This window comes from Castor canadensis, chromosome 9 (genome assembly GCF_047511655.1).
Source record: "Castor canadensis chromosome 9, mCasCan1.hap1v2, whole genome shotgun sequence".
NCBI classification, from domain to species: domain Eukaryota; kingdom Metazoa; phylum Chordata; class Mammalia; order Rodentia; family Castoridae; genus Castor; species Castor canadensis.
Genome location: NC_133394.1, coordinates 55,649,061 through 55,721,149, shown reverse-complemented (window position 1 = coordinate 55,721,149; position 72,089 = coordinate 55,649,061). Strand labels below are relative to the sequence as shown.

Sequence of the window (72,089 nt, the reverse complement as noted above, 5' to 3'; positions counted from 1 at the left end):
CATCCAAAGTAATCAGAAAATCACTGAGGGCCATTTCCAGGAGGCAAAAAGTGGCAAAAGGTAAGCTTACGACATTCCTGACAGTGAATGCGCAGTTCGGGATCTAGCCCAGATCAAGGTTTGAAAGGGATGTGGGAAGAAAATTTACCATGTGCTGCAATATGCAGTTAATGAAGGTCAGAAGCCCAAGGTCACTGTGGCCTGAGGATAGATTCCAACTCATACCATAGCTCTTTAGTCAAGAACCTCCATTTTACACGCATCTAAGTCATGCAGTCAGTTGATCCTTTCCTGCTCTGTCAACAGTTTCCCCGGGAATGCCCACATTTGGGAGGACAGGTGAGACCTCAACTCTAGAAATCTTAAGCCAGGGAGACACCCAGACAGGTGCACAGAAAACTATGTATGGAAAGTACTCTGGGCACATAGAGGACAGAGCACGTGTTTCCCGAGAGGAATGAAAAGGAACATAAAACTTCTTTTAGAAAGGGTCTGGGCCTTCTTCAGATTTTAGACATGATTCTTAGTCTGATTCTGGGTGAGGGTAGGGATGCAGCCTTGAGCACACATCCTTGCTGCACGGAGAATAGATGTGTCATGATTTTCTTGATAGAAATATAGACGTGATCAGAGACAGGTCAATGGAAGGAATGCTCTCATGCTTGCCTTCGGGTGAAGGTCCTGGCATTGCATCATCCTGGCTTGGCTCATCAAGGGACTCCTTTTCCTCCTCGATTGAATCATGGAACCTGGTTGAAGATGTGGAGTCCACTGCCTCCTCTGCATTGGTGACATCCACATGAACATTCTCATTTACTTTTGGATACCCTTCACGTATTGGAACAAAATTAAGTGTAGATTTATGCTGATCATGAGGGGTGTGATCAATCCCAAGTGACCATGACTGTGTGCACAAAGTGGTGTTTGCATGGTTCCCCGGGAGCTTCTGGTACGTGAAAGGCCATGTTCCACTTGGAACATAACGAGAACTCCCTTGGCAGGAGCCGTGTATACAGGTGGGAAAATTCAGGGCTTCAGCAAATAAGGAGAAAAAGAATGTCTGAAACGTTTCTTTCCTGCATGGAATGTAAAGATCTGTTAGTGTATTGGACAGCAATGGCTTTTGGTCAGTTCCCATTGGAGACTTTCTCGGGTCTTCTAATATCCACCCAGGAGCCATGTATACCCACTTGCATCAGTGCTTATAATCACTTATGTAATTCGTTTACCGACCACATTCTAAGACACATCACCTTCAGGCCCACTGCTTTTCAGATGAATGTGCTTAGCATGCTGGGACTCATGGAAATAATTTTCCTGACCTCTCTTTTGAAGGAAAAGAAATCGGTTTGAATGGGGTAGACCCCATGTCATGGAGACAGGTCATCTACCACTTGATTTTTCCATTTGGAATGCGTACTTGTTGTTGGAATCTTTCCCGGAAACAAGAGATAGGTCCCATATACCTGACAATTTTAGGCCGCTACTATGAGGTTTTCCAGCTAAATATTAGGTAATGGATCTCTATTGTCTCCTGAATAGGGTTAATTTTAAAATAATATAAAGCAACAAAGGATCGTCCCCTCACATTTTTCATTTTCATCCCTTCTGTGCGCCATGGTACTACTTTTCTAAATGCATGAATTCTACAGGCAAACAGAATATGAAAAGAAAATCTGCACCTAACTCAAACATTATTTCCACCATTCTTCTTAGCACATATCCTTTAGGCAATGTGCCTTATCTACCTGCACATTCCATTTACGCAATTGAAGAGGTGAAGAAAGAAGACATTAGACAACTTCTTCAAACCTTGAGATATTCCTCTGTCAATATGGAGAGTTTGTCTTAAAGTGCATGTAAACATGAAGGTTCAATTGTATACAAATTTGTTTCCCTGCTATTGTTTTGTGTAAAAATGCCCCAATTAGTCCCTATTTTTTCCATGTGAATATAAGACTGCTGGCTCCCCTGGACATAACCTGTATACACTTGAATTTGAAGAGGGTTGTGAATGAGGATAGTTGACATGAGCTCTGGTAATTTCCTAACTATATCGAAAGCTTTAGGGAAGGCCGTTTTTGGTGTATGTTCCTGGATTTGAGAGTACATGTTGTCATTGTGATAGATGAAACTGTATGGTTTTGCCTTGGCAAGATGAGGGGAGAGAGCAGCTAAATGGCAAGAAACCCTCTGCTACACTGCCTGGATCAATTTGGGTTTGCAGGTCTCAATGCTCAAACTCAGGCTGTGAAAATTAAATTCATCAATTTTACACTGGTCTTTATTGACCCTCAGCCCCTAACACAATATTTTCATCAGAAGTTCCCTTCTACTAACAAACATCCAAAGTAATCAGCAAATCAATGAGGGCCATTTCCAGGAGGCAAAAAGTGGAAAAAGGTAAGCTTACGACATTCCTGACAGTGAATGCGCAGTTCGGGATCTAGCCCAGATCAAGGTTTGAAAGGGATGTGGGAAGAAAATTTACCATGTGCTGCAATATGCAGTTAATGAAGGTCAGAAGCCCAAGGTCATTGTGGCCTGAAGATAGATTCCAACTCATACCATAGCTCTTTAGTCAAGAACCTCCATTTTACACGCATCTAAGTCATGCAGTCAGTTGATCCTTTCCTGCTCTGTCAACAGTTTCCCCGGGAATGCCCACATTTGGGAGGACAGGTGAGACCTCAACTCTAGAAACCTTAAGCCAGGGAGACACCCAGACAGGTGCACAGAAAACTATGTATGGAAAGTACTCTGGGCACATAGAGGACAGAGCACGTGTTTCCCGAGAGGAATGAAAAGGAACATAAAACTTCTTTTAGAAAGGGTCTGGGCCTTCTTCAGATTTTAGACATGATTCTTAGTCTGATTCTGGGTGAGGGTAGGGATGCAGCCTTGAGCACACATCCTTGCTGCACGGAGAATAGATGTGTCATGATTTTCTTGATAGAAATATAGACGTGATCAGAGACAGGTCAATGGAAGGAATGCTCTCATGCTTGCCTTCGGGTGAAGGTCCTGGCATTGCATCATCCTGGCTTGGCTCATCAAGGGACTCCTTTTCCTCCTCGATTGAATCATGGAACCTGGTTGAAGATGTGCAGTCCACTGCCTCCTCTGCATTGGTGACATCCACATGAACATTCTCATTTACTTTTGGATACCCTTCACCTATTGGAACAAAATTAAGTGTAGATTTAGGCTGGTCATGACGGTGTGATCAATCCCAAGTGACCATGACTGTGTGCACAAAGTGGTGTTTGCATGGTTCCCCGGGAGCTTCTGGTAGGTGAAAGGCCATGTTCCACTTGGAACATAATGAGAACTCCCTTTGCAGGAGCCATGTATACAGGTGGGAAAATTCAGGGCTTCAGGAAATAAGGAGAAAAAGAATGTCTGAAACGTTTCTTTCCTGCATGGAATGTAAAGATCTGTTAGTGTGTTGGACAGCAATGGCTTTTGGTCAGTTCCCATTGGAGACTTTCTTGGGTCTTCTAGTATCCACCCAGGAGCCATGTATTCCCACTTGCATCAGTGCTTATAATCAGTTATGTAATTCGTTTACAGACCACATTCTAAGACACATCACCTTCAGGCCCACTGCTTTTCAGATGAATGTGCTTAGCATGCTGGGATTCATGGAAATAATTTTCCTGACCTCTCTTTTGAAGGAAAAGAAATCGGTTTTGAATGGGGCAGATCCCATGTCATGGAGACATGTCATCTACCACTTGATTTTTCCATTTGGAATGCGTACTTGTTGTTGGAATCTTTCCTGGAAAGAAGAGATAGGTCCCATATACCTGACAATTTTAGGCCGCTACTATGAGGTTTTCCAGCTAAATATTAGGTAATGGATCTCTATTGTCTCCTGAATAGGGTAAATTTTAAAATAATATAAAGCAACAAAGGATCGTCCCCTCACATTTTTTCATTTTCATCCCTTCTGTGTGCCATGGTACTACTTTTCTAAATGCATGAAGGCTACAGGCAAACAGAATATGAAAAGAAAATCTGCACCTAACTCAAACATTATTTCTACCATTCTTCTTAGCACATATCCTTTAGACAATGTGCCTTATATATCTGCACATTCCATTTAGGCAATTGAAGAGGTGAAGAAAGAAGACATTACACAGCTTCTGCAAACCTTGAGATATTCCTCTGTCAATATGGAGAGTTTGTCTTAAAGTGCATGTAAACATGAAGGTTCAATTGTATACAAATTTGTTTCCCTGCTATTGTTTTGTGTAAAGATGCCCCAATTAGTCCCTATTTTTTCCATGTGAACATAAGAATTCTGGCTGCCCTGGACATAACCTGTATACACTTCAATTTGAAGAGGGTTGTGAATGAGGATAGTTGACATGAGCTCTGGTAATTTCCTAACTATATCGAAAGCTTTAGGGAAGGCCGTTTTTGGTGTATGTTCCTGGATTTGAGAGTACATGTTGTCATTGTGATAGATGAAACTGTATGGTTTTGCCTTGGCAAGATGAGGGGAGAGAGCAGCTAAATGGGAAGAAACCCTCTGCTAAACTGCCTGGATCAATTTGGGTTTGCAGGTCTCAATGCTCAAACTCAGGCTGTGAAAATTAAATTCATCAATTTTACACTTGTCTTTATTGACCCTCAGCCCCTAACACAATATTTTCATCAGAAGTTCCCTTCTACTAACAAACATCCAAAGTAATCAGCAAATCACTGAGGGCCATTTCCAGGAGGCAAAAAGTGGCAAAAGGTAAGGTTACGACATTCCTGACAGTGAATGCGCACTTCGGGATCTAGCCCAGATCAAGGTTTGAAAGGGATGTGGGAAGAAAATTTACCATGTGCTGCAATATGCAGTTAATGAAGGTCAGAAGCCCAAGGTCACTGTGGCCTGAGGATAGATTCCAACTCATACCATAGCTCTTTAGTCAAGAACCTCCATTTTACACGCATCTAAGTCATGCAGTCAGTTGATCCTTTCCTGCTCTGTCAACAGTTTCCCCGGGAATGCCCACATTTGGGAGGACAGGTGAGACCTCAACTCTAGAAATCTTAAGCCAGGGAGACACCCAGACAGGTGCACAGAAAACTATGTATGGAAAGTACTCTGGGCACATAGAGGACAGAGCACGTGTTTCCCGAGAGGAATGAAAAGGAACATAAAACTTCTTTTAGAAAGGGTCTGGGCCTTCTTCAGATTTTAGACATGATTCTTAGTCTGATTCTGGGTGAGGGTAGGGATGCAGCCTTGAGCACACATCCTTGCTGCACGGAGAATAGATGTGTCATGATATTCTTGATAGAAATATAGACGTGATCAGAGACAGGTCAATGGAAGGAATGCTCTCATGCTTGCCTTCGGGTGAAGGTCCTGGCATTGCATCATCCTGGCTTGGCTCATCAAGGGACTCCTTTTCCTCCTCGATTGAATCATGGAACCTGGTTGAAGATGTGCAGTCCACTGTCTCCTCTGCATTGGTGACTTCCACATGAACATTCTCATTTACTTTTGGATACCCTTCACCTATTGGAACAAAATTAAGTGTAGATTTAGGCTGATCATGAGGGGTGTGATCAATCCCGAGTGACCATGACTGTGTGCACAAAGTGGTGTTTGCATGGTTCCCCGGGAGCTTCTGGTACGTGAAAGGCCATGTTCCACTTGGAACATAACGAGAACTCCCTTGGCAGGAGCCCTGTATACAGGTGGGAAAATTCAGGGCTTCAGGAAATAAGGAGAAAAAGAATGTCTGAAACGTTTCTTTCCTGCATGGAATGTAAAGATCTGTTAGTGTATTGGACAGCAATGGCTTTTGGTCAGTTCCCATTGGAGACTTTCTCGGGTCTTCTAATATCCACCCAGGAGCCATGTATACCCACTTGCATCAGTGCTTATAATCACTTATGTAATTCGTTTATAGACCACATTCTAAGACACATCACCTTCAGGCCCACTGCTTTTCAGATGAATGTGCTTAGCATGCTGGAATTCATGGAAATAATTTTCCTGACCTCTGTTTTGAAGGAAAAGAAATCGGTTTGAATGGGGTAGACCCCATGTCATGGAGACAGGTCATCTACCACTTGATTTTTCCATTTGGAATGCGTACTTGTTGTTGGAATCTTTCCAGGAAAGAAGAGATAGGTCCCATATACCTGACAATTTTAGGCCGCTACTATGAGGTTTTCCAGCTAAATATTAGGTAATGGATCTCTATTGTCTCCTGAATAGGGTAAATTTTAAAATAATATAAAGCAACAAAGGATCGTCCCCTCACATTTTTTCATTTTCATCCCTTCTGTGTGCCATGGTACTACTTTTCTAAATGCATGAAGGCTACAGGCAAACAGAATATGAAAAGAAAATCTGCACCTAACTCAAACATTATTTCTACCATTCTTCTTAGCACATATCCTTTAGGCAATGTGCCTTATATATCTGCACATTCCATTTAGGCAATTGAAGAGGTGAAGAAAGAAGACATTACACAGCTTCTGCAAACCTTGAGATATTCCTCTGTCAATATGGAGAGTTTGTCTTAAAGTGCATGTAAACATGAAGGTTCAATTGTATACAAATTTGTTTCCCTGCTATTGTTTTTTGTAAAAATTCCCCAATTAGTCCCTATTTTTTCCATGTGAATATAAGAATGCTGGCTGCCCTGGACATAACCTGTATACACTTCAATTTGAAGAGGGTTGTGAATGAGGATAGTTGACATGAGCTCTGGTAATTTCCTAACTATATCGAAAGCTTTAGGGAAGGCCGTTTTTGGTGTATGTTCCTGGATTTGAGAGTACATGTTGTCATTGTGATAGATGAAACTGTATGGTTTTGCCTTGGCAAGATGAGGGCAGAGAGCAGCTAAATGGGAAGAAACCCTCTGCTAAACTGCCTGGATCAATTTGGGTTTGCAGGTCTCAATGCTCAAACTCAGGCTGTAAAAATTAAATTCATCAATTTTACACTTGTCTTTATTGACCCTCAGCCCCTAACACAATATTTTCATCAGAAGTTCCGTTCTACTCCCAAACATCCAAAGTAATCAGTAAATCACTGAGGGCCATTTCCAGGAGGCAAAAAGTGGCAAAAGGTAAGCTTACGACACTCCTGACAGTGAATGCGCAGTTCGGGATCTAGCCCAGATCAAGGTTTGAAAGGGATGTGGGAAGAAAATTTACCATGTGCTGCAATATGCAGTTAATGAAGGTCAGAAGCCCAAGGTCATTGTGGCCTGAAGATAGATTCCAACTCATACCATAGCTCTTTAGTCAAGAACCTCCATTTTACACGCATCTAAGTCATGTAGTCAGTTGATCCTTTCCTGCTCTGTCAACAGTTTCCCCGGGAATGCCCACATTTGGGAGGACAGGTGAGACCTCAACTCTAGAAACCTTAAGCCAGGGAGACACCCAGACAGGTGCACAGAAAACTATGTATGGAAAGTACTCTGGGCACATAGAGGACAGAGCACGTGTTTCCCGAGAGGAATGAAAAGGAACATAAAACTTCTTTTAGAAAGGGTCTGGGCCTTCTTCAGATTTTAGACATGATTCTTAGTCTGATTCTGGGTGAGGGTAGGGATGCAGCCTTGAGCACACATCCTTGCTGCATGGAGAATAGATGTGTCATGATTTTCTTGATAGAAATATAGACGTGATCAGAGACAGGTCAATGGAAGGAATGCTCTCATGCTTGCCTTCGGGTGAAGGTCCTGGCATTGCATCATCCTGGCTTGGCTCATCAAGGGACTCCTTTTCCTCCTCTATTGAATCATGGAATCTGGTTGAAGATGTGCAGTCCACTGCCTCCTCTGCATTGGTGACATCCACATGAACATTCTCATTTACTTTTGGATACCCTTCACCTATTGGAACAAAATTAAGTGTAGATTTAGGCTGGTCATGAGGGGTGTGATCAAACCCAAGTGACCATGACTGTGTGCACAAAGTGGTGTTTGCATGGTTCCCCGGGAGCTTCTGGTAGGTGAAAGGCCATGTTCCACTTGGAACATAATGAGAACTCCCTTAGCAGGAGCCGTGTATACAGGTGGGAAAATTCAGGGCTTCAGCAAATAAGGAGAAAAAGAATGTTTGAAACGTTTCTTTAGGGCATGGAATGCAAAGATCTGTTAGTGTGTTGGACAGCAATGGCTTTTGGTCAGTTCCCATTGGAGACTTTCTAGGGTCTTCTAATATCCACCCAGGAGCCATGTATTCCCACTTGCATCAGTGCTTATAATCAGTTATGTAATTCGTTTACAGACCACATTCTAAGACACATCACCTTCAGGCCCACTGCTTTTCAGATGAATGTGCTTAGCATGCTGGGATTCATGGAAATAATTTTCCTGACCTCTGTTTTGAAGGAAAAGAAATCGGTTTGAATGGGGTAGACCCCATGTCATGGAGACAGGTCATCTACCACTTGATTTTTCCATTTGGAATGCGTACTTGTTGTTGGAATCTTTCCCGGAAACAAGAGATAGGTCCCATATACCTGACAATCTTAGGCCGCTACTATGAGGTTTTCCAGCTAAATATTAGGTAATGGATCTCTATTGTCTCCTGAATAGGGTTAATTTTAAAATAATATAAAGCAACAAAGGATCGTCCCCTCACATTTTTCATTTTCATCCCTTCTGTGCGCCATGGTACTACTTTTCTAAATGCATGAAGGCTACAGGCAAACAGAATATGAAAAGAAAATCTGCACCTAACTCAAACATTATTTCCACCATTCTTCTTAGCACATATCCTTTAGGCAATGTGCCTTATCTACCTGCACATTCCATTTACGCAATTGAAGAGGTGAAGAAAGAAGACATTAGACAACTTCTTCAAACCTTGAGATATTCCTCTGTCAATATGGAGAGTTTGTCTTAAAGTGCATGTAAACATGAAGGTTCAATTGTATACAAATTTGTTTCCCTGCTATTGTTTTGTGTAAAAATGCCCCAATTAGTCCCTATTTTTTCCATGTGAATATAAGACTGCTGGCTCCCCTGGACATAACCTGTATACACTTGAATTTGAAGAGGGTTGTGAATGAGGATAGTTGACATGAGCTCTGGTAATTTCCTAACTATATCGAAAGCTTTAGGGAAGGCCGTTTTTGGTGTATGTTTCTGGATTTGAGAGTACATGTTGTCATTGTGATAGATGAAACTGTATGGTTTTGCCTTGGCAAGATGAGGGGAGAGAGCAGCTAAATGGCAAGAAACCCTCTGCTACACTGCCTGGATCAATTTGGGTTTGCAGGTCTCAATGCTCAAACTCAGGCTGTGAAAATTAAATTCATCAATTTTACACTGGTCTTTATTGACCCTCAGCCCCTAACACAATATTTTCATCAGAAGTTCCCTTCTACTAACAAACATCCAAAGTAATCAGCAAATCACTGAGGGCCATTTCCAGGAGGCAAAAAGTGGCAAAAGGTAAGCTTACGACATTCCTGACAGTGAATGCGCAGTTCGGGATCTAGCCCAGATCAAGGTTTGAAAGGGATGTGGGAAGAAAATTTACCATGTGCTGCAATATGCAGTTAATGAAGGTCAGAAGCCCAAGGTCATTGTGGCCTGAAGATAGATTCCAACTCATACCATAGCTCTTTAGTCAAGAACCTCCATTTTACACGCATCTAAGTCAGGCAGTCAGTTGATCCTTTCCTGCTCTGTCAACAGTTTCCCCGGGAATGCCCACATTTGGGAGGACAGGTGAGACCTCAACTCTAGAAACCTTAAGCCAGGGAGACACCCAGACAGGTGCACAGAAAACTATGTATGGAAAGTACTCTGGGCACATAGAGGACAGAGCACGTGTTTCCCGAGAGGAATGAAAAGGAACATAAAACTTCTTTTAGAAAGGGTCTGGGCCTTCTTCAGATTTTAGACATGATTCTTAGTCTGATTCTGGGTGAGGGTAGGGATGCAGCCTTGAGCACACATCCTTGCTGCACGGAGAATAGATGTGTCATGATTTTCTTGATAGAAATATAGACGTGATCAGAGACAGGTCAATGGAAGGAATGCTCTCATGCTTGCCTTCGGGTGAAGGTCCTGGCATTGCATCATCCTGGCTTGGCTCATCAAGGGACTCCTTTTCCTCCTCGATTGAATCATGGAACCTGGTTGAAGATGTGCAGTCCACTGCCTCCTCTGCATTGGTGACATCCACATGAACATTCTCATTTACTTTTGGATACCCTTCACGTATTGGAACAAAATTAAGTGTAGATTTAGGCTGGTCATGAGGGGTGTGATCAATCCCAAGTGACCATGACTGTGTGCACAAAGTGGTGTTTGCATGGTTCCCCGGGAGCTTCTGGTAGGTGAAAGGCCATGTTCCACTTGGAACATAATGAGAACTCCCTTTGCAGGAGCCATGTATACAGGTGGGAAAATTCAGGGCTTCAGGAAATAAGGAGAAAAAGAATGTCTGAAACGTTTCTTTCCTGCATGGAATGTAAAGATCTGTTAGTGTGTTGGACAGCAATGGCTTTTGGTCAGTTCCCATTGGAGACTTTCTTGGGTCTTCTAATATCCACCCAGGAGCCATGTATTCCCACTTGCATCAGTGCTTATAATCAGTTATGTAATTCGTTTACAGACCACATTCTAAGACACATCACCTTCAGGCCCACTGCTTTTCAGATGAATGTGCTTAGCATGCTGGGATTCATGGAAATAATTTTCCTGACCTCTCTTTTGAAGGAAAAGAAATCGGTTTTGAATGGGGCAGATCCCATGTCATGGAGACATGTCATCTACCACTTGATTTTTCCATTTGGAATGCGTACTTGTTGTTGGAATCTTTCCTGGAAAGAAGAGATAGGTCCCATATACCTGACAATTTTAGGCCGCTACTATGAGGTTTTCCAGCTAAATATTAGGTAATGGATCTCTATTGTCTCCTGAATAGGGTAAATTTTAAAATAATATAAAGCAACAAAGGATCGTCCCCTCACATTTTTTCATTTTCATCCCTTCTGTGTGCCATGGTACTACTTTTCTAAATGCATGAAGGCTACAGGCAAACAGAATATGAAAAGAAAATCTGCACCTAACTCAAACATTATTTCTACCATTCTTCTTAGCACATATCCTTTAGACAATGTGCCTTATATATCTGCACATTCCATTTAGGCAATTGAAGAGGTGAAGAAAGAAGACATTACACAGCTTCTGCAAACCTTGAGATATTCCTCTGTCAATATGGAGAGTTTGTCTTAAAGTGCATGTAAACATGAAGGTTCAATTGTATACAAATTTGTTTCCCTGCTATTGTTTTGTGTAAAGATGCCCCAATTAGTCCCTATTTTTTCCATGTGAACATAAGAATTCTGGCTGCCCTGGACATAACCTGTATACACTTCAATTTGAAGAGGGTTGTGAATGAGGATAGTTGACATGAGCTCTGGTAATTTCCTAACTATATCGAAAGCTTTAGGGAAGGCCGTTTTTGGTGTATGTTCCTGGATTTGAGAGTACATGTTGTCATTGTGATAGATGAAACTGTATGGTTTTGCCTTGGCAAGATGAGGGGAGAGAGCAGCTAAATGGGAAGAAACCCTCTGCTAAACTGCCTGGATCAATTTGGGTTTGCAGGTCTCAATGCTCAAACTCAGGCTGTGAAAATTAAATTCATCAATTTTACACTTGTCTTTATTGACCCTCAGCCCCTAACACAATATTTTCATCAGAAGTTCCCTTCTACTAACAAACATCCAAAGTAATCAGCAAATGACTGAGGGCCATTTCCAGGAGGCAAAAAGTGGCAAAAGGTAAGCTTACGACATTCCTGACAGTGAATGCGCACTTCGGGATCTAGCCCAGATCAAGGTTTGAAAGGGATGTGGGAAGAAAATTTACCATGTGCTGCAATATGCAGTTAATGAAGGTCAGAAGCCCAAGGTCACTGTGGCCTGAGGATAGATTCCAACTCATACCATAGCTCTTTAGTCAAGAACCTCCATTTTACACGCATCTAAGTCATGCAGTCAGTTGATCCTTTCCTGCTCTGTCAACAGTTTCCCCGGGAATGCCCACATTTGGGAGGACAGGTGAGACCTCAACTCTAGAAATCTTAAGCCAGGGAGACACCCAGACAGGTGCACAGAAAACTATGTATGGAAAGTACTCTGGGCACATAGAGGACAGAGCACGTGTTTCCCGAGAGGAATGAAAAGGAACATAAAACTTCTTTTAGAAAGGGTCTGGGCCTTCTTCAGATTTTAGACATGATTCTTAGTCTGATTCTGGGTGAGGGTAGGGATGCAGCCTTGAGCACACATCCTTGCTGCACGGAGAATAGATGTGTCATGATATTCTTGATAGAAATATAGACGTGATCAGAGACAGGTCAAAGGAAGGAATGCTCTCATGCTTGCCTTCGGGTGAAGGTCCTGGCATTGCATCATCCTGGCTTGGCTCATCAAGGGACTCCTTTTCCTCCTCGATGAATCATGGAAAATGGTTGAAGATGTGCAGTCCACTGTCTCCTCTGCATTGGTGACATCCACATGAACATTCTCATTTACTTTTGGATACCCTTCACCTATTGGAACAAAATTAAGTGTAGATTTAGGCTGATCATGAGTGGTGTGATCAATCCCTAGTGACCATGACTGTGTGCACAAAGTGGTGTTTGCATGGTTCCCCGGGAGCTTCTGGTACGTGAAAGGCCATGTTCCACTTGGAACATAACGAGAACTCCCTTGGCAGGAGCCATGTATACAGGTGGGAAAATTCAGGGCTTCAGGAAATAAGGAGAAAAAGAATGTCTGAAACGTTTCTTTCCTGCATGGAATGTAAAGATCTGTTAGTGTATTGGACAGCAATGGCTTTTGGTCAGTTCCCATTGGAGACTTTCTCGGGTCTTCTAATATCCACCCAGGAGCCATGTATACCCACTTGCATCAGTGCTTATAATCACTTATGTAATTCGTTTATAGACCACATTCTAAGACACATCACCTTCAGGCCCACTGCTTTTCAGATGAATGTGCTTAGCATGCTGGAATTCATGGAAATAATTTTCCTGACCTCTCTTTTGAAGGAAAAGAAATCGGTTTGAATGGGGTAGACCCCATGTCATGGAGACAGGTCATCTACCACTTGATTTTTCCATTTGGAATGCGTACTTGTTGTTGGAATCTTTCCAGGAAAGAAGAGATAGGTCCCATATACCTGACAATTTTAGGCCGCTACTATGAGGTTTTCCAGCTAAATATTAGGTAATGGATCTCTATTGTCTCCTGAATAGGGTAAATTTTAAAATAATATAAAGCAACAAAGGATCATCCCCTCACATTTTTTCATTTTCATCCCTTCTGTGTGCCATGGTACTACTTTTCTAAATGCATGAAGGCTACAGGCAAACAGAATATGAAAAGAAAATCTGCACCTAACTCAAACATTATTTCTACCATTCTTCTTAGCACATATCCTTTAGGCAATGTGCCTTATATATCTGCACATTCCATTTAGGCAATTGAAGAGGTGAAGAAAGAAGACATTACACAGCTTCTGCAAACCTTGAGATATTCCTCTGTCAATATGGAGAGTTTGTCTTAAAGTGCATGTAAACATGAAGGTTCAATTGTATACAAATTTGTTTCCCTGCTATTGTTTTGTGTAAAAATGCCCCAATTAGTCCCTATTTTTTCCATGTGAATATAAGAATGCTGGCTGCCCTGGACATAACCTGTATACACTTCAATTTGAAGAGGGTTGTGAATGAGGATAGTTGACATGAGCTCTGGTAATTTCCTAACTATATCGAAAGCTTTAGGGAAGGCCGTTTTTGGTGTATGTTCCTGGATTTGAGAGTACATGTTGTCATTGTGATAGATGAAACTGTATGGTTTTGCCTTGGCAAGATGAGGGGAGAGAGCAGCTAAATGGCAAGAAACCCTCTGCTACACTGCCTGGATCAATTTGGGTTTGCAGGTCTCAATGCTCAAACTCAGGCTGTGAAAATTAAATTCATCAATTTTACACTTGTCTTTATTGACCCTCAGCCCCTAACACAATATTTTCATCAGACGTTCCCTTCTACTCCCAAACATCCAAAGTAATCAGAAAATCACTGAGGGCCATTTCCAGGAGGCAAAAAGTGGCAAAAGGTAAGCTTACGACATTCCTGACAGTGAATGCGCAGTTCGGGATCTAGCCCAGATCAAGGTTTGAAAGGGATGTGGGAAGAAAATTTACCATGTGCTGCAATATGCAGTTAATGAAGGTCAGAAGCCCAAGGTCACTGTGGCCTGAGGATAGATTCCAACTCATACCATAGCTCTTTAGTCAAGAACCTCCATTTTACACGCATCTAAGTCATGCAGTCAGTTGATCCTTTCCTGCTCTGTCAACAGTTTCCCCGGGAATGCCCACATTTGGGAGGACAGGTGAGACCTCAACTCTAGAAATCTTAAGCCAGGGAGACACCCAGACAGGTGCACAGAAAACTATGTATGGAAAGTACTCTGGGCACATAGAGGACAGAGCACGTGTTTCCCGAGAGGAATGAAAAGGAACATAAAACTTCTTTTAGAAAGGGTCTGGGCCTTCTTCAGATTTTAGACATGATTCTTAGTCTGATTCTGGGTGAGGGTAGGGATGCAGCCTTGAGCACACATCCTTGCTGCACGGAGAATAGATGTGTCATGATTTTCTTGATAGAAATATAGACGTGATCAGAGACAGGTCAATGGAAGGAATGCTCTCATGCTTGCCTTCGGGTGAAGGTCCTGGAATTGCATCATCCTGGCTTGGCTCATCAAGGGACTCCTTTTCCTCCTCGATTGAATCATGGAACCTGGTTGAAGATGTGGAGTCCACTGCCTCCTCTGCATTGGTGACATCCACATGAACATTCTCATTTACTTTTGGATACCCTTCACGGATTGGAACAAAATTAAGTGTAGATTTATGCTGATCATGAGGGGTGTGATCAATCCCAAGTGACCATGACTGTGTGCACAAAGTGGTGTTTGCATGGTTCCCCGGGAGCTTCTGGTACGTGAAAGGCCATGTTCCACTTGGAACATAACGAGAACTCCCTTGGCAGGAGCCGTGTATACAGGTGGGAAAATTCAGGGCTTCAGCAAATAAGGAGAAAAAGAATGTCTGAAACGTTTCTTTCCTGCATGGAATGTAAAGATCTGTTAGTGTATTGGACAGCAATGGCTTTTGGTCAGTTCCCATTGGAGACTTTCTCGGGTCTTCTAATATCCACCCAGGAGCCATGTATACCCACTTGCATCAGTGCTTATAATCACTTATGTAATTCGTTTACCGACCACATTCTAAGACACATCACCTTCAGGCCCACTGCTTTTCAGATGAATGTGCTTAGCATGCTGGGACTCATGGAAATAATTTTCCTGACCTCTCTTTTGAAGGAAAAGAAATCGGTTTGAATGGGGTAGACCCCATGTCATGGAGACAGGTCATCTACCACTTGATTTTTCCATTTGGAATGCGTACTTGTTGTTGGAATCTTTCCCGGAAACAAGAGATAGGTCCCATATACCTGACAATTTTAGGCCGCTACTATGAGGTTTTCCAGCTAAATATTAGGTAATGGATCTCTATTGTCTCCTGAATAGGGTTAATTTTAAAATAATATAAAGCAACAAAGGATCGTCCCCTCACATTTTTCATTTTCCTCCCTTCTGTGCGCCATGGTACTACTTTTCTAAATGCATGAATTCTACAGGCAAACAGAATATGAAAAGAAAATCTGCACCTAACTCAAACATTATTTCCACCATTCTTCTTAGCACATATCCTTTAGGCAATGTGCCTTATCTACCTGCACATTCCATTTACGCAATTGAAGAGGTGAAGAAAGAAGACATTAGACAACTTCTTCAAACCTTGAGATATTCCTCTGTCAATATGGAGAGTTTGTCTTAAAGTGCATGTAAACATGAAGGTTCAATTGTATACAAATTTGTTTCCCTGCTATTGTTTTGTGTAAAAATGCCCCAATTAGTCCCTATTTTTTCCATGTGAATATAAGACTGCTGGCTCCCCTGGACATAACCTGTATACACTTGAATTTGAAGAGGGTTGTGAATGAGGATAGTTGACATGAGCTCTGGTAATTTCCTAACTATATTGAAAGCTTTAGGGAAGGCCGTTTTTGGTGTATGTTCCTGGATTTGAGAGTACATGTTGTCATTGTGATAGATGAAACTGTATGGTTTTGCCTTGGCAAGATGAGGGGAGAGAGCAGCTAAATGGCAAGAAACCCTCTGCTACACTGCCTGGATCAATTTGGGTTTGCAGGTCTCAATGCTCAAACTCAGGCTGTGAAAATTAAATTCATCAATTTTACACTGGTCTTTATTGACCCTCAGCCCCTAACACAATATTTTCATCAGAAGTTCCCTTCTACTAACAAACATCCAAAGTAATCAGCAAATCAATGAGGGCCATTTCCAGGAGGCAAAAAGTGGAAAAAGGTAAGCTTACGACATTCCTGACAGTGAATGCGCAGTTCGGGATCTAGCCCAGATCAAGGTTTGAAAGGGATGTGGGAAGAAAATTTACCATGTGCTGCAATATGCAGTTAATGAAGGTCAGAAGCCCAAGGTCATTGTGGCCTGAAGATAGATTCCAACTCATACCATAGCTCTTTAGTCAAGAACCTCCATTTTACACGCATCTAAGTCATGCAGTCAGTTGATCCTTTCCTGCTCTGTCAACAGTTTCCCCGGGAATGCCCACATTTGGGAGGACAGGTGAGACCTCAACTCTAGAAACCTTAAGCCAGGGAGACACCCAGACAGGTGCACAGAAAACTATGTATGGAAAGTACTCTGGGCACATAGAGGACAGAGCACGTGTTTCCCGAGAGGAATGAAAAGGAACATAAAACTTCTTTTAGAAAGGGTCTGGGCCTTCTTCAGATTTTAGACATGATTCTTAGTCTGATTCTGGGTGAGGGTAGGGATGCAGCCTTGAGCACACATCCTTGCTGCACGGAGAATAGATGTGTCATGATTTTCTTGATAGAAATATAGACGTGATCAGAGACAGGTCAATGGAAGGAATGCTCTCATGCTTGCCTTCGGGTGAAGGTCCTGGCATTGCATCATCCTGGCTTGGCTCATCAAGGGACTCCTTTTCCTCCTCGATTGAATCATGGAACCTGGTTGAAGATGTGCAGTCCACTGCCTCCTCTGCATTGGTGACATCCACATGAACATTCTCATTTACTTTTGGATACCCTTCACCTATTGGAACAAAATTAAGTGTAGATTTAGGCTGGTCATGACGGGTGTGATCAATCCCAAGTGACCATGACTGTGTGCACAAAGTGGTGTTTGCATGGTTCCCCGGGAGCTTCTGGTAGGTGAAAGGCCATGCTCCACTTGGAACATAATGAGAACTCCCTTTGCAGGAGCCATGTATACAGGTGGGAAAATTCAGGGCTTCAGGAAATAAGGAGAAAAAGAATGTCTGAAACGTTTCTTTCCTGCATGGAATGTAAAGATCTGTTAGTGTGTTGGACAGCAATGGCTTTTGGTCAGTTCCCATTGGAGACTTTCTTGGGTCTTCTAGTATCCACCCAGGAGCCATGTATTCCCACTTGCATCAGTGCTTATAATCAGTTATGTAATTCGTTTACAGACCACATTCTAAGACACATCACCTTCAGGCCCACTGCTTTTCAGATGAATGTGCTTAGCATGCTGGGATTCATGGAAATAATTTTCCTGACCTCTCTTTTGAAGGAAAAGAAATCGGTTTTGAATGGGGCAGATCCCATGTCATGGAGACATGTCATCTACCACTTGATTTTTCCATTTGGAATGCGTACTTGTTGTTGGAATCTTTCCTGGAAAGAAGAGATAGGTCCCATATACCTGACAATTTTAGGCCGCTACTATGAGGTTTTCCAGCTAAATATTAGGTAATGGATCTCTATTGTCTCCTGAATAGGGTAAATTTTAAAATAATATAAAGCAACAAAGGATCGTCCCCTCACATTTTTTCATTTTCATCCCTTCTGTGTGCCATGGTACTACTTTTCTAAATGCATGAAGGCTACAGGCAAACAGAATATGAAAAGAAAATCTGCACCTAACTCAAACATTATTTCTACCATTCTTCTTAGCACATATTCTTTAGACAATGTGCCTTATATATCTGCACATTCCATTTAGGCAATTGAAGAGGTGAAGAAAGAAGACATTACACAGCTTCTGCAAACCTTGAGATATTCCTCTGTCAATATGGAGAGTTTGTCTTAAAGTGCATGTAAACATGAAGGTTCAATTGTATACAAATTTGTTTCCCTGCTATTGTTTTGTGTAAAGATGCCCCAATTAGTCCCTATTTTTTCCATGTGAACATAAGAATTCTGGCTGCCCTGGACATAACCTGTATACACTTCAATTTGAAGAGGGTTGTGAATGAGGATAGTTGACATGAGCTCTGGTAATTTCCTAACTATATCGAAAGCTTTAGGGAAGGCCGTTTTTGGTGTATGTTCCTGGATTTGAGAGTACATGTTGTCATTGTGATAGATGAAACTGTATGGTTTTGCCTTGGCAAGATGAGGGGAGAGAGCAGCTAAATGGGAAGAAACCCTCTGCTAAACTGCCTGGATCAATTTGGGTTTGCAGGTCTCAATGCTCAAACTCAGGCTGTGAAAATTAAATTCATCAATTTTACACTTGTCTTTATTGACCCTCAGCCCCTAACACAATATTTTCATCAGAAGTTCCCTTCTACTAACAAACATCCAAAGTAATCAGCAAATCACTGAGGGCCATTTCCAGGAGGCAAAAAGTGGCAAAAGGTAAGGTTACGACATTCCTGACAGTGAATGCGCACTTCGGGATCTAGCCCAGATCAAGGTTTGAAAGGGATGTGGGAAGAAAATTTACCATGTGCTGCAATATGCAGTTAATGAAGGTCAGAAGCCCAAGGTCACTGTGGCCTGAGGATAGATTCCAACTCATACCATAGCTCTTTAGTCAAGAACCTCCATTTTACACGCATCTAAGTCATGCAGTCAGTTGATCCTTTCCTGCTCTGTCAACAGTTTCCCCGGGAATGCCCACATTTGGGAGGACAGGTGAGACCTCAACTCTAGAAATCTTAAGCCAGGGAGACACCCAGACAGGTGCACAGAAAACTATGTATGGAAAGTACTCTGGGCACATAGAGGACAGAGCACGTGTTTCCCGAGAGGAATGAAAAGGAACATAAAACTTCTTTTAGAAAGGGTCTGGGCCTTCTTCAGATTTTAGACATGATTCTTAGTCTGATTCTGGGTGAGGGTAGGGATGCAGCCTTGAGCACACATCCTTGCTGCACGGAGAATAGATGTGTCATGATATTCTTGATAGAAATATAGACGTGATCAGAGACAGGTCAATGGAAGGAATGCTCTCATGCTTGCCTTCGGGTGAAGGTCCTGGCATTGCATCATCCTGGCTTGGCTCATCAAGGGACTCCTTTTCCTCCTCGATTGAATCATGGAACCTGGTTGAAGATGTGCAGTCCACTGTCTCCTCTGCATTGGTGACTTCCACATGAACATTCTCATTTACTTTTGGATACCCTTCACCTATTGGAACAAAATTAAGTGTAGATTTAGGCTGATCATGAGTGGTGTGATCAATCCCGAGTGACCATGACTGTGTGCACAAAGTGGTGTTTGCATGGTTCCCCGGGAGCTTCTGGTACGTGAAAGGCCATGTTCCACTTGGAACATAACGAGAACTCCCTTGGCAGGAGCCCTGTATACAGGTGGGAAAATTCAGGGCTTCAGGAAATAAGGAGAAAAAGAATGTCTGAAACGTTTCTTTCCTGCATGGAATGTAAAGATCTGTTAGTGTATTGGACAGCAATGGCTTTTGGTCAGTTCCCATTGGAGACTTTCTCGGGTCTTCTAATATCCACCCAGGAGCCATGTATACCCACTTGCATCAGTGCTTATAATCACTTATGTAATTCGTTTATAGAACACATTCTAAGACACATCACCTTCAGGCCCACTGCTTTTCAGATGAATGTGCTTAGCATGCTGGAATTCATGGAAATAATTTTCCTGACCTCTGTTTTGAAGGAAAAGAAATCGGTTTGAATGGGGTAGACCCCATGTCATGGAGACAGGTCATCTACCACTTGATTTTTCCATTTGGAATGCGTACTTGTTGTTGGAATCTTTCCAGGAAAGAAGAGATAGGTCCCATATACCTGACAATTTTAGGCCGCTACTATGAGGTTTTCCAGCTAAATATTAGGTAATGGATCTCTATTGTCTCCTGAATAGGGTAAATTTAAAAATAATATAAAGCAACAAAGGATCGTCCCCTCACATTTTTTCATTTTCATCCCTTCTGTGTGCCATGGTACTACTTTTCTAAATGCATGAAGGCTACAGGCAAACAGAATATGAAAAGAAAATCTGCACCTAACTCAAACATTATTTCTACCATTCTTCTTAGCACATATCCTTTAGGCAATGTGCCTTATATATCTGCACATTCCATTTAGGCAATTGAAGAGGTGAAGAAAGAAGACATTACACAGCTTCTGCAAACCTTGAGATATTCCTCTGTCAATATGGAGAGTTTGTCTTAAAGTGCATGTAAACATGAAGGTTCAATTGTATACAAATTTGTTTCCCTGCTATTGTTTTTTGTAAAAATTCCCCAATTAGTCCCTATTTTTTCCATGTGAATACAAGAATGCTGGCTGCCCTGGACATAACCTGTATACACTTCAATTTGAAGAGGGTTGTGAATGAGGATAGTTGACATGAGCTCTGGTAATTTCCTAACTATATCGAAAGCTTTAGGGAAGGCCGTTTTTGGTGTATGTTCCTGGATTTGAAAGTACATGTTGTCATTGTGATAGATGAAACTGTATGGTTTTGCCTTGGCAAGATGAGGGCAGAGAGCAGCTAAATGGGAAGAAACCCTCTGCTAAACTGCATGGATCAATTTGGGTTTGCAGGTCTCAATGCTCAAACTCAGGCTGTAAAAATTAAATTCATCAATTTTACACTTGTCTTTATTGACCCTCAGCCCCTAACACAATATTTTCATCAGAAGTTCCCTTCTACTCCCAAACATCCAAAGTAATCAGTAAATCACTGAGGGCCATTTCCAGGAGGCAAAAAGTGGCAAAAGGTAAGCTTACGACACTCCTGACAGTGAATGCGCAGTTCGGGATCTAGCCCAGATCAAGGTTTGAAAGGGATGTGGGAAGAAAATTTACCATGTGCTGCAATATGCAGTTAATGAAGGTCAGAAGCCCAAGGTCATTGTGGCCTGAAGATAGATTCCAACTCATACCATAGCTCTTTAGTCAAGAACCTCCATTTTACACGCATCTAAGTCATGCAGTCAGTTGATCCTTTCCTGCTCTGTCAACAGTTTCCCCGGGAATGCCCACATTTGGGAGGACAGGTGAGACCTCAACTCTAGAAACCTTAAGCCAGGGAGACACCCAGACAGGTGCACAGAAAACTATGTATGGAAAGTACTCTGGGCACATAGAGGACAGAGCACGTGTTTCCCGAGAGGAATGAAAAGGAACATAAAACTTCTTTTAGAAAGGGTCTGGGCCTTCTTCAGATTTTAGACATGATTCTTAGTCTGATTCTGGGTGAGGGTAGGGATGCAGCCTTGAGCACGCATCCTTGCTGCATGGAGAATAGATGTGTCATGATTTTCTTGATAGAAATATAGACGTGATCAGAGACAGGTCAATGGAAGGAATGCTCTCATGCTTGCCTTCGGGTGAAGGTCCTGGCATTGCATCATCCTGGCTTGGCTCATCAAGGGACTCCTTTTCCTCCTCTATTGAATCATGGAATCTGGTTGAAGATGTGCAGTCCACTGCCTCCTCTGCATTGGTGACATCCACATGAACATTCTCATTTACTTTTGGATACCCTTCACCTATTGGAACAAAATTAAGTGTAGATTTAGGCTGGTCATGAGGGGTGTGATCAAACCCAAGTGACCATGACTGTGTGCACAAAGTGGTGTTTGCATGGTTCCCCGGGAGCTTCTGGTAGGTGAAAGGCCATGTTCCACTTGGAACATAATGAGAACTCCCTTAGCAGGAGCCGTGTATACAGGTGGGAAAATTCAGGGCTTCAGCAAATAAGGAGAAAAAGAATGTTTGAAACGTTTCTTTAGGGCATGGAATGCAAAGATCTGTTAGTGTGTTGGACAGCAATGGCTTTTGGTCAGTTCCCATTGGAGACTTCCTCGGGTCTTCTAATATCCACCCAGGAGCCATGTATTCCCACTTGCATCAGTGCTTATAATCAGTTATGTAATTCGTTTACAGACCACATTCTAAGACACATCACCTTCAGGCCCACTGCTTTTCAGATGAATGTGCTTAGCATGCTGGGATTCATGGAAATAATTTTCCTGACCTCTCTTTTGAAGGAAAAGAAATCGGTTTTGAATGGGGCAGATCATATGTCATGAAGACAAATCATCTACCACTTGATTTTTCCATTTGGAATGCGTACTTGTTGTTGGAATCTTCCCGGAAACAAGAGATAGGTCCCAAATACCTGACAATTTTAGGCCGCTACTATGAGGTTTTCCAGCTAAATATTAGGTAATGGATCTCTATTGTCTCCTGAATAGGGTAAATTTTAAAATAATATAAAGCAACAAAGGATCGTCCCCTCACATTTTTCGTTTTCATCCCTTCTGTGCGCCATGGTACTACTTTTCTAAATGCATGAAGGCTACAGGCAAACAGAATATGAAAAGAAAATCTGCACCTAACTCAAACATTATTTCTACCATTCTTCTTAGCACATATCCTTTAGGCAATGTGCCTTATCTACCTGCACATTCCATTTAGGCAATTGAAGAGGTGAAGAAAGAAGACATTAGACAACTTCTTCAAACCTTGAGATATTCCTCTGTCAATATGGAGAGTTTGTCTTAAAGTTCAGGTAAACATGAAGGTTCAATTGTATAGAAACTTGTTTCCCTGCTATTGTTTTGTGTAAAAATGCCCCAATTAGTCCCTATTTTTTCCATGTGAATATAAGAATGCTGGCTCCCCTGGACATAACCTGTATACACTTGAATTTGAAGAGGGTTGTGAATGAGGATAGTTGACATGAGCTCTGGTAATTTCCTAACTATATCGAAAGCTTTAGGGAAGGCCGTTTTTGGTGTATGTTCCTGGATTTGAGAGTACATGTTGTCATTGTGATAGATGAAACTGTATGGTTTTGCCTTGGCAAGATGAGGGGAGAGAGCAGCTAAATGGGAAGAAACCCTCTGCTAAACTGCCTGGATCAATTTGGGTTTGCAGGTCTCAATGCTCAAACTCAGGCTATGAAAATTAAATTCATCAATTTTACACTGGTCTTTATTGACCCTCAGCCCCTAACACAATATTTTCATCAGACGTTCCCTTCTACTAACAAACATCCAAAATAATCAGCAAATCACTGAGGGCCATTTCCAGGAGGCAAAAAGTGGCAAAAGGTAAGCCTCCGACATTCCTGACAGTGAATGCGCAGTTCGGGATCTAGCCCAGATCAAGGTTTGAAAGGGATGTGGGAAGAAAATTTACCATGTGCTGCAATATGCAGTTAATGAAGGTCAGAAGCCCAAGGTCATTGTGGCCTGAAGATAGATTCCAACTCATACCATAGCTCTTTAGTCAAGAACCTCCATTTTACACGCATCTAAGTCATGCAGTCAGTTGATCATTTCCTGCTCTGTCAACAGTTTCCCCGGGAATGCCCACATTTGGGAGGACAGGTGAGACCTCAACTCTAGAAACCTTAAGCCAGGGAGACACCCAGACAGGTACACAGAAAACTATGTATGGAAAGTACTCTGGGCACATAGAGGACACAGCACGTGTGTCCCGAGAGGAATGAAAAGGAACATAAAACTTCTTTTAGAAAGGGTCTGGGCCTTCTTCAGATTTTAGACATGATTCTTAGTCTGATTCTGGGTGAGGGTAGGGATGCAGCCTTGAGCACGCATCCTTGCTGCACGGAGAATAGATGTGTCATGATTTTCTTGATAGAAATATAGACGTGATCAGAGACAGGTCAATGGAAGGAATGCTCTCATGCTTGCCTTCGGGTGAAGGTCCTGGCATTGCATCATCCTGGCTTGGCTCATCAAGGGACTCCTTTTCCTCCTCGATTGAATCATGGAATCTGGTTGAAGATGTGGAGTCCACTGCCTCCTCTGCATTGGTGACATCCACATGAACATTCTCATTTACTTTTGGATACCCTTCACGTATTGGAACAAAATTAAGTGTAGATTTATGCTGATCATGAGGGGTGTGATCAATCCCAAGTGACCATGACTGTGTGCACAAAGTGGTGTTTGCATGGTTCCCCGGGAGCTTCTGGTACGTGAAAGGCCATGTTCCACTTGGAACATAACGAGAACTCCCTTGGCAGGAGCCGTGTATACAGGTGGGAAAATTCAGGGCTTCAGCAAATAAGGAGAAAAAGAATGTCTGAAACGTTTCTTTCCTGCATGGAATGTAAAGATCTGTTAGTGTATTGGACAGCAATGGCTTTTGGTCAGTTCCCATTGGAGACTTTCTCGGGTCTTCTAATATCCACCCAGGAGCCATGTATTCCCACTTGCATCAGTGCTTATAATCAGTTATGTAATTCGTTTACAGACCACATTCTAAGACACATCACCTTCAGGCCCACTGCTTTTCAGATGAATGTGCTTAGCATGCTGGGATTCATGGAAATAATTTTCCTGACCTCTCTTTTGAAGGAAAAGAAATCGGTTTTGAATGGGGCAGATCCCATGTCATGGAGACATGTCATCTACCACTTGATTTTTCCATTTGGAATGCGTACTTGTTGTTGGAATCTTTCCTGGAAAGAAGAGATAGGTCCCATATACCTGACAATTTTAGGCCGCTACTATGAGGTTTTCCAGCTAAATATTAGGTAATGGATCTCTATTGTCTCCTGAATAGGGTAAATTTTAAAATAATATAAAGCAACAAAGGATCGTCCCCTCACATTTTTTCATTTTCATCCCTTCTGTGTGCCATGGTACTACTTTTCTAAATGCATGAAGGCTACAGGCAAACAGAATATGAAAAGAAAATCTGCACCTAACTCAAACATTATTTCTACCATTCTTCTTAGCACATATCCTTTAGACAATGTGCCTTATATATCTGCACATTCCATTTAGGCAATTGAAGAGGTGAAGAAAGAAGACATTACACAGCTTCTGCAAACCTTGAGATATTCCTCTGTCAATATGGAGAGTTTGTCTTAAAGTGCATGTAAACATGAAGGTTCAATTGTATACAAATTTGTTTCCCTGCTATTGTTTTGTGTAAAGATGCCCCAATTAGTCCCTATTTTTTCCATGTGAACATAAGAATTCTGGCTGCCCTGGACATAACCTGTATACACTTCAATTTGAAGAGGGTTGTGAATGAGGATAGTTGACATGAGCTCTGGTAATTTCCTAACTATATCGAAAGCTTTAGGGAAGGCCGTTTTTGGTGTATGTTCCTGGATTTGAGAGTACATGTTGTCATTGTGATAGATGAAACTGTATGGTTTTGCCTTGGCAAGATGAGGGGAGAGAGCAGCTAAATGGGAAGAAACCCTCTGCTAAACTGCCTGGATCAATTTGGGTTTGCAGGTCTCAATGCTCAAACTCAGGCTGTGAAAATTAAATTCATCAATTTTACACTTGTCTTTATTGACCCTCAGCCCTTAACACAATATTTTCATCAGACGTTCCCTTCTACTCCCAAACATCCAAAGTAATCAGCAAATCACTGAGGGCCATTTCCAGGAGGCAAAAAGTGGCAAAAGGTAAGCTTACGACACTCCTGACAGTGAATGCGCAGTTCGGGATCTAGCCCAGATCAAGGTTTGAAAGGGATGTGGGAAGAAAATTTACCATGTGCTGCAATATGCAGTTAATGAAGGTCAGAAGCCCAAGGTCACTGTGGCCTGAAGATAGATTCCAACTCATACCATAGCTCTTTAGTCAAGAACCTCCATTTTACACGCATCTAAGTCATGCAGTCAGTTGATCCTTTCCTGCTCTGTCAACAGTTTCCCCGGGAATGCCTACATTTTGGAGGACAGGTGAGACCTCAACTCTAGAAACCTTAAGCCAGGGAGACACCCAGACAGGTGCACAGAAAACTATGTATGGAAAGTACTCTGGGCACATAGAGGACAGAGCACGTGTTTCCCGAGAGGAATGAAAAGGAACATAAAACTTCTTTTAGAAAGGGTCTGGGCCTTCTTCAGATTTTAGACATGATTCTTAGTCTGATTCTGGGTGAGGGTAGGGATGCAGCCTTGAGCACACATCCTTGCTGCACGGAGAATAGATGTGTCATGATTTTCTTGATAGAAATATAGACGTGATCAGAGATAGGTCAATGGAAGGAATGCTCTCATGCTTGCCTTCGGGTGAAGGTCCTGGCATTGCATCATCCTGGCTTGGCTCATCAAGGGACTCCTTTTCCTCCTCGATTGAATCATGGAACCTGGTTGAAGATGTGCAGTCCACTGCCTCCTCTGCATTGGTGACATCCACATGAACATTCTCATTTACTTTTGGATACCCTTCACCTATTGGAACAAAATTAAGTGTAGATTTAGGCTGATCATGAGGGGTGTGATCAAACCCAAGTGACCATGACTGTGTGCACAAAGTGGTGTTTGCATGGTTCCCCGGGAGCTTCTGGTAGGTGAAAGGCCATGCTCCACTTGGAACATAATGAGAACTCCCTTTGCAGGAGCCGTGTATACAGGTGGGAAAATTTAGAGCTTCAGCAAATAAGGAGAAAAAGAATGTTTGAAACGTTTCTTTAGGGCATGGAATGCAAAGATCTGTTAGTGTGTTGGACAGCAATGGCTTTTGGTCAGTTCCCATTGGAGACTTTCTCGGGTCTTCTAATATCCACCCAGGAGCCATGTATTCCCACTTGCATCAGTGCTTATAATCAGTTATGTAATTCGTTTACAGACCACATTCTAAGACACATCACCTTCAGGCCCACTGCTTTTCAGATGAATGTGCTTAGCATGCTGGGATTCATGGAAATAATTTTCCTGACCTCTCTTTTGAAGGAAAAGAAATCGGTTTTGAATGGGGCAGATCATATGTCATGAAGACATGTCATCTACCACTTGATTTTTCCATTTGGAATGCGTACTTGTTGTTGGAATCTTCCCGGAAACAAGAGATAGGTCCCATATACCTGACAATTTTAGGCCGCTACTATGAGGTTTTCCAGCTAAATATTAGGTAATGGATCTCTATTGTCTCCTGAATAGGGTAAATTTTAAAATAATATAAAGCAACAAAGGATCGTCCCCTCACATTTTTCATTTTCATCCCTTCTGTGCGCCATGGTACTACTTTTCTAAATGCATGAAGGCTACAGGCAAACAGAATATGAAAAGAAAATCTGCACCTAACTCAAACATTATTTCTACCATTCTTCTTAGCACATATCCTTTAGGCAATGTGCCTTATCTACCTGCACATTCCATTTAGGCAATTGAAGAGGTGAAGAAAGAAGACATTAGACAACTTCTTCAAACCTTGAGATATTCCTCTGTCAATATGGAGAGTTTGTCTTAAAGTTCAGGTAAACATGAAGGTTCAATTGTATAGAAACTTGTTTCCCTGCTATTGTTTTGTGTAAAAATGCCCCAATTAGTCCCTATTTTTTCCATGTGAATATAAGAATGCTGGCTCCCCTGGACATAACCTGTATACACTTGAATTTGAAGAGGGTTGTGAATGAGGATAGTTGACATGAGCTCTGGTAATTTCCTAACTATATTGAAAGCTTTAGGGAAGGCCGTTTTTGGTGCATGTTCCTGGATTTGAGAGTACATGTTGTCATTGTGATAGATGAAACTGTATGGTTTTGCCTTGGCAAGATGAGGGGAGAGAGCAGCTAAATGGGAAGAAACCCTCTGCTAAACTGCCTGGATCAATTTGGGTTTGCAGGTCTCAATGCTCAAACTCAGGCTGTGAAAATTAAATTCATCAATTTTACACTGGTCTTTATTGACCCTCAGCCCCTAACACAATATTTTCATCAGACGTTCCCTTCTACTAACAAACATCCAAAGTAATCAGCAAATCACTGAGGGCCATTTCCAGGAGGCAAAAAGTGGCAAAAGGTAAGCCTCCGACATTCCTGACAGTGAATGCGCAGTTCGGGATCTAGCCCAGATCAAGGTTTGAAAGGGATGTGGGAAGAAAATTTACCATGTGCTGCAATATGCAGTTAATGAAGGTCAGAAGCCCAAGGTCATTGTGGCCTGAAGATAGATTCCAACTCATACCATAGCTCTTTAGTCAAGAACCTCCATTTTACACGCATTTAAGTCATGCAGTCAGTTGATCCTTTCCTGCTCTGTCAACAATTTCCCCGGGAATGCCCACATTTGGGAGGACAGGTGAGACCTCAACTCTAGAAACCTTAAGCCAGGGAGACACCCAGACAGGTGCACAGAAAACTATGTATGGAAAGTACTCTGGGCACATAGAGGACACAGCACGTGTTTCCCGAGAGGAATGAAAAGGAACATAAAACTTCTTTTAGAAAGGGTCTGGGCCTTCTTCAGATTTTAGACATGATTCTTAGTCTGATTCTGGGTGAGGGTAGGGATGCAGCCTTGAGCACCCATCCTTGCTGCACGGAGAATAGATGTGTCATGATTTTCTTGATAGAAATATAGACGTGATCAGAGACAGGTCAATGGAAGGAATGCTCTCATGCTTGCCTTCGGGTGAAGGTCCTGGCATTGCATCATCCTGGCTTGGCTCATCAAGGGACTCCTTTTCCTCCTCGATTGAATCATGGAACCTGGTTGAAGATGTGCAGTCCACTGCCTCCTCTGCATTGGTGACATCCACATGAACATTCTCATTTACTTTTGGATACCCTTCACCTATTGGAACAAAATTAAGTGTAGATTTAGGCTGATCATGAGGGGTGTGATCAATCCCAAGTGACCATGACTGTGTGCACAAAGTGGTGTTTGCATGGTTCCCCGGGAGCTTCTGGTAGGTGAAAGGCCATGTTCCACTTGGAACATAATGAGAACTCCTTTGGCAGGTGCCCTGTATACAGGTGGGAAAATTCAGTGCTTCAGCAAATAAGGAGAAAAAGAATGTCTGAAACGTTTCTTTCCTGCATGGAATGTAAAGATCTGTTAGTGTATTGGACAGCAATGGCTTTTGGTCAGTTCCCATTGGAGACTTTCTCGGGTCTTCTAATATCCACCCAGGAGCCATGTATACCCACTTGCATCAGTGCTTATAATCACTTATGTAATTCGTTTACAGACCACATTCTAAGACACATCACCTTCAGGCCCACTGCTTTTCAGATGAATGTGCTTAGCATGCTGGGATTCATGGAAATAATTTTCCTGACCTCTGTTTTGAAGGAAAAGAAATCGGTTTGAATGGGGTAGACCCCATGTCATGGAGACAGGTCATCTACCACTTGATTTTTCCATTTGGAATGCGTACTTGTTGTTGGAATCTTTCCCGGAAACAAGAGATAGGTCCCATATACCTGACAATTTTAGGCCGCTACTATGAGTTTTTCCAGCTAAATATTAGGTAATGGATCTCTATTGTCTCCTGAATAGGGTAAATTTTAAAATAATATAAAGCAACAAAGGATCGTCCCCTCACAGTTTTCATTTTCATCCCTTCTGTGCGCCATGGTACTACTTTTCTAAATGCATGAAGGCTACAGGCAAACAGAATATGAAAAGAAAATCTGCACCTAACTCAAACATTATTTCTACCATTCTTCTTAGCACATATCCTTTAGGCAATGTGCCTTATCTACCTGCACATTCCATTTAGGCAATTGAAGAGGTGAAGAAAGAAGACATTAGACAACTTCTTCAAACCTTGAGATATTCCTCTGTCAATATGGAGAGTTTGTCTTAAAGTGCATGTAAACATGAAGGTTCAATTGTATACAAATTTGTTTCCCTGCTATTGTTTTGTGTAAAAATGCCCCAATTAGTCCCTATTTTTTCCATGTGAATATAAGAATGCTGGCTGCCCTGGACATAACCTGTATACACTTCAATTTGAAGAGGGTTGTGAATGAGGATAGTTGACATGAGCTCTGGTAATTTCCTAACTATATCGAAAGCTTTAGGGAAGGCCGTTTTTGGTGTATGTTCCTGGATTTGAGAGTACATGTTGTCATTGTGATAGACGAAACTGTATGGTTTTGCCTTGGCAAGATGAGGGGAGAGAGCAGCTAAATGGGAAGAAACCCTCTGCTACACTTCCTGGATCAATTTGGGTTTGCAGGTCTCAGTGCTCAAACTCAGGCTGTGAAAATTAAATTCATCAATTTTACACTTGTCTTTATTGACCCTCAGCCCCTTACACAATATTTTCATCAGAAATTCCCTTCTACTCCCAAACATCCAAAGTAATCAGCAAATCACTGAGGGCCATTTCCAGGAGGCAAAAAGTGGCAAAAGGTAAGCTTACGACACTCCTGACAGTGAATGCGCAGTTCGGGATCTAGCCCAGATCAAGGTTTGAAAGGGATGTGGGAAGAAAATTTACCATGTGCTGCAATATGCAGTTAATGAAGGTCAGAAGCCCAAGGTCACTGTGGCCTGAGGATAGATTCCAACTCATACCATAGCTCTTTAGTCAAGAACCTCCATTTTACACGCATCTAAGTCATGCAGTCAGTTGATCCTTTCCTGCTCTGTCAACAGTTTCCCCGGGAATGCCCACATTTGGGAGGACAGGTGAGACCTCAACTCTAGAAACCTTAAGCCAGGGAGACACCCAGACAGGTGCACAGAAAACTATGTATGGAAAGTACTCTGGGCACATAGAGGACAGAGCACGTGTTTCCCGAGAGGAATGAAAAGGAATATAAAGCTTCTTTTAGAAAGGGTCTGGGCCTTCTTCAGATTTTAGACATGATTCTTAGTCTGATTCTGGGTGAGGGTAGGGATGCAGCCTTTAGCACACATCCCTGCTGCATGGAGAAGAGCTGTGTCTTTCTTGATAGAAATATAGACGTGATCAGAGACAGGTCAATGGAAGGAATGCTCTCATGCTTGCCTTCTGGTGAAGGTCCTGTCATTCTGTCATTCTGGTTTGCTCATCAAGGGGCTCTTTTTCCTCCTGGGTTGGACTTTGGAGGGTGTTTGAAGATGTGGATACCACTGAGTTCTGTTTAGCATTGATTTCCATGATGCTCATTTCATTTTCTTTCAGATATTCATCCCGTATGTGTAGTAAAATTTAACAATGTAAATATAGATTCAAGTGATTGTGAAGATGTTATCAATCCTACCTTAGTATGCCTGGATGCACATATTGGACCTTGTAGATATTTAGATCTAGGGAAAATGCAGCAATGTGTTAGGTCTTCAATCACATGACTAGGGGAAATCACCTACACAAGATATGGGAATAGGTATAAATCCCAATACATGAAAGTGTTTCATATCCCCACTCCAGAGGAACTAATACAGAAACCTTAAAGTGACAGAAGTTAACATGAGAAGGGGATCAGCAACCAGTGTAAAGATTATTTAGAGATGTATCAACTTGGAATAACACATTTGTTCATGAAAGGAATGGTAGGGATCTTTCTGTATAGCTTTCCTTAACTCAATTAGCAAAACCACTTTGTCTTCCTTATTATGCTTATGTTGTATCTTCAACATATTTAAAGATCAGTGCAGAGCAGTTTCTGCCTGGACATGAAGAGGAGGGGGGGGAGAGGGGGGCAGGGGAGAGAAGTGACCCAAACAATGTACACACATGTGAATAAATGAATAATAAAAAACTTTTTAAAAAGAAAGAAAACACCTATGTTACAGCCTGAGCATCTTGTGCACTCCCTGTTGAGGCTTACCTAAAACACATGTAAAAAGAAAAAAAAACCAGGGAATCAACAAATAAGGAGAAAAATATCATATATTCATTGCTTGCTTGGAATGCAAAGATCACATAGTGCATTGGACAATGAAGATTCTTGCTAAGTTCCCATGTCATTTCCACCCGACTCATCTACACTCATGAAATCTGTGGAGACAAATCAGTTGGATAATTCACATGCAGAGCACTTTCTAATACAGTTCTCCTTCAAATACACTGGTTATTCCATTAATTTCCTTATCACTCTTGGGTGCATGGGAATAATTTTGCTGACCTGAATCAAAGGTAAAAAGAAATCTCTTTTGATTATCCGAGGCTGCATTTTACACATCAATTACCTCTTGATTCTGTGAGGGATTCTTGCTTCTTTTTGGATTGTTTGTAGGAAGTAATACACATGATCCATATATCTAACACTTTTCAACTTTTACCATGACCTTATTCAGATAAATCTTTACATCATGAATTGCTTTTCTCTATCAAGGACAGTCAATTTTTAAAAAATAACATACAGTAACAAATGATCTTCCCTTCACATTTCTTCCATATCTTCTGTAGTGAGGCAAGGCCCTACATTTCTGAAGTTTTGAAGGTTTGAGGCAATCAGAATTTGAAAAGAAAATATGTACCTATTCAAAGTTAGTTTTTTATCACTCTTTGAATAAATATCCTTTTGCCATATGCCCTCTTTACATGTGTATTTATACCCTAAGCAATTCAAAAGGACAAGACAGAAGAAAGTAGACAGTGTCTTAAAACTTTGAGGATGTTCCTCTGTCAACATGTAAATGTTGGCTTACTGTGCATGTAACTATGTAGGTTGAATTTTGTTCAATCTTGTTTTTTCTATTATGTGTATAATTACCAAAATTATTTTGCATTTTGATTCAATGTGAAAATTGAGAATGCTCTGCCCATTCATACAAAGCTGTATGTTATGTGATTCAGTGAGAAATGACACTAGGCAAAGTAACTGTGGAGACTGGTACTTTCTGATATATCTTGAGATTTAGCTGGGTGTTTTGTGATGTATCTTAGTTGATGTAATAATTCATGTTGTGTACATGACCAAAGAAATTATATATTTTCTCCATGAAAATATGAGTTGATTAAGGAAACTAAATTTATAGAACCCAATTGTTCTTAAACAGTCCAGTTAGGATGAGCAAAAGTCAACTTTTCTTAGACCCTTCATTTACCTATTCATGTGTAAGGATTTCTTGCATCTATTTGGAATCTTTCAGGAAAACAGAACATATGTCCCATGAGCCCAGGACTGTACCCTGAGATTTTTCACCTAAATCTTTAGGCCATGAATACAATTTCCTTCCCTGGGAGCATAAAAATTAAACAGTAATATGTAACAACAAGCTCTTTCCCCCAGAATTGGAGATGGTGAGCTGTCATTATTACATATATCCATAATAGAAATTCCAATGCGTAGTCCTGTCCTTGTGGTAGGTGGGAATTCATCCAAGTTGTTGTGGTAGGATCTAGATCGGCAGCGAAATCTCCAATTCCTGAGCGGGCATTGGAGATTTCTTTATCTGTGGCTGTTTCTGAATCAAAGGAAGAAGGGAGATTATTACAGTTAGGTGTTTCATTCTTTTCACTTTGTTCTCACAATTTTCTTGTTATAGTTGCACAGTAGAGGATCTGTGTCATTTTATGGTAAATGTCCTACATTCTGAAACTTATTGCCTTGTGGTTACAGCTCGTGACCTGATCAGATTCAGTTTAGTTCTACCCAGGTGAATGCATACTACATAGTGTTGCCTCTGTCCTGTAACATTGCATTATCAGACTATTTATACATTGGTGGAAAAGATTCTTGGAAGGTAAGCATGACCAATGAAGTGACACATTGAAAGCTAAAACTATTTGGTATTCAATTCTAGTGGTCTCATAATCTACTTTCAAAGAAAATCTCCTCCTGTTTAACTTTCAAAACATCCAGCCAAGGTCAACTCTATCCCATCAAAAGGGCATCTGCCCTTAACGACACAGCCTGCTTGAGTTATTTCTCAGTAAGCCTCTGGCCACTTCACTATGTAGTCTGTCTTCAAACCTCAGTCCAAAGTTTCTACTGCTCAGCTATAAATTTTTCCAAACATGATACCTTCATATTTTACTAAATTGGTAACATATACCGAATATTTGGAGGATAAAAGATAAGCCAGGAGCCAGTGGCTCACACCTGTAATCCTAGCTACTAAGGAGGGAGAGATGTGGTTCAAAGTCAGCCCATGGCAATAGTTCTTGTGACTATATCTCAAAAAACACATCAAAAAAAGGGATGGGGGCTTGTGGTGTGGCTCAAGGCATAGACTCTGATTCAAGCCCCAGCACCACAAAAAAAAAGGTAGCAGATAAGCCAAGATTTGCAAGATGATTGACATTTGACCAAGTATCTTTAAATACCTGCTCATTTGGTTAGAAATGCAAAGACCCTTCATAATAGGAAGAGATTCCATTTAATACCATAGCTCTTTAGTCAAGACCATCCATTTCAAGTCTAAGTCATGCTGTAGTCATGACTAATTTGGCCCCAGATGGCTGCAACATGGAATGGGGAAGATATGAAAGTCCAGGCCTCAAGAGATTGTCTTCTCATAAGACACACAGATGTATACATGCATAACTATTTTCTAAAGTTCTCTGGGGATACAAATAAGAGAGCAATTATTTCTGTGGATGAATGAAAAAAATCACTTAGTAGGGACTTGTGTCTTAACTTCAGTCCTCAGAGGCAATCTAAGCCAGATTCTGAGTGAGTATTGGGTACTTGTCTATAATATCTCCCTACAGTATATGGGGAATACCTACATATCATGAGTTTTTTTGTCAGGAATGGAACTGTGATAACCATGAGAAATGTGACATGGCACTTGCAAGAAGAGAAGATATTAATTGCTCCAGTGCTTGCCTTTGGATGGATGCCTTGGCTTTAGGAAAAACTGGCCCTTGAGATCTAGGGACACCTGCCCCAGGATGGGCTCCTGGAAGGTCTGAGAAGTAAATTTACTTGGTCTCTGTGGAATGAATGCCTTCTCTCCAAGTTGGTTCATTTTGATGGCGTACGGACATTCATGCCCTATGTGGAGAAAAATAGAAACAGATTCAGTCTGATGATGATAGGTGTGATCAAGTTTACCTTTGGCTGAATTCATGAACACTGGTACAAACATAACTCTCTTATAGTCTGTGAAAATAATAATGCTGTGTCTCCTGAGTATGCATTATGCACACTCACTGAGAAGACCATCCAGAAAACAGGTGACCAAGCAAAGGAGGTTAAGTAATAAAGAGATAAAAACCTTAAATATGTTACCTTGTTTGGGATGAAGAGATACATCTGAGAATGGTTCAATAATGACTTTTGCTATGTTCTCATCTGAGAATATTCAAGGCCTTCTAGTTTCTGCCTTGACTACAACCAAATTTTTATCTTAGGCAAATTACTTGAATCCTCTAACCTTACATTCTTCATTTCAAACATATGTCCTCCCTACTGCAGAGACTTATAAGGATGGAAAAAAATACAATGACGTACATTGGTTGTTAATGTTCTTTAATAATTAAAGTATATATGATAAGAATTGCTAAGATTAATACTTTATCTTATATGATGTCACTTTGACCAAAAGAGATGTTGTTTCCCTTTGTCAGTTATCTTGTCAGGGCTACTCATGATCAGTAGACTGGTTTTCCTCATGATTCCCTCACACTGCTGTCTTCCCAGTGGTTCCTCACAGACAGTGAGCAGAAAGAAGGTTGCAGTGTATTAGAGAATAGAAACAGTGGGCAAAATGCTGCAATCTGGGAAACCACACTCACAGTCATCAGGAGCTACATGACAAGTGACTTATTTTGCTCTTTCATGCTTTAAATTACTTTCTTTATAAAAAATTATCAAAAACACTGTGCTTTGAAGTGCATTATCTAGAAAGAGTATATAAGCTCTCTTGTATCTACTGCTCATTTTTCACTGATGTAACATGGTGAACTCTTGCTTTTCCTTTCCATCTGGCACAGATACATTGTCAGTGCTACATTCAGAGCAAGAAATACAGCAACTTTCAACTTTTAGGGTAAAGCAAGCTCTTCTGGCACCAATGCAATAAAATCAAAGTTCAGGATAATCAGAAGTTGATTAACACTTGAGAATAGAGAGTACATTAAAATAAATGATTCAGAAAGGCTGACCTGGGATCCTCAAGACTATTGTGCTCTTAGAGTGCCTTAAACCAGCTTTGTTCAAAGGTGTTCTGAGCCTTAGTTATCATTAAGATTTTTTATCAAATTAATACATTTCATTAAAATATATTTCCAGTATTTCCTTCTCCACATCATTTATTTATTGCTGATAAACAACATTATTAAATAAGTCAACATTATTAAAAAGAAGCATGTTTATGATTTCCAACATAAATCAGCTCCCTCTCTCAACTAGAGCATATGCTACATATCCTGGCCCTTCCAGTGTGTTGGAGTGGATTTATTTCTTCATCCTCACTTGATGAGTCATGCATTTTTCTTGCAACTAAATTATTTGAACAACTTTAAAGATGAATAACCTGCCAGTGACTTTAAAAAGAGATAGTGGAAAATACAACCTAATTAATGCCAAAATACAGGTTGGTCAGTCAGGGAGGAAGAGTTTAAGAGTCTGATTATCTCCTTTTCTGTTAATGCTGTGAGAAGTTCTGAGCATAGAGCTTGTGTTAATTAAATATTTGTATATGGATTCACAGCCATAGCTGAATTATAGAAGATTCTTACAAAATAGAGGTGACATACTCTTTAGAAAATGGAACAGTGGATTTTTACTGGGATAGGAACAATAAATGGGAAAATTAATTTCCGGTCTGTTTTATACTTTATGACCAAAAATAGTTTTGTTCTTATTTTCAAAGAAAGTCATGTTTTGTGTAAAAAAATAGAGGAAAATATCACATTTTTCTCCTCAACTGTACAAGAAATTGTTGAGGAGAGAGATATTTCCAGGTACCTGTGATAGAGTAAATGCTGGGCAATTATTTCTTTAATGTACAAGTGAATATTTTGAGTCATTTTTACATTTAGAGTTATTTAAGCTTAAGACAATAATCAATACTTTGAGAGGTAGAAGTACAACTTTGAATCCCATCAATCACATTTTAGATTTTCCCTGACATTTACCATTGAGTGAGAAAGGGGCTTCTTCATTCCCAGAATTGAAAGACAGCAGGTATTCATTTTCACATCCCTGGGAGACAGAAAGGACAAAGCACCACAAAAGATCATTCACAATAGATTACTGAAGAACATATTTTCTTAGTATTTCTAAGAAGGAAAGTAATTTGCATCAGTACAAATGCTATTATATTCTTGTGTTGGCCACAGTTTTAAGTTAACCCTGCTGATTTCTGTAACCTCTGGATACTTCTAAGCCTCCAGGAGATTACTCTAGATTTGTGCCTTGTGACTTCTGAAGAACCATGAATCATAATGCAACCCAGCCATCATTTTCTGAGTGACCCAAATAATGATAAATAATACTCAAGCTACTCCACTAAGGGAAAAATGTTTAATCCCCAGAGTCTTGCCTTTTGCTATCTTCACAGTCTATGAAGAATGTTGACTTCTGCTTTCACATGTCCCTTTCCAGACATGCAGACAAACTTGTGTCTCAGAGAGCCACACACATGCTATGACTATGCCCAAGCAATGTAAAATTTAGAAGGCATTGTAAGCTCAATAACCCTAAGCAAAAGAGACAGAGGTCTAAGAGGCCTTGAGGAGATGTCAGGGAGAAGCCTGACATCTGCATTCAGTCAGAGGAGTCTTGTCCTGAGGAGAGAATCTTTATAAGGAATCTACCTGAAAAATAGGTCAGGTGTAGAAAACAGTTATCCCAGCAGAATTATTGGCCAACAATATGGAAACCTCATTTAAACAAACCTAAATTACCAAGATTCTGTTGAATTATTCTACAGTCCTAAAAGTGGGGCTAAAGCAGAAATATGTTTCAAATGGAGTTATTAGTAATAGGCACACCCAAACACATGTGTGCATGCACAAGGATGGTATTACATAATCTCAATATTGTATGGCAAATTGGGAGACCTAATAAAAATATTTTTGTAAATCATGGATTAAAAATGTTGTGATGGAGTTACTTAAATCAAGCATACTTATATAACCAAATAACCTTCATTCTTTATTAAACTAGAAATTCTTTGTGGTGAGCTGTTTACATTAAGGAAATGTGATTCACAAATATGAATTAAATGAACTGTATTCTAAGTCACTCTCCCCATGCTTCCACTAAACTACTCAGTCTTTTCTAGGATTTAATTCTTATTCAGAGCACATACATCCTACAGTTTAGAAATCAAGGTAGAGGTATCTGCTTTACTAAGAACATATGAATTCAGAGTTATCTTCAATATATTATTAAATTGTACTTCTATAAAAGAGATTATTATTCCAAATTGTGGAAATTTTATGGGACCCAATCATGCCATTCAGTCAGATTTAATTACAACCTCAGAGTTCATGTCATAATATCAAGGAATTTTCACAAGGAAATAATTTTATATAAGGAGCCCTGCTATAACATGCTTCCTTGATCCAAAAGTCTTTAAATTTAATAAAACTCTGAATGATGTGCACTTTTCTCTTCCTCTTTTGCTGCCTCATTCTCAAATATATGCACCTCTTTTACAAAAGAATATTTAACTACATATACAAGCACAATCAAAACATAAAGCAACAGACACCTAAAAGTAAAATAGGATGGAAGTGTGTACACATAAATGACCCCTAATCCATGGTCTCATCCAAAACTTGTCTCTTTGTCAGTTATTTAAAGACATCTGCCTCTTATTCACAAACCAACATTCAGGGGATATGGTCTCCACCCACATGTTTTTAATGTAAATCTGTATAATGAAACATGTCCTTTAGGACACATCACATTCAGATTGAGTCCTCTGAATGATAATCAGAATAAACCTGTATGGGAAAGGAGAAAACAAAAAATAATACAAAAAGAACATCTCAATATTATTATTTCAAAAATAGGAAATAGAATTTCCTATTAAAAATTGTGCAATTTTTATTGTATATGTTATATATTTTTATTAATCCTCTACAATTATAGCAAAACTCATTATAGTTTGAGACTTTTGGCTGGTATGAAACTTAAAATGAGAATGATAATGCAATGTTAATAGATAGATAGACTAATCTTATAACTAGCTAGCTTCAGTTCCTAAAAATGTGTGTGTGGGGACAAACTATGACTTTGATAGCTATAATAATCGGCTATCATATGATAGGTATATGAAAAAACATATTTAAATAGATATGAATCTCAAAAATTGAAGTTATCTTTAAATTTTAAAATAGCTTGCAGGTAACTTACAGTTATTCCTAAAATGGAGAGAATCTTCTTAATAATATCATTTACTGTATCAAAACTTGTTGCAGTAACATCAATGGGCTATAAAAAATACATGATTAAAATACTATAAGACAAAACAAAGAATTCTATAGTTACAGTCAAATTATTATGCACATTAAACAAGCAAAATTTGTTTTCAGGTGAGGAGAAAATAAAGTACATGTATAGCACAAAACCTTGACTAAATATTTTTTCATTTCTTTATATAACATGAAATCAGTAGGAAATATTTCAGTATAACACATTTCTCTTCAAATAAAGGATTTGTAGCACATGAAATATAGCAAGTTAGTTGAGAAAGAAAAAAATTAAGTAGTCAGAGATGGCATGGGGTTTGGTTCTGAGTGCTGTGAGGCTGTTTGCATAATGGGGGAGAGTAATTTCAAAAGAACGAGGTGATGTTATGAAAAGCAGGACACACTAAGGGGAGGTTACTAATGGGAGATGGAGGAGGGTAAAAGAAAAAAGTTAAGAAGGTGAATATGGTTGATATATTTTCTATACAAGAATGCATAAAGAATTTTCAAACCTGTTGAAACAACCATAAGAAGGGGACTATGGTAGAGAGGAGAAAAACAGAGGGGATGGACCAATTTGGAATATAAGACATATACAAATGGAAATGTCATACTGAAACCCTCTTACGTAGAGAAATACAGAAAGGTTTTATTAACTTGAAGGTTAAACAAGTCCTGTCTGAGGATTGGGACCACTGAGAGAGGGGAGAATATAGGGAAAGGGTACAGAAGGGTGAATATGGGGAAAATAGTATGTACTCATGAATGAAAATGGGAAAATGGACCTACTGAAACTGTTCCAGTAATGGGGGAAAGAGGGATAAAGGAGCATAGTGGAAAGGGCAAACTCAATTTTGATGCATTGTAATAACTGTGGTAAATGTCACAATGTACCCTCAGTGCAACAATAATAAAATGATTTAAAAATTAAGGAGGAGCTGAAGCCTTTCCTTTTCTACCCAAGTTGTGTTACGAGTTTGGCTTTATTTCTTTGCGTGTCATATGTTCTGTTCTACTAAAATTGGAATAAAAATTGACATAAAAACATTTTCAAATAACCACTATATAGAGAACAGTTTCTCTTCAGGGTTACTAGATTTTCATTGTTAATATCTATTGAAATAATGAATCTGAGAATCAAGAATGAAACCTTTCATAATTTTAGCTCTAGTCCCATCTGCCAGTGAATATAGTCATTTCTACTACATCACACATTGAACATGAATTCTAGAAAAATAGGAGGACAATTTATAGAAAATCAAACAAAGATTAATGGGATTCTGAGCAGATACTATTGAGCCATCTGAATTTCAAAATATAGTACCATAAAATAAGAAAGTTACTATGCATGCAGATTTTGTAATATCACATAAATCCACAATCAGGTCTGTGGTACCTGATAAACACTGCTTAAAGAAGAAAAAAGTTGCTCTGCATGTTATCACTCCCCTATACTCCTAGTACTCCAAAGGCTGAGGCAGAGAGATTGTGAATTTGAGGCCAGCCTGAGCTACATAAGGAAACTCTGGCTAAAAAGACAAACAGCATCAGTGGGCAAGCACAGGCCTTTAAGTGACACTAAAAATAAAGTATAGGAAACCCTTTTATGATTCATTGTATTTTACTTTTTTAGGAACTAACTGGTTTGCATGACAGCTAGTCCTAAAGTTTTCAATTGGATGTGTGTGTGTGTGTGTGTGTGTGTGTGTGTTTGTGTTGCTGAGGATCACCCAAAGCCTAGCACATATGGCCAAGTGATCTATCCCTGAGGGTAACTAGGCATGGGGGTCTGGCTAACTCTTATTTTTGCCCAAGCTGGCCTTGAACTACATTGCTTCCAATCTCTGGCTTGTAAGTATCTGGAATTACAGGATTATCCACTGAGCCTGACCAGAGTTCATTGGATTTTTATGAACAAATCATGTCAAATTCAGTTATTTCTCATTGTGCTTCTTATAGCCTAACAACTGTAAAAATTTGTCACAGAACCCAAAAGTAGGTCTCAGATTATCCAAACTCAGGAAAGTCAGAACTTCTTATGCTAAAATATCTGGCAGGTACAAACATTGTGCTTTAACTTGAAATTTAGTTACCAGTAAAGGTTCTGTAATTTTTAAAATGTCAGAAAGTCCCTCATAATTTTAAAATTCCACCATGAAATCTACAAAGAAACTCTTTGAAATTCTAATCATTCTCTAATTTGTGTGGCTTGCAAGACAGTAGGTGTTTATGACATGTGGAACGAAGTAAGATCAAAATAATAATTACAATAATATACATATTCTCTTCAGATAGTGTTTTTGTAGATAAAAACATGTAAATTTGTGTAGACAGAGCTCCTTGTGAAAAAAAAGTAGGGTTTTTTTTAATATTGGGGTTTGAACTCATGGCTACATGTTTGCTAGACAGACACTCTATCACATGAACCATGCCTCCAGCCCTTTTTCTCTGGTTATATCAGAGATAGGTTCTCAATGTCTGCTCAAGACCAAGTGCACCTCAATTCTCTCATTTTATGCTTTCTTCCCTTGTTGGGATGACAGTGATGTGGCATCATGCCCATCTTTTTTCTTTTTTATATATCTTCCTTTTAATATAGAGCAAGTGTCCTCAATTCTTAAGAGCTGAGGCCAAGCACAAGATGATATGGGTTATGCACTAAGGGGAGAATGCATACAGGAAGAATAGGGAAAGGGAAGGAAACCTAAAACTTGAAAGTGTTTGATGTGCCCACTGCAGAGCAGCTAATAAAGTAATCTTAAACTGACAGAGGCCACTATGGGAAGGTGACCTGGAAGTAGTGAATAGCTCTGGCAGAGATGAACCAATTAGGGTTGTAATACACATGTGCATGGAAGCAATGCTAGGAATCTCTCTGTAGATCTATCTTTATTCTCAAACTAGCAAAAACACTATGCCTTTCTTATTATTACTATGTCTTCTCTTCAACAAAATTGGAGCAGAGGGCAGAAGAGGTTCTGCCTAGAAGCGAGGAAGGTGCTGGGGAGAAATGGCCCAAACAATGTATGTACATATGAATAAATGAATAAACAATAAAAAAAAGAAAAGATGATATAAATGTTCAACTTATGAGACTAAAAACGTGCATTCAAAATATTGATTTTTTAAACAAATTAGACAGAAATAAATTTGGCTTTTTAAGGTGTATATAAAGATGTAGTCCATGACAAATTCTAAATGTTACCACTTGTTATCATTGAAATCAAGCCAGCAGAGACATTTGAATGCTTCTTTACATGAGAATAATCTAGTCTTTTCTCTCTCCTGCAATGCTTCTGGCACATGTAAACAGGTCAGAACAATCTTATGACTTTGTTATTGGTCAAGAAAGAATGTATTGGCACTACCCTTTTCCTCCTTCAATACTATTTTGTGTAATTCAGAACCACTATTCAGGGCCAGCTGAGTGGCTCAAGTGGTAAAAGTGCCTGTTGAGCAAATATCAGGCCCTGAGTTAAGAACCCCAGTGCTGCAAAAAACAAACAAAAACTTCTGACTTCCACTAGAACCACTATACAGAGATAAGTGACATAAAAATAGTCATTTTATTCATCATTGTGAACATCCTGACTACTGTACTATAATTTCAGAAATCCAATGTTACATAGTATTGAAGATACAGGGTTTTTTTTCAATAGCAGTAAAACAGAGGACAGAGAGTGTCATTACTCTAAGGTAGCTCAATTGATTTCTGAGGACCATTATTTCAAAACTCTGTATTTGAAATAATTGCGAAACTCAATGCCTGTCCCTAGAGGATCCGGTACTGGAAAGAGAACAACACTATTGGAGTGAACTGATAAAAATTGGAATATGAACAATAGATAAAATTTTATATTGGCTAAATCTCTATCTCAGCCATAAAGCACTTCCCTAGCTTGTGTGAGGCCCTGAACTCAAATACTAGCACTGTTTACACAGACACACACCATATCATATATATATATATATATATATATATATATATATATATATATGACATATTATATCATATATATGTAACAATAATAAACTTACTAATGAATTTACTAAAGTTACTCAATGGTAGTTACCTAGAATATTCTCATTCTCAGGAAATATATAAGTAAGGATAGAGGGGAATGGTATATGTAACTGAGCTTAAAAAATAAGTGTACATATATGTTTTTCTAAGGAAAGGGATAAGAAAGAAAATATTTGATAAAGGAAATAAGGCAAAATGTTATCAAATAAGTGAATACAGAAAGAGGTTATATGATATTAGTCATATTTTTACTTCAATGTATGTTGATTTGAAAGACACAAAATCATTTTAAAATAAAACATCTAAACAACATTTAAAAATGGAACCAACTGTAATCACTATGTATATATGTAGTGAAAACTTGAATAAAAATTTAATTGTGCTAAGAAATACCTGCTTGGGAAAATTCTTTTAGTACAAAAACCAGTATATTTCATGGACATTTAATTTGAAACATTTCTTCTTTGTTTAGGCATTGTATCTAAAATGGGCTATTCTTGCTTCATATTGCCCAGAATTTACCATGTATGCATGCATGTTAAATACGTATATGTGTTAGGTATATAGCACATATAACAATATTTCATTGTGATGTTTACCTACATACATATAATGTACTTTGACCAAACTCATCTGTATTTCTATTTCTTAACCCCCTTTACTACACCCTCTATTTGTTTCCTTCATTAAAAGTTTTTAGTTCCATATAACATTTTAAAATTATCTATCATTTTATAAATTATCTTTTCAAATACTTTACAAATTCTCTTTATCTCCCTCCACTTCTCTCTCTCATTCTCTCTCTTATTCTGCCTAAATCAGTAACTTGAAATTTTCTTTTTTGTCTTAAAAACACTTACACAGGGATGGAAGTCTTTGGCGAAGATCTGGAGCTCAAGGCTTTTTTGGTTGTCCTTCTCTTTTGTTAGCTTGATGTTTCTAATGATTAAATAATAACCAAAAATTTAAAAATGAATAAGCTAGTACCATTTTTTTCCAAAAAAACCTGTTTTGAAAATTATCCATCTTTATTATGTTATATTTAAGGCATATGAAAAGATACAGCAAGATCAATTATGTGTTTGAAAATAGGTAATATTTCAGGAAAATAACCTGTGGCCTTGAGGATACCAGGATTCAATGGGATATAAGATTTGGGAAGCAAGTCTAGACCTCAAAGCATTTTTGCCTGATGGAGGGAGGGCCCAACACCTTCCTGGGTTCAAGGGTAGGTGGGAAGAAGCAGTTTCTTTGAATTGGCTCAATTGAGTAAGTAATCTATGTTTATGAGAATTTAATATATGGTTCAAGAATAATGTTAGCTCCAATCTATAGGTTGAAGAAAAGGAAAGTTAACCAAAACTTCCTCAAATATAAACAAAATGTACGTATCACCTAGAGAACACTATTTATAATAACATTCAGGGTAAATGCAAGTAAGAATTTATATGAGGATAGTCTAGTAATTTCTGTGACTAAAAAGTAGAATAGTTTGAGGGGTACTGGCTTTCAGGGACTTTCCTTCTTTTATCACAAACATAAGAATTAAAATATGCACACTGGCAAAATACCTTTCAAGGAATGAGTACCACTTTTCCTTTTGTTCCAAAGAGCTGCAATATAAAAAGTGAGGAAAATTAAGCATAATATATTTATTCTAAGATTTTAAGATCATCATTCCAGATAAAAGGATTAGAGGCCCATTGTTACTGCTGTGGGTACAAGTGGAAGTAGTATCCTGCTAATAACTGAGTTTAAGGGACCTTGCTATTTACAGGTGATTTTCCAGTGAAGGGAAGTATATTTGAAAGGGAAAAGATGTTGGTTTGGAATTTAAACACTAGATTCCAGCCATAACCTGCAAACTATGTGACCACAGCCAACTCACATAACTGCTCTATGATTCAGTTACCAGAACTTATAAATAGGCAAATTAAACCTCAGGGAGCTTAAAGTACTACTCATATGCAAAAAATACTGTTAATCAGATTTAATCATACATAAGAAATTTGTCCTTTGGATGGACTACTCTTGCACCAGAAACAAGACTATGTTTTTAGAGGAAAAAACCTCCACAATGTTTTATTTCTTTATACAAGCTTCAGAGTTGTAATATGGAAAATTACTTCCTAGAAAACATTCATTAGTGTGATCGTCTGGCCAAGATCAATTCACCTGTATCTAAATTGCTAACTATCCCCTTGTTATTTCACAGCTGTATTAAATATTTAAGTAAAAATATTTTGAGAATTATTCAAATATGGATTGATCACTTGTTAACTATTTTTTTTAAAACTGGCATATTACATACAACATGAAACTGACCATGAGTGACTTTTAGTAAACTCACAATATTGTTTATCTACCATCATTATCTTGTTATGAAAAGCAAGCCCCTTATTCATTACTCTCCAAATTATTCCTACAAAGTATAAATTGGTTTCTACTTTGGCTAATATGACCAATGATGCTGTGAACATTTGAACAGAAGATTTTGTGTGGATGTATGTTTGCATTTTTCATGAATCTACATTCAGGAGTAAATTGCTGAGTTATTGAGAAACCCCATCTTGAAATTGTTATGGAAAATCAGACTTTTTTTCCCCAGGACTGCCACATTTTATATCTCTATTAGTAAAAGAAACTCCAATTTCCATCTCTCTGCTGTCTGGGATGGGTTTCTTCAGGAGTGTGAATCACCTTGATGGCCCCTAAGTTACATATATACATGGATACCACTTCTATTATGCCAATTTAAAGAATCTTAACAACAGTAAATGGAAAAGCACTTAGGTACTGGGCATCTTTGTAGCATTATAACTAAATGGAAATCTAATTTTTACATCCTTTTAAAAAAAGGATTTTGTAAACCATCTCAGCAAAGTCTTCACATATTCTCAATCTGAACTCCTTCTTCTAACCAGCCACATAGAGAAAACATTAAGAACTGATAACCTTTAGAGAAATCTGCCATGGAAGAGAAGACACATAGAGATTGATACAAACATAGTCTTCTTCCCAATAATCTTTGGAAAGTTCCTTGAGTCAAAAGATGCATCACAGAATTTACTAAATTTATAAAATTGTAAAAATTTTAATTATTTCAACTTTGTGATAATGCATCAGGTTTTGGCAGAGTGGTGAAGAAAGTAAAGAGGAATACTGAGTGCATGTGATGAACCCTTGAGAAAAATATGTATGATGTGTGACATGTGGTTGTTCAGAGCAGCAGCTTTGTGTTACATGCTGTTAAATCAAGAGTATGAGCTCAAGATGGCTAGGTAGACAGCCACATTCCCATCTTCATGCAAGCCTACGAATGTGTTGGAAAACTAACCTATACTGCATGAATAAATATCTATTTCAAATTGTCTAAAGGCATCATGTTTGGTATATATTGCCTACAGACAACAAATATGATAATCTGTCACATGGCAATTCAGGCATCTCAGTATTTGATGACAAAATATTTTTAATTTGTACAATTAAATTGGGAGTACAAAAAGAATTTTCAAACTGAATTTGACAATGCAATAATACTTGCTGAAGAAAGAACTACTCAGATACTTTTAAAACACAGATAATCTCTGATCATTTCAGAGAGAGGATGTTGAAGAGGCCTAGTTCCTTGCTCCCTGATCTGCCTTCCACAGTCCTTAAACATCCATCCACCCCAAGTAGCTTCTGGAGTCCTGTTGAAAAAGCACTGGTCAAAACCTATTTGACTATTGATTCATTTGCACATATTTGCATGTAAAAATCTCTTAGGGGAAAATACAGGGCAAATGATCAATATTATGGGAGGTCAAAAATGAGTCTAGAGCTTAATATGCAGCCAGAGGAAAATGTTTTCTCATTTTGAATAATTTTTGAGAAAATTTTAATGGCATTTTTGATCTGGGATAGAAAATATAAAAGTAACTGTGCCCTATCATAGGTAGCATATAAACACAAGGCCTAGTTGTGGGTCTTACTGGAAGGTGGCCCTGAAGTTCTCCATTGGCCACCCCAAGAGAAAGGACTTCTTGGCACTGGAGTCGCCTTCTTCCACTTTGTCCATCCATATGATGCGCAGTGGGATTACACATTTGATCTGCAAGATTTTCTTACACCTAGAAAGATAATCAAGCACAATCTCTGTTTGTGTCTTAAATGTGGGAACAGCTGTGATCATGGGAAGAAACTAATTATGCCTGCTCCAGAGCAAAGCATGTCACTTCCATCCCTAGCAGTCTTGAGGTCTGGCTCAGTGACCAGCTCTATGGGCCATGACCAAGGGTGTGGTGGGTGAAGACTAACCCAGGAAGCACTGAAAACTTTGTGGATAGCACCAAACAGTTGTAGATAATGCTATCATTCAGAATATTAAGTACTGAGCAAGCATAATACTCTGTATTTTAAAGCTGTGTTTTAGAGAACTATGGTTTCAAAAAGTATCTCAGGGGCTAAACAAAAATGCAAGAGTGTACGGTTCCTGAAAACATAAATTTTTTATATGACAGACAGGGCTATAAATATGTAAGTTTGAACTCAAGGGTTTCAAAATATATTTCAATCTTAGTTTATGTAAGATTTATTATTGTAGAAAATAGATTTTTGTAAATTTCCTGCTATTATTTTGTTCACATCACTTTCCCATTGATTTTATTCATACTGAAAAAAACCCCCAAAACTGTAGCCTACAACCCAACTTAAGCTAAATAGAAAATTGAACAAGGGAAACTGGAGCAGAGATCACAAGGTAATACAAGTGAGTGGTGCACACTCAAATGGTGTATGGTTTCTCCTATTTTGTAACTACTCTTTTATTATTAATGTCATAATAGTTATTCAGCATATTCCATTTTAAATACACAAGTCAATTGCAATGGGATAAACAACTTACTAACTAGCATCCTAATGACTATCAAAATTAATCATGAAGGTCCCATCTTCTTGGAAACAGAATTTCCTAATGAACAGGTCAAGAGTCCCCAAAACAAATATCCAAAATTTGCAATGTTATGGAATGCAAACCTTTCTGAGCACCAATATGATACCACAAATTGAAAATTCTACACCTGATCTCATGTGACAGATTGAAGTCAAAATATAGGAATATCACATAAGATTACCTTTAGGCTATGTCTATAAGGTGTATACTAAATATAAATGATTTTCACATTTAGGTTTGCATCATATTCCCAAGAACTTTTCTGTGTATATTCAAATTTCCAAAGCCAGAGCAAAAAACCCAAACTGAAACACTTCTGGTCACAAGTATTTTAGATAAGGTTGAGTATCCTCAAACTGCAGTATTAAAACAATGACTTTTTCTTGTGCACTAAATCAACCTCTTTTCCTCAAAAAAATCTCAAAATAAAATTTACTATTAACATTCACCACAATTAGAGAAAATGTACTACCTGTATGAGCAAACAAACACTTAAATTCCCATGAATCCCTACACACAAAGTGAAATTCACTTATTTCCACAAAAATAAATGGTGCAATTGTAGAACTCTATTACACTTGAGGTGGTTACTGGTTCATCAACCTCAAAAGTGAGTCCTTCCAAATGAAGCCTGAGGTGAGCTGAGGTAAAGTGGAACACAAATCCCCCTCTCTTCATGTAGAGAAGTTGGGAAATGAGGAACTAAATTTTTAATAATCATTTGAAGGAATTGATTGAAAGCACAAAACACATGCTTTCCCAAAGAGGGACCTGTAAGGGAAAAGAAAACATTTGTTACTGCAGGGGATTAACAGATGTTTTTCTCAAAAAGAAAATTCATATACTACTAGTGGTCATATACACAGTGGAAGTTTACTCAGCCACAAAGAAGAATGAAATTTTATCATTCACAAGTAAATGATGGAACTAGAGAACATCATCTTAAGCAAAGTTAGCCAGGCTAAGAAGGCCAAAAATCGCATGTTCTCCCTCATATGTGGATTATAGACCCAAAACAAATGCAGTAATATTATTGGACATGGGTCACACACTAAGGCTAGAATGTGCGTGGGAAGAATAGGGAAAAGGGAAGGAAACCTAAAAGTCTATTGTAGTTGATGTGCTCTTTGTTGAGGAGCAAATAAAGTAATCTTAAATTAGCAGAGGCCACTATGAGAAGGGATCCAAGAAGTAGCAAGGAGGTTTGGTAGAAATGAACCAATGTGGACTGCAATACACAAGTGCATGGAAGCAACTCTAGGAATCTCTCTGCATAGCTATCTTTACCTCAAACTAGCAAAAACACTATGTCTTATTATCTGTTACATTTTCTCTTCAACAAAATTGGAGAAGAAAGCAGAACACATTCTGCCTGGAAGCAGGGGGTTGGGGGGTTGAGGGGGTGGAGGGAAGGTGGCACAAACAATGTATACACATGTAAGTAAATGCAAAAATGATAAAAGGAGAAAGAAAAAAATTTAAAATCTCCCCCCCCAAAAAAATGAATATAGAATTTTTAAACCTGTTGAAATCACTATAAGCAGAGGATTAAGGTAGAAAGAAGAAAAATAGAGGTGAACCAATTGGAGTTATAACACATATATACATGGAAATTTCACAAAGAAATACCCTATATATCTATCTTAAACAATCAAACCTGTCTTTTTTTTCAAACACAGAACAGGAAGGCAAAGCAAGTCCTCTCTGGCAGGATGATACCAGTGTGAGGAGGAGAACATAAGGAAAGCGTAGTCGGAAGATGGTGGGAATATTATGCACTCACGTTTGTCAGTGGAAAAATGAGACCTATTGAACCTATTCCCAGAATGGGGGAAGAAGAAAAAAGGAGAATGAGAGAAGGGATGAATTCAACTGTGTTCTATTGTAACAAATTTGTAAGTGTCACAATGTAGCCCCAGTAAAACAATTTAAAAAATAAATAAACAAGTAAAACTACCTGTCTTGAACCCTTGGGAAAGTTACATGCAACATAAATGATGCTCTCAGTATGGTTCTGATAACCTTCCAGTGAATTTGCCTTGATAATAAAGAGAACGTAAGTAGCCTGAAAAATTTAGGACTTGTCCTCAATCAGGCTGTGGCAGAGAACTTCCGAAGGATCTCATGCCAGGATCTAAGATGTCTTTCTCTCTGTCCTCTTTGCAACATTACTGCCTCTACCATAACATGTCAAGGCAATTTCTCTCAATCTGGTCACCTCATATTATCTTTATATTTTTCTCTACACTTTGCATAGATTGACTTCTTTTTCATGTCACTGTTAACTAAGCGTTCTGTCCCATTTTTCACTGGATACCAAGTATACAGAAGATAGGTTTTTTATTTACCACTGATGAAAGTTTCATTTCAGTGATGAGAAAGAACCAAAATGATTGTGGACTCTTTGATGAGAACCAAAAGGAAAGAAAGAAAGCCTGTGCTTTGAAATAAACATATCTAGTTTTAAATGTGAACTCCACTGACTACTGTGCAGTGACATGGGTAAGCCATTAGACCTCTGAGTATCAAGTCCCTCTGTCAAACAATGAAAATTAGCTTATATCAGATGGGAGAGGTAAGGGAGTAGCCAAGATGAGATGCATAAGGTGCTTAGCATAATATGTCACAGGAAATATGCCACAGATGAATTATACCTATCATTATTACTTAGATGAAATATAGAATTTTGTGTATCTTATCATGACATGGCATAGCTAGAAGGTAGAAGGACGACAAAAATTGAAAATATTGATTTATTGAGTGACTCAAAAGTTTCTAGATGAGATATCTTTTGTTTTTCATGATATTTGATAGATAATGAAAACAGAGAGGGACAGTTAAAGAGATGCCCAGGCTAGTGAATTCATTCCATCTCCATGCTGTCAGCAACTAAGTAATCACCATGTTTTAGGCTGTGTCTTTGTGTTCAGGGTTAAGAGGAAAGTGTGTCCACTTAACCAGGCTCTTGCGTCTTTCATTTCCACTGACACCCCCAAGGTAGATTGTCAGGAGTGTTATCCTCTGGTGATCAGGAATATTGCCACCTCTAACTGGTTTCCTTAATTCCAGTGCTGCCTGCCCTCCTTTCCGTTGTCTAACAATAGCCAGAGCAATGCAGTAAAAACCACCTCTTTGAGCGAGTCTCTAGTTAATTACCCTTCAGAATAATATCCCAAAACTTTGAGATTCACCTTTGGAGACAGTGTATGAACATATCTCTGATAATACTCAAGTCTCCTATTTGCCAACATGCCTTCATGTATTAGGTTCACATCACACCATGTTAGACTTCATTGAACCATTCCCTCCAAAGGACCAAGTTGCACTCACCTCAGCCTGCTGCTACCTCTGTCTAGTGTTGGAATGGTCACTGCTTTTTATCTCATAGGTCATGTTTAAATATCATCACCCCAGAAGATCACTTGGATGAATCTCTGTAACACTTCCCAGTCTTCTCCGCATATCAAAATATCTGTCTTTTTATTAGAAGATCTGATATAATTTGAAATTTCCCCTTTTATTTTCATCTATCTTTAGGCCCAGGAAAACGGGTAACTGCCTGTCATATTTGTGATTGATTCTCTTTTGTGGTAAGACAGGGCCTCACCATCTGGCCAAGGTTGTGATACTCCTGGTGAAGCTTGTGATAACTCCTGCCTCAACCTCCTGAGTGCTGGGATTACAGTTGTGAAGCACAATGCCTGATTCTATTGATTCTTGATTGTATTCTATATGGGGGCACAGAACAGGATCTCCACAAATGATAGTTAAATAAAGGAGGAATAAAAAATTTCCAGACATAGAAAAAATTATGATTCCTTATAGTAAGAGTTAGTGAAAATTCATGTTAATGAAAATGCATATTGCAATAATCAGGAGAGGATGTAGTGCATAGTTACCTGGTATTAGATATAAGTAAGTAATCGCTGAATAGGAACAGATGCCTCTTCTTCCTATGCCAGCCATTTCCTAGTTCCACAGGGCCATGGATGAGCAGGTTTGGATATGTGGCATCAGAAGACATGTTTTTCTCATCTTGTATTATCATTTCAGTAGAAATGTCTTAGTGATACACATCAAATACTACAGAACAGTTAGTCAATGGTAAAATATTGTACAGAGCTTTATGAAAAATTTGAAGGGGGACACCATGCTAAAAATGCTAGTTTCATTTCACAAATAAGGACACCATCACTGAAATCCAGGAGTCATTGCATAATGTTTTTAATACTGAGCAGAATAGATGATGTCTCTTAGGAAGGTGGATGAAGAACAGATTCACAAAGAGAGCCCTGGGGATTGCCTATTCTGAGAGTATTAAATGATGGGAGCTATCATCCATGACAAATGCTATAGCAAGGCCAAGGCAGATGAAAGCTGAGAATTGGGCATTGGTTTTATCAATCAGAAAGTCATTGGTAAACATGATAAGAACAGTTTTTGGAACAGTAGAAGACCTATGATGAAGTAGTTCCAATTTGGTGTAATGTTAGCATGAAAATTGAGGTAATTAAGGTTCTGGAACATTTATTCCTATCTTATGTATATCAATATTCAAATTATTGGGGGAAAGTTGCTAAAGAACAAGTAATAATAGAAATATCAAAAGGTTTGAGACATATTGAAGTGCTTAGATTTTTGGTTGAGCTGTGGTGGTTGAGCTGTGGTGCCTTTCCATTAGGATTCTTGGTCCTAATACTTAAAACCAAATAGACTGAACAGAACATAAAATGTCATTCATAACTACAGAAGTTATCTTCATAGACACACACAGTATTATCTCCCATGATGCCAAGAACATGTCTTTCCTGATAATACAAAGCCTATAGTGTTGAGTTCAACAGTACTAAATAGTATGAACATTAGTAGTTTTTCATGAAACCAGTGCTGGAGGCAAGAATTAGTTCATATATTTAAGAGGTACCAAGAAAGAATCATTCCTGTGACCACCAGACTCTTTTAATGATTAAACTCCAAAGTAGTATAATAAAAGACTACCTGGCCCAGTGAAGCATTGAGTAGAAATCTTTGTACTTGATATGAATATCCATTTTCCTCAAATTCTTGACTCTGAACACAACCCATAGCTACAGCACTTGGCAGAGCGCTATGAATAACTGTCTGAAATCAGAGGATACTGCAGTAGTTAAGATCACTCATCATTGTGATGTCAGGGTTCCGAGGCTCAGTCATAACTGTCAGATTAATATACTTATTTCCCTTCTGATTTTCTTCCTCCTTAAAATTAATCTTTTGGAGGTAGTTGTAGCCTGATATTTAGTTGTAAGAAATAATATGGAGAGATTACATCAATCTTTATTCATTTCACCCAATATATCCCAAAACTGTAGTACAACATATCATAACCAAGTGTATTAGTCCAATTTCCATTATTATAAAAATATCTAAATGTGGGTACTTCACAAATGTTTATTTCACTCATAGTTGAGGAGTTGAATATCCAAGATCAGATTGTCATCTCAATTTGGCCTCTGATAAGTGCCACCTTGGTTGTGTCACATCACAGTGAATGGGAGATGGCAGGAGCATGTGTGAGAGATTATATGGTGAAACAGAAACTTACACAGAGTATAGTGGGGCCAGAGTTGCTCTGTGGTAACAATCTTCTCATATGAACACACCAGGGTCTCATAGACTTAATCCATTCAGAGGGCAGCACTCATCACCTCATGATCTTCCCTTAGGGTTCACCTCTTAATGGTCTCACCATTGACATTGCAACACTTAGGACCAAGCTTACAACACATGAATGGTGGATATATTTTGTATCAATATATGAAAATGGAAGACTGAAATCTGTTGAAATTGTTCTAAGAAGGGAGGATGGGGAAGAGGGAGAATGATGGAGGATTAAATCCAACTAATACATATTTTGAACATTATCACAATATATCTCCCTGTATAGCTAATATCTGCAATAAAATCATATAAAGGATTATGTATTAAGTATCAAAGCAAATACATCATTTGATTACTAAAACAAGTGAATAACATAAAAAATTAATATCCTACTTTATGAACATTTTAGGGCAACTGGTTATGAAAAGTGTGTTTTAAAAAGTTAATGCAAACTGATACTCAAATATGACTAGAAGCTCTCACTTCTGCACCTTGGAGTGAGAGTCACATGGTTTTCTAGTCTTCTAGAAGCTAAGTCTGTGTCTATTGGGTTCAAGGCACTGTTCTCTGACCACTAGACCCTGACAGACAATGAGATACAGTAGAAAAACCTTGGTTTTGTGATCAGGTTCGGGCATTGATTCTGGATGGTGGAAGTTCAGAAAGAATTACTTCACTTCCCTGAATGTCAATCCTTACATTTTTAGCATGGTGAGAAAACCTCCATGTGTAAAGATGGAGTGTTGTGTAATCTTTACATGTTGTGTAAAGATTGACATAATATATGCAGCAACTAATTTGATGCCTAAGACCCACCTTGTCTACATGGAACTACTCTGTAGGGATTGTCTCTATCTAGGGAGTGTTTCATCATGATTTTCCTTACCATTCTCTTCTGGGACTCATTTGGGCACAAGAGGTGTAAGACTACATTTTGGATCCAATACTTCTTTCCTCACAGTATTCTGCTCTTGTGGCCCCAAACTAACATTTGGAGTCTGATCCTTGCTCCAGAGGACTCAGGTTCATCATTTCCTTTATCTCATAGGTTTTGCTTTGCCCCAGGGCTAGTTTCCACAACCACAGTCTTTTGTGTAAGGAAGTCTCTCATTTCCCCACAAACCCCAACCTACATTCACTCCCAAACAAAAACAATCAAAATCTCAGCAGAAAATGTAAAAAAAAAAAAAAAAAAGAAAAAAAAAAGGTGCCTTCATTGGTGCCTCACATCCTGTAAATACTCAACAGTTCAATAGTCAGGAATTTCCATTCTTACACCTAGGAGCACTAAACTGTTGTAACTGGGCTATTTTCTATTACCATGGTGAACATAGTGATGCAACAGATTTTAGACATAAAATATTTTGGACATCACAGACTCAATCTTTAAAACCAACTATCTTTGAGCTGGAAATATGGCTCAATAGTTGAGTACTTGCCTAAGATGCATGAGGCCCTTGGTTCAATACCTACCACAACAAAGTATAAACCACCCAAACAAAGAATCACTAGCTAATTTTTCTGGTAAGTGAGACTACCATTTCAGAATGAAATTAATATCCATGCCTAGGTACATGCTGGTTATGTCCATATATAAATAGGATTTTAAAGATTCTTGGATATTTTTCTTACATGGAAATGCAGTATGGGTGGTCCAGCTTATATATGGAGGCCTTTCTAAGAACAGAATAAATTCTAAAACCATAAAGATTTTGACTGGGAAAATTTGCTTTGTGCAAACAAGCTTGCCTGTCAAAATGGCACAGAAAAACATTGATGAAAATGGACATTGTACAAAAATGAAATTGTATTATGTTTCTCTGTCATAAAAGTAGATTTACATGTAGAGGACAAAAATACTTATATGGTAACATAAGCTAATCTTGTGTAATCAGAAGGCCAGACATTTTTCAATCTAGATTTTTTTAAACAAACTTGTTGCATTATCGTGCTTTTTCCAGAATTGAACAGAATTGTCAAATCTAATGGAGATTAAGTAGTTTGCTCACAAGTTTTGAAAAAAGCGGGTGCAGTGAACACTCTTGACTTTCAAAGCCATAAACAAGTGGAATGGGAATTCCCCTATGCAACTCATTGTTTAGACAATGTAGATAAGCTAAAGGATCAAATTCTTTTGGTTTCTCCCATTAATGGGTCAAATCAAAAGAGAATGGGATACCTAGCTGAGGAAAGTGTACATAAAAGTCACCCAATAAGACAAGCACAAGTTTTGGAAAGTGCATTAAGGAAATTGTGTGTTCTGGACACTCAGTAGCTACATGTGTGTGGAAGGTAGACAGAATGGATGAGGAGCTCTGTTTTTGATAAGATTGCTGGGAAATCAGAGGATGAGCTTCTTTTTCCAGGGATAGAAGGAAAAGAACAACAAAACCTCAAGAAGCACAGCACATTGCATACCCACTGAGCCTACTCTACTTCTGCACTAATGGAAGAGACTTACATAGAATATTCATGTAATGTGTCAAACAAATAATAGGTGCTTTTTCCCCTTGATATATTTATTTTTGTAAGTAAAAACCCCTTCAACAACTTCACTAAGGAAAACAACATATTATAGTCTTTAAAATCAAAAGAAATTCATCTTACTTTGAACATTTTGTAGCATTACTGATATCTGGTAGAAAGTATAGAAGTTACAATGTAGCATTATATGCCTTTTCTGGTCTTTTATTTATACTAAATTCAAGCTAAATCTTACATACTAAGCAAATAAATAGAAACAAAAGAGAAGAGAATGTTGAAAAGGATCATTGTCTTAATATGCAATTTTTGAGTCTATATTACAAAATAAGAAGCACAAGTGACTCTGGTATATTTTAATAATATGCATTTATTCAGCATGTGAAGAGAGCTACAAAAAACTTAAAATGGATTTATGGGCCTTTTACTTTTTTATGCACTACTTGCCAAAGAACTTCCCATTCCTAGATCAAAATTCTCTGTGGTGTGTTCTAGATATTACCTGAAAGAAATAGGCATATGTGCTGCATAGAAAATGGAACTGAGATAAAATACAGAGAGACATCTAATTTGAGACACTATAGAGACATCAAATGATGTTTTATAACAGAGCCTTAAAAATCACAAAACAAAATGCTCTGTGCTAAGGAGGGTCTTGAATATTTGTGTCCCAAAGCACACTGTGAGCAAATGGTTGCAAACTAAAACCCTTGGGCCAAATTCAGGTCATTCTGGTTTTTGTTGTTGAAACACAACTGTGCTTACTCATTGACATATTGTCTGATTGCTTTCAAGCTACAAGAATTTATGTAAGTAGGTGCAAGAGACCATAAACCTATAAAGCCTCAATAACTTACCATCCAGCCATTTACATAAACAATGATCCATTAGATCAATTTCAACAAACATTCACTTGTCTCTCAATCTCTATAACCACTTGGCCCTCCATATCTGAAGTTCTGCATCTACAGATTCAATCAACTTTGCATCAAAATACTTTTTAAAAATTGTCCCTGTACTAAATATGTACAGATTCTTCTTATTGCATTACTTCATTAACAATATATTGCAGCAAGTATTCACATAGAATTTATCTTGTATTAGTTACAAGTAACCTATAGTTGTACAGTAATGGGACCATGTGTGTAGGTTTTATGGAACTTCTACATAATTTTATACCAAGAACTTTAGCATCCATGGGTATTTGTATTTTCAGGGGTCCCTGAACTGCTCCCTTTAGAATACCATGGAGGAATGGTTCCACTGATGTTTGACTTGGCCATGAGACTTACTTTGTTTAGCAGAATGTTAGAGAAATGTCAGTCTACAAATTTTGAAGCTATGCTTTGAGTCATGACTAGCCATTGTCCCTCCATTGTTAGAATGAGATATGTGGAAGAGAACCACCCTAGCTGATCTGCAGATTTGCAAGAGAAAAAATGCTTATTTTTTGCATTGTGTGTTTATTTGTGCTGCAGAAAAGCCAACTAATAGATAGGAAAGTTATACTTCTGCTTAAACATTCTCCTAGAGGTTTCAATCCCTAAATTATGACACTGGTAGGATTTTGAAGACCAGGTGTGACTTAGTCCTTTCTGGAATCTTATTTCATATCTTAATTGGTTCAGCAGAACATGTTTTCATTCCTCTAAATATGCTAAATAATACTGAATCACATGTCAGCTCTACAAGAACTGTGGAATATTGGCTTTCCTAAACTTAGCATGGTGTGAAGCTGGTCACAATTTTTTCCATGGCTGGATTAAATGTCTTTGCTCCTTAGCTGAGCCTCAATTTGTAAAAAGAAGGAGGGACAAGTCAACATGAAGCCATAAGCCATAGCTTTTACAATGTAGCCCACAGTTTGACTCCTTACACCAGAATTATTATTTGTTAATTGACACAATCATTAAGGTGGATCAAAGATAACTGGATCCTCAGAAACTGTGCAAGAGGAAACAGTCACATTAAAATGATATAAAGATCCAAGAATTTAACCCTGTTAATAAGATTAGCTCAGATGAAATTATTAAAGTATAACAAACCTTAAAAAATGTGATTTTTCAGAATTCAAGTTATTGGACTATAAACAAAGCTTTTTATTGTCCCTTTTCTTGAAATCATCAAACTGAATAACATCAGTGGTCCATTAATTCCAAACTGGTATTCAAGGTCACAAATTTGCCACAGAAACTAGTAGTTGCTCATGGTCTCTGGAGTTCAGTGTTTTACTTGGTTCTATATAGCATTTACATTATTCCATTAACTGTTTCCAGAGCCAGGTTTTGCTGCTTTTTAACAAGCAAGAGGCCAGCTAATTGTGAAAGTGAACTAACTAAAGAATGAATTGTAGGCAAAAAGAATGTTAGCAGATTCTACTATTTAGAGTAACAGAGAAATCTAGAGCATTAATTTCTGAACTTAATTCCTCAACAACAAAGAAGTATATAGTAAATCACAAAAGTGGTATGATACAGATCATTTAGTTTTAGTTTGACAAATAAAAAGATAACAAATGACTGACATTTAGGTATTACTAGCAATATGTGAGAATGATATTTCTGCTGTGCTTTTTAAGAGAGTGAAGATTCACATTTAGTTATGCCCACCAATTATCAGAGGCATTCCCCTAATTTTTGAAACTTACTTCTCTCTTTAAAAATAATCAATCATAGTTCCCAAAAAGAACAGAATTTTCAAATGAATATTTTTACTGAAGCTCTATTTCTGATTTCCTTCTCAATTTATATTTCAACTGTTAATGTTATTTATTTATTTATTCATTCATTCATTCACTTTTTGTTTGGCCAGAACTAAGGTTTGAACTCACTGTCTCAAGTGCTCTACCACCTGAGACTCCAGCCAAATGAATGTTTTAATTGCAATATCATTCACTTTATACTTTACTTGATGTTGTATGAATCCTAGACATTTAAAACCCTACCTAACTCACCACCAGTTCCATTAGTCCATAACTACTTTTCTTATTAGGGAATAAACAATTGCAGGTGACCTTTTATAAACCACTGGACCTCAGGAAGATTCAGCTACTCTTTAAGGAAGAGGTTTTCCTAACAGCATTTACTCTACTTGTCAACAGCAAATATTGGCATCTCTTGTCCAGCACTAAGATGGAAAAAATGTGACACACTAACATTTACTCTTACCATGCACACAATTAGATCAAAATAATGATTCTCCCAGAGATAATGAAGACAGAGAAATGCATAAATAAATGAACTTGCTTACTTATGGTTCTTTGTCATATACTTTTCCTTCTCTTGCAAGGTCTTAAACATCAGAAAAATGAATACTTGGTTTCATTCTTCCTGACAGTTTACACACAGTATTCTGCACATTAATAGATGCTAAATATCTGGGTTTTTGCAGGAAGGATACAGGCTATGTGCATTTACTTAGTAATAGGGAAGAATAATTAGTTAATACAGATAAAGAGCATAGAATAGTGTCTATTCAATTGCTTATTAAAATGAGTAAAAGTAAGGTTAGATGTAGGATGCAGATCAGAATTGTTTTTAATAAACAAGGTTCAAAACTAGGTGAGAACTAAATAAAGACAATGTAGCTGATAAGGATAGTAATGAAGGCTATTAATAAGAATGATGATATAGAACATAAGAAGAACTAGGCTGACAATGGGGTGAGAAAAAAGGTACCACAATATAACACCTGCTAAATTGAACTAATTATAAATGATATTAATCCCTTTAAAATGAAGCTTATTTTAAGCATATTGTTGTAAGATGGAGAAGACAGTATTATTGAAAGATATTATTAGCTATCATATGACTCTTTTCTTATTTAACTATATTATATATTGATAACAAAATATTTTAAGAAAATTTAAGACATATATATTTAGCACTACTTCATTGTTGTCACTTAACGTTTGATTATCTAAAACATAAAACATTAACAGTTCTTTTTTAGAGGAATTAAACAGTACAAATACTCATTGCCCTGAGTTAAGTCATATAAATTAAAATCTAATAATCAGTAGTTTTTATCAATGAGATTTATACACTAAAAAAATGACAAATGTGTCCAACAAAACAATATTTCTCTACTTTCTGAATCTAAGCCAACATTCTGAATACTCAAGACTTCTTTTGCCATACTTCATATTCAATATGTATACATTCTGACTCATTATTTTTACTAATTTTATTAAATACTTGATTAAGCACTGTTCTAAGCTCTTTACCTGAATTAATTCATTTAACTTTCCCTATTAATAAATATTTGCATATAGCCTGTGTCCTTCATGCAAAAATCATATATTTAGCATCTACTAATATGGAGAATAGTATACACTGCCAGGAAGAATGAAACAAGATACTGAGTCATTAGTTTAAAAAATGACTAAACAAAAGTACTTAGCTTTGTAGCAAAACCTTTTCCACCTATAATTGTAACTTTGAAGACCTTCACATTACAATGGTTACAAAATATTCTGTTCCTCTTGAGCAATGTTCAGTAGACTAATTATGTAAAACCTAGGGTAAGTCAAACAGGTTCCCCTTCAGATGGAACAATTACACATATTCATCAAAGTGTAATGTTGGCTTTCCATATGTGAAAATTAAACAATGAAACAAACATGCATTATTGTTGATTGGTTTTGGGAATACAAACTTTGGGAATTACAATTATATTATTTTCCTCATCTCACCTTCAGTCACTGACAGGACTTTTGTTGGACACCAAGTTGTTTCTTTGGAGATTGTGGCAGTAAAGAAAGGAAGATGGACTTCTTCAGAACTGGTAATGAACTGAAGTCCTGCTTCTTCCCATTTTTCAGGTCCAATCAAATCTTTGTCTGAATAAATCAGTAGATTATTCAGCCCATGCTAGGGATAAGAAAGAACATTATTTTTCAAAACCAAAACCATCCCACATATCTCTTTCAACAGGACATGCTTGTGAGGCAGATGATCTACCATTGGAGCCACAACTCCACCACTTTTTTATTCTGGTTATTTTGGAGAGAGGATCATGCTTTTTGCCTAGGCTGGCCTGGATGGTAATCCTATTTTACACTTCATGACTAGCTAGGATGACAGACATATGCCACTACACCCAGCTTTTTCCTTTCATCTGATAAACTTTTTTGCAGGGACTGGCCTGGAACTGTAATCTTACCAATCTCAGTCTGTTATGTAATCTCATTGGCAGGGGCATATCACTGTTCCCAGCATCTCAAGCAGCTAGGATTACAAGTATGAGCCACCAGGTCTCAGTTCTATATTCTGTTATGAAAAATTCAAATTTTTATTTTCTGTAAAGAGAAAACCATTGAAATTCCATAAGCATATAATTGCATAAAAATGAACATAAGCCACAAGAAAGCTATATACGAGTGTTCATATCAATGGCTGGCATATAGAAGGCATTTGGTAAATATTTCATGAATGGGGTAACTAAGAATGAAAGAAAGATACAATAATATCTAAAGTCATGTTATATGAAATAATGGGTAGAAAATAAAAGTGTGAAAAGTATTACATGAAAATGTCCAAAAGTAGATGTTATGGAATCCTTTTACAGTTTCATCATTTACAAATTTTCTGGAATGCACACACACACACACACACACACACACACACACACATTACATTATAATGATAATGAAGAAAAAAGTTAATAAAGGGTAATTTGTACAATAGGAGCTTGGTTTTTCTCTAATAAGTCTAGGGCAATAAGTTGCATAATACATATAAAAATATTTAACTGTGCCAAAAATGTTACTATAGCTGTGATCTGTCAGATCACTGAATGGATTTCTTCCTGGACAGCTTTCTGAGACTTTTCTCTTGGAGCATATCAAAGAAACCAATTTTTAACTTGAGGAGTTTGCAAGTTTAAGAAGGTTGTGAAGTATATTAGGAAGTCCATGGAGTATTAAAAGAAGCAGAGTCACGTCTTAAGTTGGGAGAGGATCTGGGAACATTTTGTGTAGTTAACAGCACTTCAAATAACTAACAAGCCAATCTAGTATATCATGTGTAGTTCTGCATATATCACCAAAAATACTCAAATTCAAAATTTACTGATTTAGACAAGAGGCAATTATATTAAAATTGTCCTATCTATGCAAACCAACAATTTACTACCATAAGCCTAGGAAATTTTCCTTGAAGATATCTTAGAAAATACACCTCAGAAACATACTACACTTCATATGAAGCTACCTGAATAAATTAAACACAGTTACAATGAAAGCCAGTTTTGAAAATATATATTAAGGTAAGAATACTTTAATCCATAGCTCTACGTCATCTTTTGCAGTGTTTCACATTCAATATCCAGCTGGTATCACTTTCAATATTTGAAAAGAAGACCACCAGTTTCTGAATGAACACTTGTACAGCCAATCTGCAACACATAACAAGGCATCTTTTGTGGTACACTTTATTGCAAAGCAAGCAATTCTCTTCTAAGCTCCCACTTCCTATTTGTAGTAAATTTCAACCACTGGTATTTTGGACTGCCTCTCACATGTAAGGAAGTTTGCCCCATTGATGATAGAGTTTCTGTTTTCAAATTATTAATATCAAGAACGGGTGTATACTAGATGTTGAGGATATAGCATGTGGTATTTTTGCACAAATGCAAGGTAAGAGATTAGGAGAAGGAAAGTAATATAATTATGGACACCACTGATGTGAAGTTATAATTATGATGGCTGTTATGGAAAGACAGGGATAGAACAGTGAGAGCATGATAGGAAAATTTGACCCATTCAGGGAGGCATGGAAAGGGTTGGTTTTAGTTACAATGATTAACTGAATTAAGCATGCAAAAGGAGAGGGAAGAAAGGCATTAAATACTCATAAGTGGAAAGCATGGGACCAGAGCATTGAAGCATGCCAATGAAACTAGGGTGAATAAAGGGAAAATTAATTATTTCTGGTAAAATAAGAGCCCAGACCATGCAAACCCATATGGGTCAAATTAAAGAAATCATATTTAAGAATCAGGAAAATCAGTATTGTACTTGAAGGATAAGTTAGACTTGTATTTCAAAACTATTATCCTTATTATCATGTAGCTATGCACTGAAGGATATAAAAAGAGCATCTTCAGATACTAGTTAGTTCGTTAGTAATTTGGCCAAAAAGGAATGAAAGTTTATAGGATAAGCCAGTACAGATGTCGCCAAGACATTTAATGGTTATAATTATTATGATTTATTGGATTAGCTATGAGAATAAGGAACAGTAACAATTCAGGAACAGCTCTCAAATGTCTGACTTTTTTTCTATTTCGACTGTTGAGCTATCCATTGGGAGAATATCAATTTGGGAGACCATCCTAAATTAAGTTAGATTAGCCACATCAAGATATAGTTGTTTGGAATAAAAAGAGACTTGGATTACAAAGAAGTATATGGGTTGACTCCACAAAAGTTGTTAGTGAAGCTATATTAATGTCAGAGATAACCTAGACAGAAATTATAAAGATAAGAGGCTCAGAATGAGCCTTGAGTTAATCTTGAGATTGGGACAGCATACTCAGAGAAAGATATGAAACTAAGAGGAATAATTCAAATCTTAGCATAAAAGAAATAAGATAAGGCTTCTAAACAGTCTACCAGAAATGAAATTCAAAAAACTGGAACTATTTGCTAATAAAGAAGAGCAAGTCCTCTATTTTAACTAGGAGAAAAATGAGAAGTTCATTAATGTGAAGACAAAGATTCATAGTGGCCTAGAGGACCTATGATGATCTGATTATGAATATAGATGTCTTAACTCTGACCTCCATTGTTAAAAGCTATTCTGAGAGTGGTAGGCTGTTGCTATCTATGTATTTCCTATTTGCACTCCCCATCCCCAGCAAAGCTCTTATCTTGCTGTTATGTTAGTACTGACTGACCAGAGCAGAAGTTCTCAATCAAGCAGGATTTTGTGTCCAGGGTACATTTGGCAGTATACAGAGACATGTTTGATGGTGAAAGCTGTAAGGTGTGTTTAGTCACATCTAGTGGGTAGAGATAAAGAGTGTTTCTACACATCCTATAATACATAGGAAAGCATACCATACTTAATATCCAGATCAAAATGTCAATAGCACGAAGGATGAGAAAACCTGTACTAAAGAATAAGCCCTATTTTCTTTGCCTGTCTGACCTGCTCAAGTACTGGGGTATTCAACTACTGTAGATATGAAAGGTAGGGAAACATTAAACAATATGGCTTCAAAGACAGCTATCAACAGGGCCCAATGGTGCACATAGTTATGTAATGTTCTCATGAGGCAGAACACAGGGAGCTCGCGGCCAACCTGGTCAAAGTTAGCCAGACATTATCTCTAAACAAAATACAAATAAAAGGACTGGTCATAGTTCAAGTGGTGGAACACTTGCCTAAATTGTTCAATCCCAGTACAAGGGAAAAAATTTTAAAAATGTTCTCAAGCTAGCAAAGTTCAGATGTCTATCAATAGAAGGCCCTCTTAAGACTGATGGTAATGAAAATATTATAATTTAAAGAATGAAGTTATGATTGAAACAAATTTAAAAATTCCGAATAACAATGATTTCTGAATTTAAATAACAAAAAAGGAAAAAGATGGACACTTGAAGGACCTTTTGGAGTAATGGGAGACTAAACAGGGAGAAACAAACCACAACAAATTAGAAATAAGACTCCTAAGCAGAGAGAGTCATGAGGAATAGGAAATTTTAAAAGCAAAAAAGAATTAAGATGGTGAACAGCATTGATCCAAGTGGGGATACAACAATTTCTTGAATTAATAAAAAGAAAATGTGTTTATATTTGAATCAGAGACAATATTTTTCAAAAAGTCAAATGAAAATAGTTGAAAAATAAAACTCCACTGGATGTTCTGCTATTTATTAAATTGTTCTTAATATGCTTCCCTACTTGGATCCAATTTTTTTGACATTAATATTATGAAACAGACACAGGTTACAGAAAATAAGTTTATCATAATAAGAATAGGGTGAAAAAAAAGAATATTCAGTGTGTTTTCTTAAGCAGATCATGGATATCATCACAACTGTGTAAAAATTCCAACTTTTTTCATTTGGATCTACTAACTGCAAAAGCCATTTCTAAGAGAAATGATAAGAGACTGTTTTGTTAGGACATATAAAATTCCCAACATCAACTATTCAGTTCACTTGAAATGTACTGGGGGAAGGTGAGCTTTTTTTGATTTCTGTATCTTTGCTTCCTTGGTTCCCTTTAGATCAGTGTATTTGAGATGTTGGTTTTTCACTCATAGAGAAAGAGCTGAAAAATAACTCCTTGAGATGTATAAAATATGGACCGTAGGAGACATGCAAAACTCAAAGTGTGTCCAATGATTAAATACCTTTCAGTTGTTTCATCATATTGCTGAGATATTTTCTGAGCTCAGAATCAGTTATGACAAGCAAGGTGAGTCCCTGTTTCTGCACTCCCGTAACGGTGTCAGGTGGATCTGTGCCATGCTGATATAAAATGCTGTGGATGCTAAACGCTGAAAGCAAAGGAAATGTTAACGCTATAAATGCCTAAAAAGATGTTTGTATGTCTGTTGAAAGCAGGGTAAAGTGGCATAGAAATTTCTTAAAATTTTGCTTCCAAGGAAAACAGAGTGGCATTTATGTGGCAATAAGAGAAAAATGTCAAACCACATTAAACTACCATTGCCAAATTTCATCTCTTTGTAATCTAAGTGGAGATTATGTGGTCAGAGGGGATCCAATTAGGCTCCATCAGAAAGTGCAGAGGGCCTAGTGGAGTGCAGTGCCACCCACAGCTTAGGGGGTGGAATCTGGATAAAAATCTATGCCATGCCCCACCAGGCACACCAGGCCTTAGACAGGGGTAAGGGGTGTGCACTTTAAAGAACAGCACGGGAGAAGGGGAGTCCCTGCCAGCCAGTCATCAACAGCATGCAGGCCTCTCCTCCCACCTGAGCAGCATGTTAGCAGTGAAGAAGAGCCCACATCCCTCCCCCAGGTTCCTCCTGGGAGTCAGAGCTTGGGCGTCCAGGACCTTCTGGTCCCAGGCCAAGCCTCTGGTCCATGAGGCTATCAGAGGCCAGATCTCAGAAGGGCTAGGTGGTGATCTGCCTGCACTCCAGCAGGCAATGCATGATAAAGATTAGCTTCAGTGCCATATGAGGACTCACTGGGCTTCCCGGGCAGTTCCCTTCAAACCTAAGGACATAGCTCAGCTGGTAGAGGGGGTATGCACTTTAAACAGCCGAGGGGAATGGGTGGCCATGTGAGCCATGCCTCACTCAGCTGCATGCACACCTCTCCTCCCAAATGAACAGTACACCAATCTTTCAGGAGGAACCCCCATTCCACTGCCAGGTTCCTTCTGAAAGCCAGTGCCTGGGGGCCAGGGCCTCCTGGTCTCCTAGGTCGAAGCTTTGGGGTCACAAGGCCGCCAGAGCACATGTCTCCCTCCCCACCCGTCCCCAACTGCATTCTGCCCAAGGACTCACAGAACTCAGCTGTGATCTCAGTGTCCTGCACAGGGTGATGCCTTCCTCCCAAGCGAGCTGTAGCACCACGGGAGAGGTCTGCTCATTATGCTGAACATTTTAGTGTGCAGACTGCACCAGCAGCGGGTTCCATGGCAGTTCCCAAGCAGACATTTCAATATTAATACTGCAACTCCCCGCCAGGCCCTCTGCTTAAGCATGATGCACCTCTTAGCCTCGCCCACACTCAGCTGGGTCAAACCATATAAAACTACCATTGCCAAAGTTCAGTTCTTTGCGATCTGTCTAAATTGAGATTATGTGGTCAGAGGAGATCAAATCAGGTTGTTTCCTGGGAATTCGCAGTTGACTGACTGCCTGCCTGCCTGGTAACACTCCCCAGGCAAGCCTGCCCCTCTAATTCTTACTCTTCTCTTCAGGATCCATTAGAAGGTGCAGGGTGCCTGGTGGGGTGCAGCGTCTTCCACAGCCCAGGTGGGGTGGAGTCTGGGTAAAAATCCTCGCCAGGCCCCACCAGGTACACCAGGCCTAAGACTGGGGTAGGGGGTGCGCACTTTAAAGAGCAGCTCAGGAGAAGGGGAGGCCCTGCCAGATAGGCATCATCAGCATGCAGGCCTCTCCTCCCACCTGAGCAGCGCGTCAGTAGTGAGGAGGAGCCCGCATCCCACTCCCAGGTTCCTCGAGGGGCCGGTGCCTGGGCGGCCTGGGCCTCGTGGTCTCCCAGGCCGACCCTTGGGCCCACGAGGCCACCAGAGCCCAGGTCTCCCAGCCGCGTCTTGAGCGAGGACTCACAGAAGAAATCGACCAAAATCTCCGCGGTCCTGAGCAGGGTGATGGCTTGCTCCTGAGGGAGCTGCAGAGCCATCGCGAGGTCCGCTCACTAGACGCGGCTGGAAGTGGGCAGCCAGCTCCAGCAAGGGCTTCCACAGCAGTTTCCCCACCAGACGTTTCAAAATTAACGACTAAACCCGCCGCCGAGCCCTCTGCGCATGCGCGATGCGCCTCTCAGCCCCGCCCCACGCAGCCAGGTCCTGCGCTTCCCTGGGTCACCCCACCACCTCGGAGGGGCCTGTTGCGCAGGCGCAGTGGGTGGACATTAGTACTTGCTTCCAGGTGGTCAAGCTCTGCAGTTGTCTTGTTGGAGGGTGGGAGATGGGGGGGCTGCTTCCTATTCCTGTTTTCTGAACAATGAGGGAGCACAGTCTCTGAGTTTCAGATACTTATTTTAAATTTAAATATACGTGAACATGCCAGCTGTGCCTGGCATGGCAGCAGTGATGTCTAGTGGATGTTAGAAACTTCTCCCAGATGCTTTGGGATTTGTAGAGGAGCTGCGGGAGAAGAGCCTGATTTCTGCGTTGCAATGGGCTTCTCCTGGGAGAAAATCGTGCTGTTCTGTGTTATTTTTATAGAGATTATATTTCATTTTATGTAAAGGACAAAATTAAAAGAAATCAGTAATTTTCTATTCTAATCACTAGAAGTTCATTTTGTAGATGTAATGAATATGTATTTTTTTCTTGGCTTAAGAATCAAACTGCAGAATGCAGTTTTTCCTCTTACAATTTCCTCTTAAGGGCTGTAGTGGTGCAGGAGCTCCAAAAGGTGGAAAGATGAATTTGAATCATGACATAATAATTAACAATGACTTAGAAAATCAACAAATTTATCTCCATAGACCTCAAAATTTTTAAGAATCCAGTTGCATACATAGCATACTAAGTTTTTGTCTTTAGTAAAAATTAAGAATAAAATATTGAAAGCTAATAATTATATAAATTCTTAGTCACAGTTTCTTATCAGAAGGCATTATCATATTTTATTATAATTTTATCAAATTAGTACTATATAGTGACATAGCTATTCATAGCTCTACCATGATTTTGTACCAAATGGTATAATTAGAAATGTAGATATATAATTTATTGGCATTTAATCCTTACAGGCTGAAAATATGTGTGTATTTATATATATATACACATATATATTATATATATAATGTGCATACATTTAAAAATAGACTTGAAATTCAAAAGAGCTCATAATAGTTTCAGATATGTAAAATGACCAAACAAAGCAAAGCCTCTGTGAGGAAGTGATAATCCATGGTCCTGTTAAAATTAATAAGAATTGATTTAATGTGTTCAGTTATTTTATAATTAATTATTTAAATTACTCAGATATTTTTGCATATAGTATATTTTAGTTGGATTTTTGTGAATGTACTGAATGTGGGATTATTTTCATTGCCCAATATGTAAATATAGGTGAATTAGTTCAGCTAAATCTGTCAACGAACAATAAAACTCTGTTGTTTGATTAAGTACAAAAATATTTTTAAGATAATTTCATACATAAAATAAATAGATCATAAATTTGGGTCTTTCTCACATATTTATCAATGTCATTTTATAAAACATTTATGGGAAGAATATACTTTGTAGTAACAGGGAAAATCACTTAACTTTAAATTTGTTATATTTTCTATTATGGATAAACTTGGGTTTATAATTTCAATAGATTTCATCAAACTTGCCTTGTGTTTAAACTCATTCAAATGATACAACATCAAGCCTTATTTTTCAGTATGCAGATCAATCATGCACATTAATTATATTGCTTGTGTTGGATATTTCCACTTATAGATTGAATATGACAGTGTTTTTATTCTTAGTTTGTTATTGTTTCTGTGGGGTTTTTTTTAGCAGCACTGATGTTTGAACTTAGGGCCTCATGCTTGCTATGGAAGCACGCTTACTGCTTGAGCCACTTTGTCAGCTCAAAGATTTCACTTTGTGTGTGTGTGTGTGTGTGTGTGTGTGTGTGTGTGTGTTTGTGTGTGTGTGTGTGTGTGTTTTCAATCTTGAAGGATACAAGTTACCCTTTCTCTGTACCTTTCTCTGTATGCTTCTTGCTCCCCATGAGCTGAGCTCTTTGTCCACAACATGCTCCCAGTTATGAAGTTCAGCCTCATCTCAGGCCTACTGCAAGGGAGGCAACCAAAAGAAATCTATGAACCCATGAGCCAAAATTAATATTTCCTCCTTCAATTGAAAAAACACTTTGTACTAGACATGCTGGCAAAAGTCTGACAAACAGAGTTTGGTATTTTGGTTTGGTTTTGGTCATCAAAACTACAAGGAAAACAGTATGTTATTAAGATAGGAAGACTAAAGGGAAGAAAGTACACTGCTGATTTTTAATTTTGATGTAACTATATTTGCAATTATCCAAAGTTTTCATTGAAAGGCATTTATTAAATTTTCATTTGCCTGTTGCCAATTATATGTTCTTACAAAGTAATTAAAAGGTGATCCATTAAAATGTTTTGACAGGTAGACCAGTGAAGTAAGCAGTATACCCATCCATTTGTTAAAAGTACCAAACACAATACCTTTCTATGAGCTTGAGAACTAAGGGAACTAAATGTTTTGAATTTTTAATTACCTTGGAACTAATTTATGATTTATAACTTTACAAATAAATTAGAAAAATCTGCTTCTAAGTTTTATAATCACAAAGATGGGAAATTAAAAAATAGTTGCGACAAACGTACTCTCCCAGTAATATCTTTTGAGAACATTGGTTGTTTATTCATTTTAAAAGTCACTTTTCTTTGAAAGCCAGAATGAGTGCTAATTTTTCTGAAATTCCTATTAGCACAGTACTGATTATTACATGTATATCAAAAAGCCCAATAACACGGTGTGTCTTCAATGACACAAATAGTTTTATCCATGTAATTTAATTAAAAATTGAGCAAGGGATCTGAATAGACACTTCTGAAAAGAAGAAGTATAAATGTTCAAAAAATATATGAGAAAATGCTCATTATTGGCCATCAGGAAAATACAAATCAAAACTGTAATGAATTACTGTATTACCCTCATGTGCACCCTGCCTGGCCATGAATTTATTTTTAGTATATGTAGAGGAAATGTTGGAAAGGTGTAATTAATAGATCCAGAGATATCAAGGATCCAAATGGAGAATAAGCATAAAAAGAAATACTTTCCTCAAGAAAATAGACATATGCAAGAAAGGAAAAGTAATAGTACAAAAAAATTCTTACTTTTTCATGAAACATAAGTGAAAAATAACCTAGCTTTTCAGTGGAGGAAATGACAAGATAGGAAAGTGGGGAAGCAGAAAGATGGAGTCAGGGAAGTGAAAAAAGTTGGAAAGCCATTTGTAGCAGTCATTATGGAGAATGGGATGAGATGTCAACAATGAAACTACAAAGTCTTCTTCCTTGATGGATATTTTTTAAGTACAAATGCTGTTTATCTCACAGTGTGTTGCTGTCTGTTTATGTGAGTAAAGGAAGAAGGAAGTGAGGTAAGGGGTTGAGGGGAAGTGTGAAGGAGAAAAAGAAAATGAATTCATTCTATGCTAGGTGAATGTAGTTGGGGATTCAGTACACAAAAATCACTGCACATAAGGAACCTAGTGACAATATGCATTTGTGTAAAATTAAAAATACCTAAAGGAAGGGCTGACAGAGTGGTTCCACAGTAGTGCTATAGCAAGCAAAAGGTCCTGAGGTCACAAAAAAAATAAGTAAAGAAAACTAAAAAAACATTCCTTCAAGGACCTAAAACTTAAACAGTAATTTGTTAGGCAAAGACGGTGGTTTAATAGAAGTGGTTATTAGGGAAGGTTTAATGGAGAATATGAAGCCCAGTCTGCGCCATAAAAGGCAGGAAAAAGTATTTCTAGGTGTGGCTATGTAGGAGAGGGCATCATAGATCCATCATTTAAAGACAGTGGAACAAAAGCATGGAAGCATCAAACTAACTTTTTCCCTGGGACAATCTTCATGTGGTTAAGATCACACCTGAGTCTTTTCTGCAGAGAGTCTGTGAGGCAGACTAAAAGTTTGGAATTTTCAAGTAGTATTTTAGTTCTTTTATCATAGCTGATGCGAAGTACAGATTAAAAAGGTATGGTCACACTCTAGGTATGAAACACTGAAGACTTTCACTATTTTAATTATTCTTCATTATTACCAGCAAGTGTTGTAATTACCGAGAAAATTCCCAGTGTTCTTTCATTATCATAAACTCATCAATTTCTCACTCTTCTTATCTGCCAATGTCATT

The 72,089-nt window shown here is 38.5% G+C and overlaps 1 protein-coding gene across 6 annotated transcripts; it reads right to left on the bottom strand.

Annotated features, from left to right (window-relative positions):
• Positions 1–31,794: 31,794 nt before the first annotated feature.
• LOC109685614 (rho GTPase-activating protein 20-like) lies at positions 31,795–67,963 on the bottom strand. 6 transcript variants are annotated; one of them, XM_074041657.1, is made up of 12 exons: positions 67,780–67,963; positions 65,863–66,009; positions 62,777–62,895; positions 61,663–61,798; positions 61,193–61,370; positions 47,420–47,557; positions 45,017–45,058; positions 44,306–44,384; positions 39,366–39,443; positions 37,136–37,202; positions 34,881–35,048; positions 31,795–33,513 (listed from the first exon to the last, which is right to left on the bottom strand). In XM_074041657.1, exons 6-12 carry the CDS (start codon positions 47,503–47,505, stop codon positions 33,260–33,262), a joined length of 774 nt encoding a protein of 257 aa, XP_073897758.1. In that variant the 5' UTR covers positions 47,506–47,557; positions 61,193–61,370; positions 61,663–61,798; positions 62,777–62,895; positions 65,863–66,009; positions 67,780–67,963; the 3' UTR covers positions 31,795–33,259. The 6 variants fall into 6 exon arrangements, with proteins under 6 accessions (XP_073897758.1, XP_073897761.1, XP_073897759.1 ...); XM_074041660.1 differs by lacking the exon at positions 67,780–67,963 and adding an exon at positions 66,988–67,773; XM_074041658.1 differs by lacking the exon at positions 62,777–62,895.
• Between the last annotated feature and the right edge of the window lie 4,126 nt (positions 67,964–72,089).

Coding starts and splice junctions, on each gene's coding strand:
- LOC109685614 (XM_074041657.1), bottom strand. CDS start 47,505: ATGGACAAAGTGGAAGAAGGCGACTCCAGTGCCAAGAAGTCCTTTCTC. Junction 37,203..39,365: donor TCTCCATTTTAGGAATAACT/GTAAGTTACCTG, acceptor TCTGTCTCCCAG/GGATGTGAAAATGAATACCT. Junction 35,049..37,135: donor AGCCCCTTTCTCACTCAATG/GTAAATGTCAGG, acceptor TTCTCCACATAG/GGCATGAATGTCCGTACGCC.